The sequence below is a fragment of the Vigna umbellata genome, chromosome 8 (assembly GCF_029865625.1).
Source record: "Vigna umbellata cultivar VRB3 chromosome 8, Vumbellata_1.0, whole genome shotgun sequence".
Taxonomy (NCBI): Eukaryota; Viridiplantae; Streptophyta; class Magnoliopsida; order Fabales; family Fabaceae; genus Vigna; species Vigna umbellata.
In genome coordinates this window covers 38951996-39005843 of record NC_142172.1, presented here as the reverse complement: position 1 = coordinate 39005843, position 53848 = coordinate 38951996, and the positions used below count along the sequence as shown (strand labels likewise).

General features: G+C 30.7%; 4 protein-coding genes and 1 long non-coding RNA gene across 6 annotated transcripts; all 5 read right to left on the bottom strand.

Annotated features, from left to right (window-relative positions):
* Nucleotides 1–17268: 17268 nt before the first annotated feature.
* LOC124829590 (peptidyl-prolyl cis-trans isomerase CYP21-4) lies at nucleotides 17269–22125 on the bottom strand. Of its 2 annotated transcripts, none has more exons than XM_047303128.2 (8): nucleotides 21934–22125; nucleotides 21265–21421; nucleotides 20637–20676; nucleotides 20376–20426; nucleotides 19981–20066; nucleotides 18483–18614; nucleotides 18214–18364; nucleotides 17269–17738 (listed from the first exon to the last, which is right to left on the bottom strand). In XM_047303128.2, exons 2-8 carry the CDS (start codon nucleotides 21414–21416, stop codon nucleotides 17652–17654), a joined length of 699 nt encoding a protein of 232 aa, XP_047159084.1. In that variant the 5' UTR covers nucleotides 21417–21421; nucleotides 21934–22125; the 3' UTR covers nucleotides 17269–17651. The 2 variants fall into 2 exon arrangements, with proteins under 2 accessions (XP_047159084.1, XP_047159085.1); XM_047303129.2 differs by lacking the exon at nucleotides 21934–22125 and adding an exon at nucleotides 21712–21824.
* A 5974-nt stretch (nucleotides 22126–28099) lies between these two features.
* LOC124829601 (uncharacterized) lies at nucleotides 28100–30561 on the bottom strand. The gene is made up of 2 exons (XM_047303141.2): nucleotides 29532–30561; nucleotides 28100–28653 (listed from the first exon to the last, which is right to left on the bottom strand). The coding sequence occupies exons 1-2, from the start codon at nucleotides 30247–30249 to the stop codon at nucleotides 28334–28336; spliced, it is 1038 nt and encodes a 345-aa protein (XP_047159097.1). The 5' UTR covers nucleotides 30250–30561; the 3' UTR covers nucleotides 28100–28333.
* A 3796-nt stretch (nucleotides 30562–34357) lies between these two features.
* On the bottom strand, nucleotides 34358–35333 carry LOC124829592 (AWPM-19-like family protein). The gene is made up of 3 exons (XM_047303131.2): nucleotides 35154–35333; nucleotides 34863–35040; nucleotides 34358–34796 (listed from the first exon to the last, which is right to left on the bottom strand). The coding sequence occupies exons 1-3, from the start codon at nucleotides 35278–35280 to the stop codon at nucleotides 34559–34561; spliced, it is 543 nt and encodes a 180-aa protein (XP_047159087.1). The 5' UTR covers nucleotides 35281–35333; the 3' UTR covers nucleotides 34358–34558.
* Nucleotides 35334–41198: 5865 nt separating this feature from the next.
* Nucleotides 41199–42073, bottom strand: LOC124829593 (uncharacterized). The gene is made up of 2 exons (XR_007028092.2): nucleotides 41602–42073; nucleotides 41199–41417 (listed from the first exon to the last, which is right to left on the bottom strand). It is a non-coding gene; the product is annotated as an uncharacterized LOC124829593 (long non-coding RNA).
* Nucleotides 42074–42825: 752 nt separating this feature from the next.
* On the bottom strand, nucleotides 42826–47148 carry LOC124829591 (ABC transporter G family member 21-like). Its single transcript, XM_047303130.2, has 5 exons — nucleotides 46654–47148; nucleotides 45653–46460; nucleotides 44210–44380; nucleotides 43942–44120; nucleotides 42826–43843 (listed from the first exon to the last, which is right to left on the bottom strand). The coding sequence occupies exons 1-5, from the start codon at nucleotides 46885–46887 to the stop codon at nucleotides 43190–43192; spliced, it is 2046 nt and encodes a 681-aa protein (XP_047159086.1). The 5' UTR covers nucleotides 46888–47148; the 3' UTR covers nucleotides 42826–43189.
* Nucleotides 47149–53848: the final 6700 nt, after the last annotated feature.

Here is a 53848-nt window from a genome sequence, read left to right as displayed (position 1 = left end):
CCCATCAAGTACTGTTTCCAATGTATCCTCCTTGCCATCTGCTCCCGTATAACGAATTATACGATCATCGCACATACCCAAACAAAACAAACACAAACAAGTAGGGTAAGCTAACATGCAACCAATCATTTATGAAACATGCATGCAAACCTCATATAATAATTATGTCATACATACTCATACCATCATACAACAATCACATCATACATACTCATCCATTACTTTGATACACATGGTAAAATGACATCACAAGACGTGTTACTTTATAACCCGACTCGTCCGGACTAGAATGATTACCGAGCTATGGCGGGTCTTGCACTCGTGGTGGCTTTATGAAACTTGGCACTACCGCCTTATGAAACTTGGCACTACCGCCTTATGAAACTTGGCACTACCGCTTTGTGAAACTTGGCACTACCGCCTTATGGAACTTGGCACTACCGCCTTATGGAACTTGGCACTACCGCCTTATGGAACTTGGCACTACCGCCTTATGGAACTTGGGCACTACCGCCCGGCCACAGTCACGAGGTTAATCCGTTATCACTCACCTTGGATCATATGGAAGCACCCAAGACTAGGACCTCCTGCTACTCCTCACCACATGGTTCAATCCTCTCTACATGAGAAGAAAGACCATTGGAGTTTCAGGATGACCCCCAAAACTGAGCTACCATGCAATCATTCTATACACCCCCAAATCACCACCATGTATCCTCTCCTTGAGGATCATGGAATTACGTTCATGAATCATACTATTACCTTGAAACTTAACCCAAGACATGAATAACCATATACCATCATATTATCACAGTGAATCTAACATATCTCATACATTCACATACTTTCCACATAAATAACATCATTATAGTTCACAATCATGTTCAGATGCATAAATTCAAATGTAATAAAATCCAATCATTTCAGAAATTATACAAACTGAATATATTCCAACAAGATATATTACACAATAATTTAACAATACATAATCTGTTCAATAGGATTTAAGTTAAAAACTTGTCGAGTAGACTTCCAGGAAAGAGAGGTGCGTCACAATGGACAACTTAAGTACCAAGTCTTTCCTTAGCCAAAGTGTTCCTCAACTAGTTTTTAACAAATTTCTTATTTACAGATTCAAAATAACAGCATACAATATTTACACCGAATTTCAACATAGATAAACATACAGTAAGCATTAACAGTATTTACACAGAATTTCAAGATATGAATAGTAATAAAACAATACTAAATCATAATATAAAAGCATAGAAATACTAAATCATAATATAAAAACATAGAAAAGTTAGCTCCCCTACCTCTATTCCAGACTTCTCTTGCTCTGAATTTATTTCTCCGAAACCCTTCAGAACCTCTACTCAAAATTTCTCCCTAACTCTTTTTTTTTTCTATTTCTCAAGCTCTCACTTGATTTCTCTTCTCTTGGTGCAGAATAACCTTCCCTCCCATGGCTATTTATAGTAAAAAAAAATTTACTATTCATTAATATTTTAATATTATTTATTATTTTAATATTATTTAAAAATAATATTTCAATCATTTTCTCACCAAATCTGATCCTAATTTCTACCTACTACTTTCTTCCATGCTAAGGAATCCAAATGCTGAAAATTTATTTTTACTATTCACTTTTTACTATTTACTATTTACTTTTTACTATTTACTATTTACTTTTTTTTACTATTCAATTTAAAAAAATTTACTAAATAAGTTACCAAAAATTTGAACCTCTCCTTCTAAAATTACTAAAATTTTATATCCAAAATTTACATTTTTCTATCCATTAAAATTATTATTACTAATAACATACTAAAATTTACTACTATAAATATATATATATATATATATATATATATATATATATATATATATATATATATATATATATATATATATTTCATGGGTCTTACAAGATGACTTATAAATATAAGGTCAAGGTCAAAAGTCAGGTATGTTCGATAAACAATTCGCCAAACTACGTCTAATTTGAGCATCTGAGTGTCTTTTGCACGTAACTCCTCCAGTCAAGAATGCAATCGAACAGTGTCAAGAATGCAACCGAGCAGTGCAGGTGACTCAGACATCGGAAGACAAGAAGACTACGACAGAAAGGTAGTCTCTCTGCCCTACACATCCCCATACAAAAACACATTCCAATAATCTTGTTTCCCTCTCTTGAAGGACATCAACTGGGTCTGAGGAAAAATAGTGCAGGGAATAACTCTTTACCCATTTCCTTTTAAAGGGTTAGTTAGTACTTTAACGTTGATGATAAAAAATTTCATTGCTATTTTAATGACTTCATATTCCCCTGTTCCATTTGTTGAAGTAAAATTCACTTGGTGTGAGCGTCCTACGGGGAAAAAATGATTACCCATGGGCCATGGCGTCTTAAATAGTTGCCTACTACTTTAGTGTTTGACATTTTTAGTTTCATATAGCTTTTTCATTTCAATAATCATGGTGCAGAAACAAACTTTCTCATTGAAATTTCTATTGTTTTATCATCAATTTCTATATTCTAGTGTCACCATAAATCCCACACACATTAATTAAGAAGTTACACCAGAAACTTTAAATCGTTACCTACTAATTTCAATATTAGCATTTAACATTTCAATCGATCAAATATTCTATTAAAAAAATTATAAACACATTAATTTAGAATTTAACCAATGCAAAATACAAAACATAACCCTTTATAAAAAAAAGTTGATAAAGTTATTTTTTACCTGTTAAGTTTTGTGAATAAAATTAATTTTCGTATAATTTTTCTTTTGTTTAATCTTCAAGTTTATATTGGTTCTACTTTTATTTTAGTTGTTTTATGTTTGTTTAATTTTAAAATTTATTTTGAGTGTGTGAAATAAGTCCATAAAAAACAATTTTTGTGAAGATATACAAGATAAAACTCAAGGAATCATTATTGGATAAGAAAAAATGATTTGTAGGCAAATATCCAAATCATGGACACTAGAATTGCAGCCAACACTACAAACATAAAAAAAGGACTCACTTGTATGGTTATATTACAATGGACCACTCCCGAACAATCAAAAAAACACCATTGGATCTCACATTGAGTGATGGAAAGCTCTCCCTCTCCTTTTGGGGTTTCCTTCTTCATCCATGGTGGTTATTCCTCTTTTGGGGTTGAAGAGGAAGATGAGTTGTAGATTAGAGGTGAAAATGCGAATGAGAGACACAATTAAAACTTTAAGTAGCTGCTAGGTGTCTTGGAAAATGACCTTCATCTTTTTTATGGTTTTAATTTCTTCTTTATCTCTTTAATTTGAAGCTCTAGGTTCTCTACTATATATGGAGAGTTATTGACTAAATGTAAAACAATGAATTCTTATGTAAAACTGCATTGTTAATATATATATATATATATATATATATATATATATATATATTCTTTTATTTTCCAATTCAAATTACTATTTGATTTTTCATGCTTAATGCTTGATGTGAATTGTTTTCATGCTTGATTTGTGATTCTTGAGGTATTGGAAAATATATTTAGAATCTAAACTTGAAATTTAATGCTTAAAGAATGCTTGTATATGGGAATACAACTTGGTTCATTAGTATTCTTAGACTCTTGAACTTAGTGCATGATTTCACTTGTTGAGGATTCAAGGGATTGAAACTTGATGAGTAACCATAGGCTCAAATGCTCTAGAAATAGAATTTAAGTATATTGGTGCGTTGATTTTGACTTGAATATGAAATTTAGATATTTGTAAGGAAGTTGATGAAATCTAATATTGACAATTGCAAATAATCTATGTTAAATTTCTTGTTGCACACCAACTGTTTTGATAAAAATAGAAAAAGAGTTTGTATTGTGTTTTTGTGAAGTTTGTGGTCTAATTGAGTTATTGGATACACGAATTATGAAGTGTCGCACAAGTCTGTTCGAATATAATAACATTTATCACTTATTACATACAATCGATATACTTGTCGTGTAGTTGATTTTTCATTAACATTAAGTTACTCATCATTCTAATTGAAGAGATAGAAAAAACATGGTACAGAATCATAGTGCAAAAGAAGAAACATTATCGTTAACATTTGTTATGTGAACATTTTTTATCAAGTGATTTTTTTTCTCAACCCATGCAAGGTTAGATCAAATACTCTATATTGGATCAAATTGACCCATCTAATTCAAACGCCATAAAAAAAATTACAACAATTGAATGGTAAATTTACATCCAATACATAACAGTAATGAAGCAATGAATCAAAAAGTGATGCAAAGTAACCACCTTACCATTATACGAAGAACATAATGTTAATTTCTTCAAAAGAATTTATGACCAAAACTCTTTGAAATTGTTGGGATTTTAAAGAAAACCAGAAAATTTAATCCTAAAATTGGTTTAAATTAAAAGGCCTTGCTAAGTTAAACGTCATTGGACCTTGAGACAAAAGAAAATTGCATGCACCACCATCGCCCATCGGGATCCAATTAAAGTTAGATAGGTGAGGCGTGCGCGTGTGCTAGACATAAGTTAAACAATAAATATTAGTATCTTCATCCATCAAAATTTAATTTTTTGTTAACCTACCACCCCACATCCATGTAAGTACGTAAGAATAAGAGAACTATCGCAAACTGCTGCAACTTACAATTTTATTTCTCCTTAAAGAAAATAAATTAAAATGTCTTTCTTCTATGTGAGTTAAAAGACCATTGGCTAAAACAGAAAGTAACCTTTTAGTTCCTGCACTGGCCAAACCACTACAAACAGATGTTCCTGAGCCACATAATCCATTCACTTTACAACCAAATTAATTAACTAAGATCGAAAGTGAGCCATAATAACCAAATAATCCGTATAATTTAATAGTACTATCTTTAATTTGAAAGGTGTAAAGGATGGATAGGAGACCATATACACACAAAGTTGATAGGTTAGGTGGCTTTATTTTAACGTTCTGTCCTTTTGTTTCAATGAGAACTATTCCTAACCATGAAAGAGACACTTTAATTAATTGTTTAGTATCATGATTTTTTTTACGTGTGATTTAAGAAATTTAATTTGCTTGGGCCACCTGGACGAGAGCCACTAATTGCATGAATGGGACGAAAGGGTTTCACATAAATTACTCTATTGGAATGAAACTTAACATCGCATGTATATATGTACGTACATATATACATTGGATAATTCAGGTCTTAAAATACATCCATGCATTCAATTTCATTCAACATATATAGCTAAAAAAGTCATTTTAAAGATCGCAACTTTGAAAGCAATTAGGGAAAATGAAAATTAAAGACAACAAAAGTTTACTGTAAATTAAATTAATAATCTACGTAATCCACATGAAATTCCCTACTCTAATTAACCTAATTAATAGGGGAGGGTTAAGGCTAAAACCCTATCTAAGCCATGAAACGATTTTAAAAACCAAATTACCCTCATGTTTCCTTATAGAAAAAGACTTTAAAAAGGCCAATACTCATACCATTGTGGAGCATGACACAAAATCTTATGAGGGATGATACCTTAGACACGCATAAAACAAAAAATAATTACTTTACAATTTAAAATGTTTATATTTTAATTAATATTTTAACTTAAAATATTAATATATTATTATGTTATTGAAATAGATGTTAAGTGTTCGAATTTCTTTTAGTGAACGTTTTATATTTTTCCAAACCGTACCTAGTAATGAAAAAAAATATTTTGACAGTCTATTAGAAATATATTTACTTCATAATCTAATTTAATAATATAATAATGATAAAAAAAATAGTGAATGTGAATTTATGCAGCAATAGAAAAAAATAAATAAGATATAAATACTTTCGCATTCTCCAAAAGAAAAATACACTCTTTTTACGACTTAATTTAATATATAATATAATAATGTAGATTTTGAATTTGAAATTAAAAATAAAATACTATTATTTTAAATTGTGAAGTAGATGTTTAATATTTTATAAATACGAACATACCACCACTTGAAAAAAAAAGTGCACAATAATTTCTTAATAGAAACTTTTTCTTGAACTTCCATTATTACTGACACTTTAATAATAGAAATACATTATTCTTTCGTTATTCCTCCACCAACCCGCAAAACCCATTTTTTTTCCATGATATAGAATAACTACTAAATGGTAGGTTTTATCGAAGTCAACTTGAAACACAATAGCTCGTTTGCATTACGTTTTCTATTACAATCTTAATTGTCATGACTATCCCATCAAGAATGGTTGTTCTTATGAATGCAATCGATTTTCACAGATAATAACAGATAACTTTACATCTTACTAAATTGTCAATATCTTCAAAAACACACCTTATACATCAATAAAATAACTATATATTCCAACCTTTGACAAACCTTATTAATGTGGACTTTTTAAAAAAAAAAGTTAAAAGAATAAGTTTTTTATTGTCCTTAAAAACCTTTTTTTCTAAAGTATAAAAGGTTTCTTTGAAAAACAAATTCCATAAGCACTTTATATATAAATTATATAAATTAAAACATTTAATATAAATTAACTTTTAAACACACACTCACACTCTCATATGTATATTCCTGATAAAAAAATAAAAAAAAAAGTTTATTCATAAGAAACTCTAATTTATGGGAAAAATTAGTTTATTTTATTTTCTAAAAGTAGATATGACTTTTATTTTCAAAAGAAATTCATTTTGATCTCCGACTTTTTTCACAACTTCAAATTGTTTTTTTGTCTGCTTCTCTAAAACAATACTATATTGACTCTTGAGTGCTAGTGAGGGGGATTTGTAAATGATCCAATTATGTCTTTGTCCCATTCTCTAGTGTTATATGTTGACGCAAAAATGTTGTTTAATTCATCATTTTCAGAGGCTTTAAACTTGTTCTTGGTTCTATCAAAATTTTAGACGCAAAAATCCTTTTATAATCCAATTGATTCACCTCATCATTGCTTAATGATTTTTCTAACAAATCTCCAGGACATTTTTTTTTCATTCTTTCAATATCAGATCAATTTCTCTTTCAAAATGAACATCTTCCATTCTTCAATATGTACCACCTTCCATAATGCGAATACCCAAACACTTGAAAGCTTTTACTTTCTAAATTCATAGGTTGCTATTTGACATGTTTTGAAAAGTTAAAGTTCTTGAAATTACTATACGGGTTTGTATGTAAAGCAAGTGCAGCAGTGTTTGATCATTGATGAACACGGCACTACTCAAACTTTCCAAACATGCACCAAATCCTTTTACTATTTTAATGCTTGAGTAATTAAATACGTCTTCAAAACTTTCTTCATGCTAACTCGGCAACCTCTTTTACACTCAATTCTTTCGATGACAGTTATATATTTTAAATCATCGTTTTTAAAGTATTATAATCTAACCCGAAGAATATGTTAAGGTACGACGAACCGTGCATTATTTGCTCTGCATAATTTAGGTTTAAAACTCCGAAGAGGGTTAAGTTGAGAAAACGAAGAGATAATTACACGGTTGAATATGTTTTGGTTGATGGGTGTATCCAGTTGTAGTGAGCCAAGTGTTGAAATAGTTAATGATGTAAATGAATCTTAGGTAGCAGAGATTTGATAAAGAATGACCTTCCTATATAAAGAACAAATTAGGTGAAGATAAAGAAAACCCTTTGACATGAGTGGCTAAAACGAAATTAATTAGATAAGAGTGTCCAAGAAAAGGAGTAATAGTGTAACCCTTTGTCCTACCTTGACATGCTTTATACGTTATAATCTTCCTTTTAAGAAATGAATTATAATTTGAATTAGAAGAGCTTCGTCTTCTACTTTTGAATTAAAAAAAGATTTTGAATGGGACAAGGTTGGGAGTGGCAATTGCACGCGACCCTTGTAAGTAATTATAAAAAAATGTGAAAGACTTTTTTAAGATTGAAAAATCCAAGGAGAAAGAAATATAATTTGTGTAGTGGTGCTTGCTTGTCTACATTATATAATCACAAGTATAATAAAAGCTTGTTGACCTATTTTCTCTTTGTGGAGGAGTTATCTCGCAATGTTATAGGGCTTTTAGTTTGCTTTTTTTTTTTCTATTGTGATGTGTTTTCTACTTTCATGTGGGATTCCTCACACTTTTGTTCCAAGTCCAAATTCCACTAGGAGTTTGGTGTTGGTGGAGGGTGGCCTATAAAAAAACAATACTATTATTAATAATACTAAATCTTAGCAACTCCTATTTTAAAACAAATTCAAATCTCACTGACTGCCCCTTATGTACCCTAACGTTCCGATGTTGATGTTTTTCTCAAGAAAAAGCTTCGACCTATAATGCACATTTATTATTCATGAGAGAAGTTAAAGTTCTCAAACTTTTTTATGCTGAGTGGGTCATAAGGAAAACATGTATATACTTTTTTTTTTCTTGATTAACCTTTTATTTATGATGTGAGAAGTTGCATTTGAGCATTGGAAATGCATAATTCCTTCCCATAGTTTTAATTAATTATCTCTATATCAAGTGGTGATTGAATAGTTATTAATAAATTTAACTTTTATGTCTAAATGAATAAAAGTTACTTTTCATAAAGAAGTGAAATTTTAAAACTATTACTTCAAGTATTGTATTTTTTTTTTATGATTAAGATTCCGGTGGTCGGTCTTCGTGTATCATTATCAAAAGATTAGTATAATGTTAGTAGTTTACAAGACCTTACGTTAACCTAAATGATGATGTTTAAAGCATAATTTGATCATACTAAAAGTATATAATATTCAGCCTTAATTTTAGCATTGCTATTTTATTTTTGTAAGTTTTAGTCATGTATAGGTGTCTGACAAATTTACGCAGATCTTTGTCGCGATATACAATTTACGTGCGCAGTAAAAACCTATTCACTAATTTATCTTTTTGGCCAGTATGTATTAGTATAAACTTCAATAGAAATTGAAATTTAACATTAGACAGAAATTCTATATACAAAATAGAGTCAAAAAATAAAATTAAATATCTTTTTAGTCTTTTAATTTTTATATAAAATTATATTTCAATGGTATTCTAGATTTTAAATAATTTTAATATCAAACTGTAGTGATAATTGAATTTAGTCGTTATGACAGAAAGATTAGTAAAGATTTGTTAACGTAACAAACAACATTGTCACGTACGTTAGATACTTTGTTATCTGTACTTGTGTCATTGACATATGATAATGTCATTTGTGATATTAATAAAATCTTTAGTGTGATTTTGTTATAAAATTATATTATTTTATTAATAAAATTTGAAGATGAGAATGTTTTAAAGTTATGAAATAGGATAAAATCTAATTTTGTAAGAATTTAGAGATTAAAAACCTATTTAACATTTTAAAATTAAAAATATATATATTTCCTAATTGGTATTAGATGATTTTGATTTGATTGGTAAAAATATTCTACACATTATATATATTCTACGTATGAAATATAAAAGTATAAACTGTAAGAAGCTAATTATAAAATATAATGTTTTATACTAATATTATAACAATGAAATGTAGTAGAATCATTTAAATTATATAGTAAAATAAAAAGAAATAGAAAATAAGTCAGAAACAAACAAAATTACAAGAAAATAAAATAAAATTTTCAATAGTTACATTTTTATTTGTATTCTGTTTTTATAAACAATAAACTATTGGTTACAATTTTTTTCAATTGATATTTTTATATTTCATATGTAAAATATACATAATGTATATAATATTTTTGCTAGTAAAGTTGAATTTATCTAATATTAATGGATTAAAATATGATTTTAGTCTTGTAAATTTATTTATGTTCGAAAATTTGATCTTAAGCTTTAAAAATAAATAGATATAGTCATTTTAACCTAATTAACATATTATTTAATTTCATGGATTAAATTATGGTTTCACTCAAATTTAACTACCCATAAAAGATTAAGTGGAACCCTCACTATATAAATAATGCGCAATTTCAATTCACTAAAGTTGTCACTCATTCATTGGTTTAATTCATACACACCAATTTCACCTATAGGCCAATAAATTTATTTGAGAAGCATTAATGAATTAAAGGAATAATAAAAAAAAAAAAAAAAACTGTGGCATAACTAATACTTTCTTTCCTGCTCTGTTAAAGTTACCCTCAGATTCGTATAAAGTCACGCATGTACAATTTTGTGTATTGTGCACTGCCCTTGATATATTACACTTCTATCTAATTTTGCATACTATATATATTATACTCTCGTATTTTTTCATTATTATGTTTTGATTAAAAAATTTAAATTTAAAAGTTTCTTAAATCTGATCCCAAACAACAGACTTTTAAAACAAATGACAATAGCTCTGAACAGTAAAAAAAATGATAATAGAATAACTTAATTAGTAAAACGGTCACTTTTATTAATTAGTTTGAGTCTTTATATATTATCACGTAATTGCGTCATTATTTGTTTTTTTTTCTTGCAATTGAATTATTATTATTGTAAAAAAAATAAAATGTAGCTTTTATTAAATTGACAATAATACTGCCTTGAAATATTATGTTTTAAATATCAATGTTTTAAATATTGTTTGTCACTTGTTAAAATTTAGCTTCTCTTTTACTAGAAAAATATCAAGTATTAAAATTAAAGAGATTTCAAATTATTGAAACTTTTTTGTTAGCTCCCTCCACCTTTCCAAGTACTCTTACACTTTCACTATTTTCTTTTATTTCAAAAATACCTTACATTTTTCCATTATTTTCTTTTATTCCAAAAATACTCTATATCTCCCTCACTGTCTTATGGCAACTCCACAGAATCACACCTCAGAACCACACCTCTGATCTGCAAGGTGGAAAACACACTCAAGATTTGAGCTTTGGAGAAAGAGAAAAGGAAAACCCTCATGAGAGAGGCAATGTGAGGGAAGGTTATAAGCTTTAGGAAATGGTGGCTGCCATTTCGGAAGAACCATTGACCTCTTCTGAGAAAGACAACAATGACACCATACCCAAAAGACCAAAGGGTAGGCAAGTTTCTTCAAGGTACATGTCTCACTCTCCTTCACCTTCGCCTTCTTCAACCACAACCACAACAACAACTTCAACCTCAACATCAACGACAAGTTCTTCTTCTCGTCGATTCTCTTCCCCTCTTCTTTCTCATTCCACCAATCCCTCTACCCCTTTGGTACCAAAGTGTTCCTAATCGGTGGACCGTCACCACCTGCGCCTCTCAACACCGCTTCTTGAGGCGGCAAAGCTTCTGGTGACTTCCACTCGGAGCCTGTCGATTTCCTTTCAAGGAAAGGCCTTTTCGCTGCCCATTAGCAAGACCAAAGCCATTGTCACCGCGGAAGGCCGTGATGCTGAAGCGACAAAGGGCCACTCTAGTGAAGGGGGAGAATTCAAGGTTGGCGGATCAGCATCGGTGGCCGACGAGGACTAGGCAAGTGGATCATCTTTCCAAGAGTGTGGATATCAGTGATAAAAAGAAGGTTGTTGGGAATGGGTTTGGGAAAGTGGTGAGGGATTTGCAGAAGTCAATGGTGGTGGAAGGTGAAAAGAGAGTGGCTTCTTTTGATGGGTAGTGGGAAAGTGTATGATATTTTTGGAATAAAAGAAAATAGTGGAGAGGTACATGAGCTTAGGGTGGTGGAGGGAGCAACACCCTTCAAATTTTGATATAGGTCTTATCTAGATTTTACTACCTGGTACTTAAGGTCTATTTAACGATTTATGACTCAACTGAGTTAAAATTAAAAATAAAAACCACAACAAATAAAAAGTATAAATATAAAGATAAAAATTAATAATTAACCATGTGTTAGTTTCAGTATATTTACTAGTAATGTATATCGAAGAAAGAATAATGAAGTTGAGAGAAATGATGCAGAAAGATTATTTTTTACCAAATTGAGAAGATTTGAAGGTAAACACAACTCTTCAACAATGTAGTTATGATAACTTTTAGCAAGTATGCTAAATCGTTACAAGTAATACAGTGAATAAGTAAAGTATCGTTCTCTCAAGGGAATTTGAGTCACGTTATTATTTCAAGATTATTTATCAAAATCAATTATTGATAACAACATTTGATTTCAAGGTTGGAAAATAGCATGAAATTAACAATGTAAAAATTCAAGATTGTAAAATTGAAATAAAGATTACTGGAATTGGTCTTTGACTAACATTACAGTAACATCCTGAACAAAATACGTTCTCTATTCAAGCATTCACATAAGCGTATCTTTATTTAATTCCTTAAAACAAGTTCTAAAATTATCTATTAAATTATTAATTCTTTAATTAATTTAACAAACTTTGCATTAAGTTCAGATGTTGAGAATGACCAAAAGCACAGAAGTTATTCTTAGCGTAGTTACTTTTAGTTGTTTTTCTTACGTTTCTGTTCTAAAAATGCTTCCCAATACAAAATAACGTTTAAAGATAATTATACTTCCGTATAATTAGAAGTAAGTCAAGAAAAGCACAAGAACAGTCACATATATTGTACAAGAAAATTACATTAATGTATTGTCATACAACCAATTTCAATGAATAGAAAAACTAGTCTCTCATAGACATCTAGAACGTACTCTTTACAGCAATTCCTTGCAGAAAGCGAAGTCTTGATGTCTTGAAGTGTCTCCTGAGCATCTCCTGAAGTTGTCCAGTATTTTTCGTGCTCTGCTTATGTGTCAGAAGATGGTTTCTGTCTTTCTGTCATGTCTTTTTAAGCCACCTAACTTCATTAATTCGCTCAGTGCACATGTCGCTGTGCGAATTTTCTTAACTGCTGCACTTCAATTGATGTTATTCGCACAGCGCACAGGTACTGGTGCGCTATGCGAATGTCCTCCTTCTAACAGTGCAAATTTTGGCTTGCGCTTAGTGAGAATTGGCTGACAACAGTCCAAATAATACAACCTTTCTTGTACAATGTTTTACATAACATTTACTTCCTATTATAACTTTCACTGAGTAACAACCTGAATAATTACCAGATTGAGTTTATTTATAAGTGTAAAAACAATTTTTTTTTCACACTTATCATGTTACCAAAATGTTGTTGACATTTTTTTTTCTAATTTTGCAGTACATAATAATGATGATAATAAGAATAACAATTATAATTAATAGAATATATACTGGTTACATGCCTGAGGTACAAGTTGTATGTATAATTATATATAATTTAATTTTTTAAAAGAGGACAAAGAATTATTTTAAGTGAAAAAATTTAATAACCAAAATTTAGGACTTTGTTTCAAACCAAAAACACAGAAAGTAAAAATACTTATAATTCCTTCTCACTATATAATCCTTCTTTTCTCCTTCCTTTTAGATTTTTTTTATCCAATCCATTTATCTTTTGAAGAATTAAGACAGCAGAAACCATCTTTAGCTTTCCAATTTGCTTTTGTTAGTTTTGTCTAAGTAAAATCTGTTTACATAGAAGCCACCATGGTTTTCAATACATGCAGCAGATTTTGGGTTCGCATATAACTACGATTTTTTAATCGTAATTTAATCTTTATTAAAGTTTATTGTGTTTATAGGAAATTTAGGAAGCTTGATGATAGTATGAGAAAAATCCTCAACCACCTTTGGCATTTCAAAATTATGTTGATGAATTGGTAATATAGACTAAATTGGTTGTTGAGAGATGAAATATGGAATGAGATTATAGTTGTAGTGTTTTAATTAAATTATTGGATAAATTGTTTTATATATATATATATATATATATATATATATATATATATATAACTTTTTCCACAACGTTAGATTATAGTTCTAGGGTCAAAATTAAAGAAGTTTCAAAATATAAGATGATTTAAATTTTGATATATGTTTTACCCATGTTACCACGAGATTACTTAACGTGTATTTAACAGAAGGATCACGTTGAATTTCTTTCCAAAATTAAAAACTCAATTTAGTTAAAATAAAAAATAACCAAATAAAAAATATAAATATAAAACATAAAAATAATAATTAACCGTGTGTTATTTTCAAAATGTTTACTGGTCATGCATATGAAATGAAGAATAACCTAATTATTTATTTTAGGATATAAAATATGTATACATAGAAGTCACCATGATTTTTAGGATGTATGCAGATTTTGGGTTTGCATATGACTTTAAGTTCCATGAGGTGAATTCACATATAGCTGTGGTTTTTTAATTGTAATTTGATCATTATTAAGGTTCATTGTGTTTATAGGAAATTTAGAAGGTATGATGATACTATAAGAAAAATTCTCAATAGTCTTCGTCTTAAAGGAAACTATTCTTCATTCTATGTCATTGCTTGTAAAATTGAGTTTTGATTACATGATTTGATGTTATGGAATTTATATTTCATGTATTTGGGTTTGAGTTGATGCATGTGGAGTTTCAAATTTATGTTGGATGAATTGGTATTATAGGCTAAATTGGTTGCTGAGAGATGAAATATGGAATGAGATGATAATTGTAGTGTTTTATTTTAGTTAAGTTTGTCTTCTTTATAAATAACTATTTCCATAATTACTCAATTATGTTAGATTTTTTTTTTATATTTCATTCTGGATTTAATTATTTTTAACTTGAATTGAAATGGTGTGAAAGGGATGGTTTTATTTTTAATTTTTTTTTATTTCAAATAGTTTCTAAATGTATTGTGTGTTTACTTTTTATGTGATAGTATTTTTTTCATAATTTCACTGTAGGTGGTTTTTATTTGTTTGTATGTAATATTTTATTATAAATAATTATTTTAGTTTATAAAATTGTTTAAATTTTAGAACATGATTAAATTTAGAAAAATTGTTAAATTTAAGAAACTGTCACTTAAATGATAAAATTGGTAAACAGTTATTTATTGAAGAATAATCTTGAAAAAAAAAGTGTACATCAAAAGAATGAATGTGAAAAATATGTGCGTTCCCTTTTTTTTATAATAATAATAAATAATTTTTATAATTTCATTGTAGATTGTTTTATTTAATTTACAAGTAATATTTTATTATAAATAGTTATTTTAGTTAAAATTATTGTTTAAATTTTAAAAAATGATTAAATTTAGAAAATTTGTTAAATGTAAGAAACTGATAAAATTGATAGAGTTATTTATTAAAGGATAATCTTGAAAGAAAAATGTACATAAAAAAGGATGAATCGTCCTTATAAAATAATAGTAGTGAAAATATGTGATTTTTTTTATAAAATTAAAAATAAGTTTTATAATTTTATTGTAGATAGTTTTTTATTTGGGTTAAATATGTTTTTGGTCCCTTAACTTTCACCGAAAATTGGAATTAGTCCCTCTTCAAAACTTTGGACTAATTTAGTCCCCAAACTTTAAAAATGTGTGAATTTAGTACTTTTAACCAAATTTTGTTAACTTTCAAACGCATTTATCAGTGAACGTTGAAGCAAAAATGTGTCAAACAGTGTAAACAACTCAAATGCTATCATGAAACGCACTTGAAACATCAAATAAAGTTAACAAAATTTGGTTAAAAGGACTAAATTCACACATTTTTAGAGTTTGGGGACTAAATTAGTCCAAAGTTTTGAAGAGGGACTAATTCCAATTTTCGCTGAAAGTTAAGGGACCAAAAACATATTTAACCATTTTTATTTATTTTACAAGTAATACTTTATTATAAATATTTATTTTAGTTTAAAAAATATTTTAAATTTAAAAAAATGATTAAATTTAGAAAAAAAAATTTAAGGAACTGTCACTTAAATGATAAAATTCATAAACAATTGTGTATTAAAGGATAATCTTGAAAAAAAAGTACATCTAAATGAATGGTCCTTATATAATAATACTAATGAAAATATGTGTATTATTTTTTTATGATAATAAAAAATAATTTTTATAATTTCATTAATATAAGTAATTTTCATAATTTTATTAAAAATATTTTTATTTATTTTACATAGAATTTTATAATTAAAAAATAATTAAGTTTAAAAAAACTATAAAAAAACATTTAAATTAAAAAATACATTTAAAGAGTAAAATTAATAAAAATAATCATTTTAGTTTTAAAAAAACTTTTACTTAAATGTTAGTATTGAAAAGATGTGATCACTAAAAAATGGGAAATCGTCTTTATATATAAGTACATATAATAGTATATAATAATAATAAATAATAAATAATAAATAATAATAATAACCATGACAATAAAATAAAAATTATTTAAAAATAATATTAATAAAAACATAATATAAGATCTAAATAAAAAGAATATCGACAATAATAATTAATTAATAATAATAATTTTCTTATATTTTAATGTTTAATTAAATTATTTTCAACCAATTAAGTTTTATTTCAAAATTATTTACACTAATTAAATTTTTTCATTTAAAAACAAATCATTCATACTTTATTTAAAATTAAATTTAAATAAAGACGTCTTATTTTTAGTTAATTTTAAATTATAAGAATAAAATTATAATCTTATTTTTTTATTTATTAAAATATTTTTTTTATCTATTATATTTATCAAATCATTCACATTTTTTTTATAAATTTTATTTTAAATCTCTTCACTTTCATTTCTTTTATCTATTAAAACAAACAATACTTTAATTATCTCCTTATCTCTCAAATTTATTCGATTTTTTTTCTTAAATCAATCCCATCAAAGAGGCAAATATGTAAGAACAAAAACAGATGACGAATATGTAAGATGCAGCAAAAAGGAAATAACATTTAAAAACCTTATCAAAACGAATTCCAGATCAGGAGCTTAAGAATTACAAGAATTAAAACAAATGTTTGGAAATATATTACTTTTATTGTGATTAAAATCAATAAAATTAGGATTAAATGTATTTTAACTTTATATAAAAATTAAAATTAATTTCTCCTCAATATTTAGAAATATATAAATTTGGTTTTTCTTAACCAGATTGCATTAAATCTATTTAATTTATATCAAATAATATAAACAACTAAAATATTATTATGAAAAAACTACTATCATAAAATACTATTATGAAACTTATCTATAACATCATACAAACTTAATAAAATTTGATTAAAAATAATTAAATTCATACAATTCTAAATATAAAAATTAAATTGATCCAAAGTTTTGAAAAGAATTTTCACTTAGAGTTAAAAAACAAAAAAAAAATATTTAACATATAAATTGTAATTATCATGATTAAAATTCCAATTGGTACAATGGTATGAAGTTTATGGTTATGGATTCTATAACCAAATTGAAATGTAACTTAAAAAGTTGAGGAGTATTCTGACACACCACCAAATTGACCATCAATGAAAACATACAAGAAGACAGATCAAGTCAGGAAGTACATAGGGAAGTAATCTTCTGATCTCAATAAGGTTACAGGTGAAAAGTAATGCCAAATAAAAATGTGATGCTTTCACAAGCAAAATTCAAAACTCTGCCTACAAATCTAACCCACTCATTCTCCCAATTTAAAAAAAAAAATGACATGAGGCAAGACAAAGTAATTGCATAATCTGTGTTAACTAAAAATCCAATAAGAAAAACAACATGAAGGCTCAGACACTTGGTAGATGAACCAAGGCGAATTCCTCAAGGTTCATCCCTGTACAAAATATTTGACCAGTGTCCCAAAACAGGTAAAAAGTATCACAGCTCGTTATCTAGCAGAGAGAACCTTCAGACCTTCTGTTTAAGAGTAACATCAAGAATCCCAATTGATATTTTAGGTTTGTAATGTTCATCTGTATCCACTTCTTCAATTTCCTGCCACAGGATTAAGTTACATTCAATATCAAACTTATCATGAAACTCCTTGAATTTGCATCATTTCTCAGAAACAAGAAACATAAGTAACAGTTGATATTCAAACAGGTTGATGTACTGTCATTCCAAAAACAATAGAAAATCTCAGAATATTTAACTTCATTTATACAGTACTCAAGATTTGCATGGTATCTACCTCCTACAATCATCTTTTGTAAGTATAGCTTAGTTTTAAAATTAATTATAAAAATCCTGCAAGGCGATAAAAACAACAAAAAAATATCTGTTTTGAATGACACATTTATACTTCATTGATTGAAATTAATTTTAAAAGATAAGAATAAATGAGCAAAAAGCATTCTTGACTAATGGGAAAAGAAAAATGAAACGGAAAATTAAGCAACAAAAAGGAAAGTGAAATAGATCTCCACACACAATAATGCAGACATGACATGAATAAAGTAAATTCAGTCACCTGCACAACGTCCTCTCCCTTGATGACTTGCCCAAAAACAATAAGTTTCTCGTTTAAATCTGGTATAGGTGCAGTTGTAATGAAAAGATCAAATCCTTTGTGGTTGTGTTTTCCCTTGGAAGTCCCCAGCATGAATGCTTCATGTTTCATACTGGTTAATCAAAAACCCATTAATTAGAAAATTATGCAAATAAGTACTGGATAGTTACTGCAATTTTTTAAGAATTTATATCATAAACTAAAAAGTGCAACGAGATGAGTAAGAAAACCTAGAAATAGCATGTTGCTTTCCTCTCAAGTTCCAATCTTCAGTAGCTCCAGCTCCATGGTTATCCCCTGCCTGAATCACATAGTGCTTAATTACTAGGTGAAAAAGCATCCCCTTGAAGTGCCCTTTTTGACTGCAAAAAGTTGTAGCTTAGGTTGGATCCATAAGCAGGTAGACTCAAACAAATTTAATGTAGAAAACCACTAAAAATCATGACTAACATACTGCCAACATAAATTGATACCCACAAAAGTTAGACACATCAAACCACCCATAGAGTTGTATTGAACAGAAAGTTGTCAGTCATATCATGAAGTGCTGATCTTATATTGCATGGCATGACAGTATTGTCATATTGAGTTCTATATGGCTACAATAAAGTTGTAGAAAACAACCTAGTTTCACATCCGTCACACTAAATGGGTTAGAAAACCAATATAAGTAAGGTGACGACATTCAAATCAGCTACACTCAACTTAGATTCCACATCTGTCAGTCTTATCGCTTTGAAGACTCATATTCTGCAATAACTCTACCGACATGTACACTAGTAAGTGCAAATTTACAAAATGTTCTAGCAAGTTTTATAAGCATGCTAAACAGTTCCTGTTGTTGAAATGTGGGATTCTGGATAAAAGTGAGTAGTGATGTGAAATAATGCTATACAAGACTGAATATGTCGACTTATTTATACTAATAACCAATTGCAACTGTAGTCCCAATATTCTTCTTCTTTTTTTATTGATAATTGTTAGTTGTTAGTATTTTTGTTACTGGAAGAGTTGAACTCCCAACCTCTCCCACCCTTTCTTCCAAACCCTTCAAACCAATCTTATATCTTTCAAAGTTAGTGGAGTGAGTTGAAGCCACAACCTCTCTCATCCTCCCTTCCAACTTTACCACTAAGCGACCCTATAACTCCTGTAGTCCCAATGTTCCAACTCATATTGGATTATGCTCTACGTATATCCGGTTAGAATTGGTCATTTATTGATAAACAACTTATTTACAGATATAATAACGATGAAACAGAGCACAACAAAGACAAAAATTATCTATGATGTGAATATGAAAAAACTTGAATCTTAAGGATAATCTCATAATGCGTTGAGATTGAACATTATTAAAAAACCTAAATAATAAACTGGATCAAATAAGGACCACAATATATTTTAGCTAAAATCACCCACATACGCACTTGATCCAATCAAAATATATTACTGCACAGACATCTTACTTTATAGCAATTTATTCAACTTTATGTTTCTAAGGATTATAGACAAGTAAAAATTAGTTTAAACATACCTTGAAATACTATCATCAGTTCATTTCAACAAAGATAAACTTTTCCCACTTATATATCTATCCAATAGCATCAGTACCAACCCAATCACAAGTCCCAAAAAGATCGACAAACAAAAAAAGAGTTCACAAGAATCAAACCCTAAATTATCCAGCAGCCTCCAAATTATAATTTTGTAGGAAAACAAACTACTCACCATAAGTCAATGAATTCATCAACAACTTCAGGAGCAGTTTCCTTGTGCAGTTCTATTATTATAGAACCTTTAGAGGTATTTAAAACCTATAATAAGGACGAAAGATAAAAACAGCTTGTAAGACAAAATAATTTCATTAAAACATTCTAAACTTCATCAAAATTAGGGCCTATTTGGTTAAGAAAAGTTTATTTTCACAAATAATTAAAAAAAACCACTTTGCTTTTACTCTGTTTCCTATAAGAATCTTTGAACAGGGGGGACAGATAAAATACATGGAGATATTTTTATAAATTTCAAGAAATGGAAAAAGAAAATAATTTATCCAACCAAAGAAACCATTAACTACAAAAAATCCAAAATAAGGAATTACTAGCGGTCTGGAGCAAACTTACAGCATAGCCAGGCAGTTCAGATTTCTTGGAGTCCACAGAGTTATTGTCACCCTATCAAAAGTTTAGTTTGATTAAGAGGTGTGGTTGTATTGATAAATGAAAAAAACTATAGACCTAGCAGCATCCATATCTTGATGGACAAACATATACACAGACATAATTTGCACTCAGATAAAATGCTCCACATGGGCATCAGATAACAAGAAAAAAGAAAGAACTGAAAAAATATGAAAACACTTTATAAGGCATTTAAGGATGTACCTCGGAGATGGACATATGACTTTCTGATTGCAATCTTGACCTGAATGCATGTAAGAAATTAATTATTAGGTAAAAATGAAAGTTCATCTGAAGTTCCTAATGTTTATGAGAGAAATACATCCAGATAACCATCAACACTCAACAGTATTTATGTTATACTATAATAACCAGAAATCATATCACTAATGCTTGAACCATTTAAACTAGCCACCCTATAAGGAAAATCACTCTAAAATGTCCAGAGCAAAAATAGAGAAGCTTTTATTCATGTTCGACAAACAAACTTTCGTCCACCAGAGACAAAACATAAACTATTGACGTCAGAATGAACCTAAATGGTTCCATCACCATGAATGAGGGGAGAATTCGGTCAATAAAGCAGTTAAAACCTCCAGCCAGAACCTGCTATTCTATAAAATACCTCTATCTAGTAACAATGTCATCCAAAATATCATCGGTAGTATTCATGCTTAACAAGTCTGGATGAAACTAAAGCTCAAATTAGCCATGTATCATTTTTTAACAAATCTTTTGTTTGTTTTCCATCGAGTAGATAAAAATATATCGCCCATCATTTTTCAAACTAAGAATCTTCCTTCACAGCTAAAACAGAAAATCTTTCACTAACCTGTTGGACCAATGTCTGTAGGAAGCAAATAGGAAAAACCCAACCAAGGTCAGAATCAAAAGATAAAATAAAACAGTCGTAGCACTTATGCGAGAAGGGCCCTTCTTCCTTTTGCTTTGCTGTAGCAGAGCCTGAGGTTTAATCCTCGCCATTTAACCTAATATCCAGAATCAAGGGTATCATCAATTACCAGGTAATAAAACGAAATCAAAAGTTGCAAATTAAAAAATCCATTCAACCGGAAGAAAACTATCATGACTATGTTACCATCACAAAGAAACCACCTAATTCATTCAATAGCAGTAGCAACATCATCCAAATCTTGTAGTTAACTTGGAAACAAAAAACAAACAAAACCCCAAGGCATAAAGTTTGCAATTTTCCATATGTCTAAATCAAAGCAAGAATTTTTCATTCAAACACAATCAGCATCAATAGAAACCTCACAATCGAATACAAGGTTACAAGGTTAAGATCCAACAATCAGAAGACGGTTGCATCTGCTAAGATTTGGGCAAAGGTAAAAAACTTTATTAGAGAATTGGAAAAAGGAGAAAAATTAAGGAATACCCGATAATTATTAGAAGCCAAATACGGTTTAATTTTTAAAAGTTGGAATATTTTTGAAAGAAACAAAAAAGAAAAAAAAAAGGAGGTGAGAGGTAGAACCTGGGAACGTGTGTGCCCGAAGCAGAGGATCAGGCACCTGTGGATCGAAGATAAGTAAAGAACACGATGTTGGGTTGAGAAACAGAAAAGGAAGATGAACGTGTGCGTGGGCGTTTCTTCGATTCAAATTCAATGCTGATAGGCGAAAAATAGGTACAGGATTCCGACCGGAGTTTTCCAATGTTACCGAGGTCATTTATTGCGTAATTTTATCTATTAGTAAATTTCTTAATAATCATAACAATTAATTACTGTATATGATTAGGAAGAGTACAATTTTGACACTCAAAAGGACGAAATTTCTTAACCCTCTTTCGTAGGGATGAAATTGAAGGGAAGAGAAGATACAATATTCAATGTCATTCTTAATCTGAGAAAAATTAAGTGGAAACATTTTCAAAAATTGTCGAAATTAGTTATTATTTTTATCTGTTTTTATTACGTCCGGTAAGTTTTTTTTTTATATTTTAATCAAATATTTATAGCTTTTATTTTTTTTCCTAGACATTCTTTAAGAATATTAACAACATTTTATTTAATACTTTTCTCTTAATTTTTTAAAATCAGGCACAATATTAAACTTCTGTTCGGATTTGAATGTAAAAAGTGAAAAAAAAAATTATAGTGAAAAGCAAAGTTATCTTAATCAAAGAAATAAAAATAGAATGTTAAATAATAAAAAATTGTAAATAAATAAATTAATATAACATAATACAAAAATATTTGAGACACTGTTTGTGATGCCATCCGACTTTCTCATATTCATTCTCTACCATAGTGGATAAATACTAAGCAAGAGTAAATAAGATTTACTAAAATTTGTCACTTTAAACAAATAATATATGAAATATTGAATAATTTGTTGTTTAAATCTTGTTCATATAATTTGCTAATTTTAACTATTTTTCAACAACACAATTATTAATAAAAAATATATAATTAAGTGTTTTTAACATTTTAATCTTAACAAAACAGTTAAATTATTTATTTAATATAATATTGTATGTAATTTTAGATAAGATTGGGGTGACTTTTAACTTTAATTGTTTAGGAATAACAGTAATCATAATAGTATGAATGATATGTTGTAAGCAAGTATGTATTTGAAAAACAATGACATAATCCTCTAATATAATATAATATAATATAATACTTTTATACATATGCATTTAAAAATATTATTTTAAAAATCACTTATATCTTGTTGGTTCTATGTAGTATGACAAATATACAATTTTCGTTCTTAGAAAATAAAAGTTTTAAATCACACTCATTATTCTTTTTATCATTTATACTTGTTTGCTAGTCTTTCAATAATTTACATACCTACACTTATTGCATTTTTTAATTCTTACAAAAATAATCTTAAAAGATAAATAAAAACGGAAGGGTGATATAATAATTTTCAATCCACCTCGTCCAAAAAACTATAACAATTTAAATAAAAATTCAAAATGATTTCATATTTATAAAATATTAATTTAACTTATTTAAAAATGTAAATTAATCTAAAACATATACAAACAGAGCAACAAATCTGCACCTAAACGTGTTTTTGTCAATATTTTAAATAAAATACACATTTTACAAATTAAATTTAATCAAATTTATAAATTAAGTCATAATTTAGGTTTCGGTCATAATTTTATAAATTAAATGTAAACTTTATGCTAATTTCAATATTTGTTAGGCTGGGGAGATTTAAAGTATAGATACAAAAAAACATTTCACTTTTAAAAAAATAATAATAACATTCCACTTGAGTTATTTACAATACAACCCTTCATATCTTAAGACTGTCAAGTCTTCTAATAGAAGATATTGGTTATAGACTTATGATATTACTACTTGCATATGATAATTTAATCATAAATTATATATTAAAAAATGCGTAACTCAAATGGTTTTTTCTTGAGAAAAATATATAACTTAATTAATTAAAATTCTTATTTGACTCATTGCTAAACCTTCAACTATTTCGAATGTTTGCAGGACCACACACCAACCCTTGTCCTTATCTTTTGTAAGCACATCTATCTCACCAAGCTTAGATTCGAAGAAACTATAGTGTTAATGGCTTAAGTTTGAAGAAATAACAAAACCATACTTTCAACTATAATATCTATTACCTACTACTTTGTATTGAAAATTTACATTTTATTATATAACCTATGCTCTTGTATTATTTTAATGGCAGTTACATAACTTTCATTATGAACTATTTTTATTTATTTTTTTAACTATTAATTAAATCCCTTATATTTAAGATAAATGTCTTTTCTTTTTAAAATTTGAAAATTTTAAATATTTGTGTTAGTCTCTTAATCTAAAAATATATATTTTTTATCTCCAGAAATTAAATTTAAAAGTTTTTCTTTTCTAAACTTTGTTTTTGAAAATTTGGTGGGCAGAAAAAAGTTGATTTAGTCTTTTTTTTTTCAAATTATTGTTGCTAAGATGAGATTAATTTAGATTATACATATAACGTAAATATCATTTTATAAAGTTAAATTAAATTTTAAATTCATTTTTTAACCTAAAAATTTATTTTAACGATATTTGTTACTGAATCGTTAATTTTCTGAAGTTAAAATTAGATTTAAAGTTCAAAAATATAATTTTATCTTAATGAAAAACTTTAGTTTTAAAAAAGAGTTTTCAATTGATGAATAATTATAGACGTAATTAATTATCTATAGTCATTTTTCAATCAATAATTTCATAGAGTTGACTATTTGTAATTTTAAGGAAAATTTTTAATTAAAATAACGTTTAGATTTTAAAAGTAGTTAGACAAAATTTGTAAATATAATAACTTTAATTTGTTGTACTAGCATGAGTAAGTTAATTGTTGGCACCATTAGCTTTTTGCGAAGAAGAAGACTGCGATGAATCTGTATTTTTTAAGTAATAAAGACATCATGTGGAACAGAGCACCATTGTTGTTGTCACCAGCTCATGTTATGGTGTCATTGTGTTTGTTTCAACTGCATCATCAACATTTGTCACACTCACATTATATCAAACAATGCATCCACATTAATATGGGGCTGGATCTCACTTTGTTTTTCATCTTTCTCTGTTGTGCTTTGCCCTTCTATTTTTTATTTTTTTATTTCCATACTATTTTTCATTTTTCCATTGATGAAGCAACGAATTCAAGATTCTCAATAACACTGCCTTTAATTTAATACTAGACCTGAAAGCATACGTGTTTATTTATACGTTCTCCAATAATATTTTATTATTGAAATCGTAATATTACTAAACTATTTCTAACCTTGCATATTAAACAAAATTCTCATTACATGCAATTTAAAATTTGCATGCTCATTAAGAATTTCCTAGTCCAGATAGGTATGTGACCAAATTAAGCCCTTCGTCAATAATATTAGTGGGCCACTTCCCGACAAAGGCGTTTTCTTCCTGCAGGCCGTGATTATTAAATGCACCTCCATGCTGAAAGCAAGAAATTCTCTTGTTGAATTGATCTTGTTACTGTCACCTTTATAGACTTTGAGAGGAAGAAAAAGAAGAAAACAAAGAAAAAGAGAATAAAACAGTGAGTTTAGTTAGAAGTTTGTTCAGAAAACTCGTTTTACAAGATGTCATCAAACATTCTGGAAATCTTGTTTTGGAAAGTTTATTCTAAAAATCTAAAGATTTTTAAAATGTGTAATCTAAAACTCACGTTTATGAAAATTAAAACAATCATTTAAAAATTATGGAGATACAAGAAAAACCCTCTAAAAATTAACCATGTTTTTGTGAATTATATACAGTTCACGACATTTTCTTCCAGCACCATGAAAATTTCATCATGCACCAAAACATGTGAAGTGACCAAATCACCTTTTCAAATTTCGCGGTATATTTCGACACAAAATTTTCCCTTTGGGAAAGACCTTTCCAAAACGATTTCGCATCCATGAGTTTACACACAAATTGATCTAATCTAATTTATGTTTTAAATATACTATGATTTTAGATTCGATTAAGCTTTAATGGTGAATAGAATATTTTAGAAAAAAGAGAACAAGGTCTTAGGAAAAAAAATATATTAAACCTGACTACTTACTAAAACTGTAAAAATGTTCTTAAACCCTTATCTCATATCAGTCACTTCCCATTACAAATGAAAAACCATTGGTGTAGTGAGCTAAGGATTAAAAAGCATAGGGGTTGGTTGTGGTGCCATAAACATATTTTCTCTAAAACGAATACAAGTGGGAAAGATGAATGTTATGGTTCAAAGTAAAAGACACTTCTACACCATGAAAATAACATAAAAGAGCAAGATCTTTTAAGAAAAATAACATGAATTTTAGAAATAAGTGACTTAGCTTCAATAAAATAAGTTGTAGTACATAAATGACATGACATCAAGAATAATGAAGTTGTTGCATTTGATAAAACAAAGAGATGCACTTCTGACATTATGAAACCCAAATTGCAGAAGCACATTTCTTAGTTTGAAACAAAGATGTTGTACACAGATAGTAAAAAAAAACCTTTAGTTTAATGAAATTATTTGGCAACTAAGTGTGCCTTGTGTCTTTGAAAGCTTCCATCTATATTATATTTGAATTTAAACTCATTTGCAACCTATTGCTAGAAGGAATCCATGCATTTTGGCAAGAAGGGCATTGTATTCAAGTTGCATAGTGTAGAAATAAGGAGCATTGGCAATAACTTTATATTTTAATTTCAATTACCACCAAATAAAAAAAAATCAATATCACACAATAGTTAATAATGAAATTTTTTTATTTCATCCAAGTTTATGTTATTTTTCAGTCAAGATTAGTTAAAATTTGTTTAATTGATATTGGTGTGAATTATGTCAACAATATTTTTCGATTTTAAATAAGTTGACAACATTCAACTACAATTGAGTTGGAAAAAATACAAAAGATACATAAATTTTAAAGTATAAATTTTTTAAAATTCTTGTATTAATATGAAATTTAAAGTTTTTGTTTTTAATTGTAAACAAAATTCAATTAGTCTCAAAATTATAAAATTTAATGTTTGTCCAAAATAATATGTTTTATCATAAAACCTTTTATATTATCTATAAAAAGAAATCATCCTCGTGATATCTTCACTGATCCTAAACATAACAAAAATGAAAACAATTAAATAACCATATTTAATATTAAATTAAAAAAGAATTGGAAAAAATGGTAAAATGTAGAAAATTAGAGCCTTTAATAAAGGAAAAATTACAAGAAAAGAAATAGATGAGTGACCACTTTTCTTTATTTCTTCAAACCCAGGATAAATAAACAATAATTGCATGAATAGTAGTTTGTAAAATATTTTCATATTTTTCTGTTTAGATAGAGGATGGATGATTTTGATTCATTCCTGGAGTTATTTTCCTTTTGATGCTTAAAAGGCTGTAGCTCCCTGGCTATTAATATTTGGAAATATCCAGAATGTATGTATGTACATAAAGAAACCCTGTTAACAGTGAATCCAGTGATCCTCTTGAAACTTGCAAGGAAGGTGTGATTAGGAGATGTAGAAGAGATGGTAAAAATAAGATAATAGGTGTTTGTTATGTTGGTAAAAGAGGTTAAAAGGAGAGTGATACGAAGAAAAGCGTGGGTAGTCGTCGGTGATAAAGTAATAGGATTGGTGAGTTAAAGATGCTGGCTGGAAAGGCAGACTGTAGACTGTACTAGGCAGGAAGAGAGAGAGAGATGGGACGAAGAGGGGCATTTTGGGAAGTTGGGTTTATCATTGAGGAGAGTCTATCATGGTTTTGGCGTATATGAGAGGAGGAAGAGTGAGAGTGTGGAAGAGAAGTGTAGGGTACACAAGCCCAAGTGGTGGGGTTCCTGTCCTATGTGGTCAAAAGAAATTGACTCAGACCCTTTGACTGTCCCTAGTGAAGTAGTAGAATTCTATTGCATTCTCGGTATAATGGATTACCACTCTCTGCCATGCCATCTGCCACACTTGTCACCAACCCCTCTCTCCCTCTTACCTTCCATTCCCATTATGCCCATTTCACTCTTTTTTTTCTTTTCAACCACATACGGATTTCTATAACTAGACAAACAAACAAATCTCACACAATAATTAAATTCAATTCAATTAAATCAAATTATATACATAACCATATCAACTCTGTCCCAATGTTAGGGTCATTAAAGAATTGGAGCATCCTTCACATACAAGCTAGCTCACATACAACATGTGCAATCTAATTCATATCCAAATCTCCTCAAAACTATACCACAACAATTGAATTTTAAGAGAGAAAAGAATGGCCAATAAATATTATACCATTTTCAATAAATCACTCACTACTGCTAATAATAATAAACAACTAAGCATAGAAGCATATATATTTTTATATTTTTCATATTATAATTAATTAATTAATTAATTATCTTTGGCCGTTGCGTTCAGAATTAATGAGTGACTGAATAGCACCGGAAAGGTTGGTGACGGCTGCAACAAGGGTGGCGATGCCTTGCCGGTGAACTTCATTGCGAGCTTCCTCCATCTGAAGACGTCTTTGCTCTAGCTCTATCAGTTCACGGTGCCGCTTCTCCTTCTTTTCTTCACAACTCCTGAGAGCTCGTGCTAGCACGGACGCACTCCGCATTATGCTTGAACCAAGACTTTTAACTTTTCTACGTTTTGATTCCGACCCATCATCGGCGTCATCTTCACTGTGTTCCGTGCCTGATGATTCCGACCTCTCTACAATCAAACATGTTTCACAGCACAATCACAATATCCGTCACATCACTATCATTAAGGTTCATTAATTGTTAGAGCTATATATATGATGTGGTATTATTATATTTTATGGAAGGATGGATATATAATATCATGTGACAAAGACTAAGTCCCCAATTGAATGTGAAGGTATTTAATGAGTATTTAATTTGCATGAGTTGCGTTATGAGATGAGAGAATGCATTGGGTACTTGGAAAAGATTTATTTATTTGTTTAATTTAGAGTAAGATTTGAGATTTTGTTAATATTAAGGATTAAGGATTGTGTTAATGATTACACCCAGAGGGATTAAGCGAGTTAGAATCTATTTTCTTGGACAGCCCACAAAATCCATGACAATCATGAGGTGGTACCCTTCCACACACCGGTCTGCATGATTGTACTGTAGCGCCCTTTATTTTTCTCTCAGTGTTATTTTTAATTAATAGAAATGAAAAAAAAAAAAATAGAAGCCAGAACATTTTCCCCGAATTTTTTAATGGGGAGCAGAATCTTTGTGCAGTGGAGCAACGTGGTGTAAGATGCCACCAATAGCACCGCACTGCCACACCCTCCTCATGCGCCGTTGGATGAATTCAACAGCTTCATCCAACGGTCGTAAACCAAGTTGTATTTAAAATAGCATGGAGGTCATCGTACCATATGATAAAAAAAAGATGGAAAATGGGTCCCATTAAGTGTGGCAGGGTTTTCAGACCCTGCAAGTTTGACCGATAACCCACACACAACACAACATCCAAAAATTGTCAAAAAGAAAACTTAAAAAAAAAAAAGTGTAAGAGAGTGTGTGTGAGCTGTGTAGCACATTGCTAACGCTAATGCCAGTGTTAATGCATACCTGAAACCGCCGGAGGGGTTGAGCTAACCGGTGGTGGGGGAGGTGGTGGAAGAGGTGGAGGTGATGAGTCTGTAATTAATGCAAGCGGAGGCTGCGGTTGTGGTTGTGGTTGTCTTTGAGTTTGTGATTGTGGTTGTGTTTGTTTCCTTTGAAGGACTTCGGTGATGGCGTGGTAGATTTCGTAGACCATGTTGGAGGGGAGGTTTTGTTCCTTACGTTGTTGTTTGTTTAGAGTCCAATAAGAAGGGAAGTGTTTGATTTCGTGAGAGTGTTGATGCTGCTGTTGTTGTGATTTGGACTCGTAGTCGCGGACCTTTTTGTAATCGCGGAGGAGGTTGTCCCATTTGTCATTGCATTGGTTCTGGCTTCTCAAGCACCCATGGCTCCAGCAATAGTTTTCGACCCATTTCCAGCGTAGCTCACCGCTTGTTCTGGCGGAGGAGGAGGCGGTGGAGCTACATGCAGGCCTGGTGGGGTCGTGTGGGGTTTTGAGCCTACGTTCGTCGTCTAGCCTCTTGGCAGTTATGAGGATGAGAGTCTCTTGGATGGTCCAGTTGCCCTTGCGGTATTCTCGAGCGAGGGAGGAGGAGGAGGGTGGTGCAGCGGCAGCGGCGGCCTGGATGAGTGGGACGGGGTGGTGGTGGTGGTGGAGGGGTTGGCGGTGGGGGTCAGGCAAGAGTGGTGGATGTGGCAATGGGGTGGTGGAAGGGTCAGACATGGTTTTGATTTGGCATGAAATTGAAGTGGAGAGTGGTGGAGTGAAGAAGTGAAAAATGAATGAAGTTGAGAGTTTGTGGTGTACAATGTGTATGTTTTAATTTGATGGTTAGGGTGTTGTGTTTGATTTGAGAGTGAGATTTGTGTGTTGAGGATTGTGTGGAGAGCGGAGTAGGTGAATGATTTAGAGCATCGGTTATGGAATGCTGCCACGTGCGGAGTGGGGTGGAACGCAGTTTAGCTGCACGTGGCTAGACTGTGGAATTGGATGAGTACTCTTTTGTAAGGAGTAAAGTTCATCTCTTTCCATTCCCAGTCTTGAGTTCCTCAGCCACCAAATGGAAATCATCATGCTAAAACCATGTACCCACCCAAATTTACCTCCTTCTCCCATCTAATTAATACAACAATCAACTACCTTTATTAACAAAACAAATCATGCTTATCTAATTAAATGTTACGAAGAGTGTCTTTTTCTTATACTTATGTAATTAATTACACTATTTTAATCACCATATCCCTTCCTTTTATTGTTATTATTATATACCATATTTGGAGAACATGAGGAAAAAAACTACAATAATTAAGAAAGTTAGTAATCATATGTAAAAATTACGAATCTTTCAACTCGATACTAAAAATTAAACCAGTAAAAATAAAAATCAGATGGAAGTTAGTACGAAAACTGTGATACTAAATAAAAAAAATAAGTTCAAATTTATTTATATTTGAAAAAAAATATATATAATAGTTTGCTTTTACTTATATATATTTTTAAAATAAATTTCAGCTCATATTTAAAAGTAGAGAAAATAGTTTCTTTAATTATAAAATTGGCATGGTCTCGATTGAGAATTGAATAACCATCCATTCTTAATATTAAATACATTTTGTTATTTTAATCATAATAAAATTGGTAAAATATTGAAAAAAGTATAAATGGAAGAGACAATGCAATCTTCAAAATCCTCCTTTTCAAAGCTCGAGTATTTTCAAACGTTGGTGTTCTCTCTCCCATGGCTATCTAAGAAGGTATATATATATATATATAACATTTACAATTAACATGATTTGTAATAACAAATGGTGATGATAAACAATGACACATTGGACAACATACTCAAATATTTTGCTCAAATACAAATCTTCTTCTAGTGTCTGAGATGGTGGTAGGTCTTACACAATAGTATCCCAATAGTTATGAGATATAACTGTTGTCCCAACAATCTTTAGTAAATGACTATAATCCAAGTTCCCATTGATTTGGAAGCTTCAATGGTCACAAAAGCATCAAGCTTTTGCATTAGCTCCTTTGGCATGACATTTTGCCAACAAGATATACTATATTTGTTATCTCTATATATAATTGTGAGACACTCAAGGCCATTAGAACCATTTCCTATGAAGTTCCCAAAATTTCTTCTCATTGGGGGATGCGCAAGCTTGAATATTCATATTCAATGTTGTACAATCCCGTCCCACCTTACTAGCATGTACAATACAATCCACCATTGTACTAGGAATTCAATCACATACGCAACATTTAATCCATATATAAACTATTGCATTCTGTACAATATTTGTGCATTAATTCCTTCTTTCATGCAGCCATGTTTGCCTAACTTAAACGCTTTCTTGGTCTCTTCCCAAACTTAGTTTGTGGATCACAATGTATATGATGAGAGCACTTTGGATGATTCAAATCGAAAGTAACCTTTAGCCTTTGTTTGCATCTAGTTGTCCCTGTGTGAGGGAAGAAAATAGGGGATTTGTGTGACCCATTAATTAGATGAGATTATTTAAAAAGAAATGCCAAGAACCCATACGAAAACACTTTACTTTTAAGTTGTCTTTGTTTTAGTTACATGAGCTTGTATTTCCTTCTCTCGCTTACCACATTACTACTGCAACAACCCTTCTTATTCTTTCATACATTTGGTTCAATCGTGTGGCGGCTATAGTTTGAACCACAATTCATCCATCTTGACTCTTACTTTCGCTTTACGTGCCTTTGATGTTCCCAGGGCTTAGTTTTGACAAAGTTGTTGGACTTTCAACCTTCTCAGATGTCAATTTCCGCAAGTCAGCTTGAGATAAGTCTTCCGTCACATATTGGTTAATGTTTACATGAGTGAACGAGTTTGGTATCGTAATCGGACTCGGACCGATGAAACTAAAAAAACAGGTTTGAAAAAAAAGATTTTGAAGATGTCACAATAGTTTATTCTAAAAAACTATGAAAAATTATACAGAAAGATATAGTCTATGAAAATTTGATTCTAGGTTTTAGAATCAGTTATATGTCTAAAAGGTATCAACATTTTACCTTTCCAATGTAGTATCCTTAATTAAATACTTAAATTTCCAATGTAGTATCCTTAATTAAATACTTAAATACGTAAAAGTGATGTGATTTTAAAAATGTTTAATTATCTCTGAAAAATAACATTCTAAAGAAATAAAAGATATTTTTAGTTTTTTGACCTCAACAATGATTGATCTTGCTTATAGAGAAATCAAGATTACATAATTATTTGAAAAATTGTTTGAAAAATTTGTTTAGAAATCCTTATGATAATTTTTAGAGGTGTGAACCTGAGTAATAAGTACTCGTGACACATATAGTCACACTAATACTAATATCTTTAAAAACAAAAATCATCCAAAGTTTGAAATGACATTTAAATATATTTTAATTACAAAAATCATCCAAAATTTAAAATGACATTTAAATATTTTTTAATTATTTTAAATGAAAAAAAAAGAATATTAAGATGATTACACGAATACTCATAGTTCTTAAAAACACAATTTAAATATTTTTCAATTATTATTTAGAAAAAAAAATATTAAACACTAAAACATATTTGATTATTAGAAAAAGGTTAGAGAATATTAAGTAATAACGATCGCAAGTACTTATATTTTTTAAAAATGCTTGAAAACATTTTTTGATTTTATAATTTTTTATTTTTATTTTTTGTCTTTTTTATGTAATTTTTATTAAATGGCAATAATTGTTTAAAATAAAATAATTGTTCCAAAGTTGATCATCATCCTTCAAACCTTGTAGAAGTTTATCATTTAGAATTAGAATTTGATTCCGACATGGAAGAACCCACAAGGATGTAATGAGTGTATAACGTTACACTCATCATGTCTCATGCGGCAACAATTTCCATCTGCCACTTATGATGGCATGAACATAAAGCTAATGCAGGAAAGGAAGCATGACGTTGAATTGAGTATAGAACTAAGGAGTTACGCCAGTGTGATATAAAGATAGAGTGAAGAAAAAAAATAAGTATAGCGGTGAACAAAGAGCGACGAGAGACACTGTTTCCTCCAACGCAAAAAAAAAAATAAAGAAGGACTTTTCTGAATTTTAGAAAGATTTGAGTGTTTTGAGAAGATGTAAAACGTTTAGGTCGGACTAAATACAGTTTTTAAATTGTATGTCTATAAATATAATTGTCTAGAATGACGATATATATACTATTTTGGAGTGGTGATAGGTTGATACACAAGACGATCTAAAATAATAATATTTTAATTATATTTATTTTATTTTTTAATTGAAAATTTTAGTATATATTATTAAAAGAGTCAAAGTATTGTTTTTAGGACTGTCAAAGTATTAATTTCCATATTATTGTCCTGGTGTAGGACTTAACCACAATCATCAGGTGGCTTAAAATAAAAGCCTACTGCAAAGGAATGTCAAGATGGAAGTGAAGGTAATAACGTTATGGGAGAGCTGAGAATGATTCAGCAGAGCTGTTCATAAACAAACATATATACTATAATGGTTGAGTTCCATGCTGTTGAAATTGTAGAATATTCGTTATTGAGTTACAATAATGTAAGGTGAGGAAGTGACAATGTCGTCTCACACACATTCATAGTTTTGTTACTTCTTTAATTATATTTGTATGCACTTTAGTTTCTGGTTGTCTGATTTGTTTTAAGATATTTATTGATTGAAAGGATTTTGAATAAAAAGGTCATAATCATAATTATTTTCATAAAAATTTACTACGCAAGTATCTTTAATTTATATTATTCATATGATACTCTTATAAATGTTCAATTTTCACCAGGATTGCGAGAGTCATGAATTATTTCATAAAATTAGAAGCATTGATTGATATACAGAATGTGATGGTAGAAAGGGACTTTTGACATGAAAAAAAACAAAGGTAAAGGCGTTACTCTAGGCATGGAAAGAAAAAGAGAAAAAGAAAGAAAAGAAAAGAAAAGGCAGAAAGGTAGCATAGAAGATGATGATGATGGAAGAGGAGAAGTGGAGTTCAGACACGAGTTCCAGTAGCAGGAACAGGCGCAGGCTTGTGCATTGGATCTCCTGTAGTCGCTCCCATAGGATAGTCATTGTCACGGTAGCCGGGACCATATCTGCTGCTATATAGCCCTGCGTGTATAAGCAACACGTACAACAATTGTGTGAAAGTGAGTATGATTATGAAGGCCTCCACTATCTTCAACCTCCACCCTCTGTGCCCTCCTATGTTTATTTCCTTGCAAGCCAACCTGCAACATACTCAAATCATTTTCCTATCTAAATATTCAACTTAATTATACCCATGCTAGCTTTACCCGAATGCTAGAGCAGTCACACCCCAAGCAACCACCGATGCTGCTCCTGCAGATGCTAAACTGTCACTCCTCCATGTCCTCATGTGATTGGCACCCAGAAATTTTGACACTATGCCCAGAATCGCTGCCAGTATAGAGAAGGTTAAGAAAAACATGGTTGCACCGTTTCCTCCAAAACCTGAAAGCAGGGTCATTTGATTTAATGTTTTAGTCTCCATGGGGCGTACTTTTGTAACATCAATCAAGTGAATAATACAAAAAGAGGTGTAGAGATAGGAAGTGTGAGCTTACTAGGGTGGTAAGTTTGGCCATTGATGAACCTGTTCAGACACCAACTAGAAAAACCTAGAACTATGAAGTACATGATCAAGTTAAGAAACAGCAAAGGAGCTGCCACGTTCCTTCCCACTGTGGCCATTGCTGAGAGCAGCTACTGATTTTTTCACTCAAATTTCTTAGATAAAGTCGGGGAATTTGTTTGGATAATGGTAAGGTGCATTGTGAAGCCATATATATAGATAGAGACTCCAAACGTTTTTGAAGACACGTGTCAACCAGTAAAGTCTTGCATGTTTGGTTTTGGGTACAGGTGGCACAGGACCAGGACACTTGTCGTGTTTTCTTATTATCTGCTTCTCTCTGTTCGAATTGGAATCCAGAAGTTTGATAAATCGGTGCATTATCCAGAAAGAAACGTTTTGTTTTGTTTTTCATGTATGTAACCGAAACATTATTTTTTGTTGTTGGAAATCATATTTAAAATTATGCTTATTTTCCTTAAAAATGATACTTTTATTTTTTTATGCTTATTTTTCGTGTTTTCAAACATTTTACAAGTACAAAAAAATATTGTCGCCAGCATCTTTTTTCTGTTTTGAAACACACATGAAAGTCCGAAAACTGAAATATAAAATCGTATTTGAATTTCTTGCAAGATTTTGACCAAATAAAGAAACAAAAGAAGAGTTCTTGCGAGTATGTTGATGTATTATTCATTTATCAGAGTGGTTCAGTGCAGTGTGGATATCTATTGGTTGAACACCTGTGCAGATGTTCAGTCCAGAAAAAAACATCCTTATCCAATTGCGAAAATATAATATTATGAGAATCTGAAGTATTGTGTTTTGGAAGTCACCCACCGTTTTTCAAGGTTGAAAGCTTGATTTTTTATGTTTTACTTTTAAGGTTAAGTTACTTTATCTTTTCGGAAACTCTTGAGTCTGATAAAAGGATATATGGATTAAATATTACGAAATGGTGTTAGTAGTAGTTACGTCCTAACCGTTAAGATCTTTTAATTAATTAATAATTACTAAAACTGAATGAATTGTCACATAATCATCTAAAACTATATTTTTACTTTTTAATTATAATCATATACTAGAAGTACTCACACCTAGAAAAAACTAATGATTGTTAAAATTAAATTCTAACTATCACTTTGGATAAAATTATTTTAGTGGAAAGTCATAAAATTCCTAAAAAACTTTATATCATATTTTAGTTGTTTCGATTGGATTTTAATTGTTTGGTTTATTAAGTAAAATCACAAAAATGTGTAGATTTTTTTTTCTTTATTGTCCACTTTATCTTGTTAACCTTTTCGGTGAAAGAAATTAATTTAAATAAAACTTAAATCTAATTAAAAGTTAATACAATTAAAATTCACATTATTATATGTATTGAGAATTAATACTATCCAAATAATTATTAATGTAATTAAAATGTACATATTTTCAATTAAAATAAAACCTATGTAAAATACTTGTAACTTACAAACTTTTATTCTCTTCACCAACTTATATTGGGCGCAACGTGTCTCTTCATCCAAATTCAATTAAAATGTAAAATTAGAAAATTCAGAATTGGTATTAATTCACTTAATTTGGATCTATTTTTCTCTTTACAAAATTCAAAGAAAATTTATAATTCGTATTAGGATTTTACCATTTCTGATTTTATAACTCTTAAAATATAATTTTGAATTTAAATACCTTACTAATTATAATTTTATAATTATTATTGCATATGTCATTGAAAATTAAAAATTGAAAATTTTAACGATAGTTTGAATCTTATTATTATTATTATTATTATTATTATTATTATTATTATTATTATTATTATTATTATTATTATTAGGTTTAACTCCATAATTATTATTTTTTTCTGATGACTTTTCTTAAATGAGATTTATTTTTTTATTTTGTCTCAATTAAATCTTTATTTTTGAAAAATTAAAATAATTAGGTTTTTGTAGTTAGTTTGATACCAAAATTGTTAAAGAGGATGTAATGTGTCAATACGTGGTTCTTTTGAGTTTTTAAAAATCTTTTAAATATTTTTATTTTTATTTTTTTTAAATTGTCATTGCACATTGTGTCACATGTCAATAATAATGTGATGTGACACTGTATCATTGTATTAGTGTCAATTTGGTTTCTATATTTTTATTTTATCTCAATTTAGTCTTTTTCTTAAATTAAAAAATTTATACCTCTCAAAATTCAAATAAAATTTAATTTTTATATAAATATTATACAAATATTTATTAAATGTTTTTAATAAGATTAAGTTTATTTATATTTATATTTAGTTAATTATTACATGTGAATTATATTTTTTAAATATATTTATAAGAGTTAAAAAAAAAGTGAACAAATTAATGACATGAAATTTATTTTTTTTAAATAAAAAGCTGGAAAAAATTTCGTTAAAATCCGAATTAACGTGGAGATCTTAGGAAGAAGAAATTACGGTTTCACAAAAAATTTCTTCACCAAACTGTTTTTATTTAACTCTTATAATATATTTAAAGAGTATAAGTAATATTTATATAATTAAATAAATATAAATATAAATAAATTTAGTCTCGTTAAAAATATTTAATAAATGTATTTGTAAATATGTATATATAAATTAATTTTTGTTTAAATTTTGAGAAGAACAAAATTGTTTAATTTTTAAAAAATATTAAAACTAAATTAAGAGAAAATAAAATTACAAGGACTAAATTAAAATTAATGTAATAACAAGTGACTTGACAACACTGTGAATGTCATGTCAGACTATCATTGTTACATGATACAATATTAATTTGATACGTATTAAATTTTTTAACTAAAAAGTAAAAATAAAAATAGAAAAATATAATAAATGTTTAAAAAATTCACGAAGTAACATGTGTTATTACATAATTAAGGATAATGAACTAATTGTTCCAATTTTTATAATAAAATTTTAATTAAGACAAAATAAAAAGACCTATTATTTGAGAAAAATTATGAAAATAGAAACTAACTGCATTTCTCAAATAAATTTTCTTAAATAGATTTTCAGAATATACTTTCGAGAATGTATATAATACTTTTTGAAATAAATTTTTTTGGAGTACCGGTACATGAAATGAAATGAGTTCTGGAAAGAGTTTTTCAAAACATAGTTTTCGAGAAAACCTTTTCAAAAAAGATTTGTTTTAGCATTTTTTTTTCTTCTTCTCAGTAGCGGTCCGGTGACACTGACGGTGGTAATGGAAGTGGGGTGTTATGCAATGGGGAAGGGTATTTAAGTATTTTTGTTATTTTAATTGGCTTCAGGAAGTAATTGATGAGGTACAACAAGCAATCGCTCTCATCGAAAAGTCAATTTTAACGTTTGGTTTGATTGGGCCTAAGCCTTATGTTGATTTTTCCATCCCCGTCTGGAGGGGCAGTTTCTTCCCAGACCTCTGTAAATTTCTTCATGCACCTATCTATAATATTTTCATTTTCTTTATTTTTAAATTACACCATTCAAAAATTAAAATCTATTTTGAAATTGTAAAATTAATTTTTTTATAAATAAATAATTTTTAAATTATAGAATAAGTATTTTTGTAAAAGAAAATTAGTTCCGAAATTGCATAATCCTCAGAAAGTTAAAAAACAACTTTCAGGTACAATTCAGAAAGGCTAAAATAGGAAATTTGTTTATATAGAGTTTAGGAAGAAGTTTATGGAGGTGCATGAAGAAATGACCATCTAGGAGGTTTTTCCATTTGCAAGTGTAAACTACTAATGAGAGTACCATGAGAAGGAAGTGGTAGAAGTCAATTATTTGATAAAAAGAAACTTCATATCTGTATAGTATAAAATATTAACCGAGTGGTTACAAACAACCAACCGGATATTCAGGTAATCTGTTTATATCTTATTCTGTTTATATTTTATTGGGCTTATATCAGCTCAGGATCCATGAGATAAATTATAAATACAAAGCCAGGGCCAAAAGCCAGGTACGTTCCACTTACTCTACATGACTCTCAAATAGTCAATAGTGATAACCATTCACTAAATATTCAACCAAGAGCCGAGGCTCTTCAAATCACACGCCTAACTTGGGCGTCGGAGTACCTTTTGCAGGTACATCCCCCTCGTCAAGAAGGAGACCGATCGGTTTGCGCCAACACCGATCGGCCAACAGGAGGAGTTTGGAAGCGAGCGAGCGGCCTAGACGCGTCAGCAGGTTAGTCTCTCGGTCCCTAAAAGTATCTACCGAAACAATATCTTTTAGTCATAGGTATGGACTAAGACTAATATTGATTAATTATTGATGTTGAAAGTGAAAACAAAAATCTTTATTACAGTTTTTGCACAATTTCTATTGGTATACGATATGGGTTCATGTGATGAAAGATCTTTGTAGTGAAATTTAATTGATACTTGGATGAATGAAAGGGTTTTCTCGAGGATGAACAACCTTACTACGCATGAAGGAAAAGTATGTTTAAAAGACCAAGTTCAAAAGCAAAACTTTAATCTACTTTGTATCCAAATCAAAACTCTTTTTTTAGTATATGGAATGAAATGGATATATTCTAATATCATTAAATTGCATAAATGAATGAGTCGCTTTAGTGTAATTTGTAATTATTTCTGTTTATTTATCTCCACAATAATTAAAAACACAATATATATATATATATATATATATATATATATATATATATATATATATATTAATTAATTAGTTTAATACATGAATTAAACTAAAACAACTCTTTATCATATTGATCTATACTAAAGATGACAAATGTTTTCTGTTAAATTTATAATGAGAATGGATGTTTGTAGTTATTTGCCAGTTAATGAAATGAGTATTAAATATCATCATAACAAACACAGAATATAAGTTATTTATTATTACTAAAATTTATCTGAATACTGTTAAAAAAAATTAAGTAATCAGAATAAAGTTATTAATGAAAAAATTAAATATTAAAGAATTATTCAAAATTAAATTTTATATATTTATATTTTTTATTTAGATATATGAAATTATTTAAAAAAAATTTAATATTCTGCAATGCTAGTTGTTTAAATTTTTATTTTTAAAAAATAATATTATTTGAAACAATAAAAAAATTTCTACTTAAATTTTTATTAATATTTTTTTAATGCTTCAAAAAAGATTTATTAAAAAAATACTAATAAATTATTGTGATTTAACCAGAACAAATTATTGAGATGCATTTCTTTGCTAGTTGTTCACCTCCAAATTAAAAGACGAACTGGTTACAAAATGTTTAAATTCTACGGATTAGTTGAGGCAAAATTGGAGGTGTTTTTATCCGTAAAACGGATAAAAGAAATTAAGGATTAATTGAAACGAAATAAAAATTTAAGATATTCATTTATAGAAATAAAGTTTAAAAATTAATTAGAACGAAACTAAAATTTAATGTGTTTGTTCCTAATGTTCAAGAGAATTTTTTTTTAATTACGCGATCAATTTCATTACTTTAATTTCATCTTGAAAACGCATTACAGATATACACAAAGGAAACATGACCGGATCTTTTTTCTCGCATTAGTTTCTATGCACGGTTTAAGTTTTTTTTTTTCACAATAATATATTAACACATTTTTTTATAATATTTTAGGAACGTTTTAATATAAAACACGTGTTATTTTTTTATAAATTTTAGAACATGTCAACATAACAATAAATAAATAATAAATCAATAAAAAGATGACACATGTATTATATTAAAATGTTGTCTAAAAAACTGTGTCAATTTTTTTTTTCTTTTTGGACCGGTTGCGAGTCTTATTTTTTTTTTCACGCTAGTCTTTGTAGGAAACAACTGATTTTTATTTTCGTTTATTTCAACAACTTAATAGTTTTTGTAAACCTTTTTTGCTACAAAATAGTATTTGTAATTTAAACCTTATTAAAAAAACGGAGTCTAAAAGAAAAAAAATACGACGTATGACAGGTATTTTTTTTCTAGTAATGATTGCGAGAAAAAAGATAGTATAAAAATTAAACAGAATTTGTGCTTGATGAGCGTGATCATACAATATAAGGATATCTTTTATTTATCAGGCCAAGGCAGGTTGCAACATGACAGGAAAATAACATAAGCAAGTAATACAGAGTCTATAAACAGTAGCACTGCTTAAAACCATATGTTTGAAAAGCACCACATAACAGTAACCTTATCAACTCTTCCCATAATTCCAAATCATTCTTTTTACTCATCCATACATCTTCAGCTTATTTATTGCTGCTTCCCTGAAAAAGCATGAAAAAGACTATTCGATCAGTTCCATAGAGAAGTCAATTAAGGAAGATCATTCATGCATGCATGCATGCTTTCATTGTTGTAGGCTATGGTGTGAACTCATCACTTTCCAACCTGAGATACATGATTACATGAAATGAACTTGAAAAGAATTTGTATGGCATGTATAAATACCTTCTTCCTAGTCTGGGTTGAAGTTTTCTTTGGAGCTGGTTTGGAGGCTGGGGCTTTGGGATTGCCTGAACTAGGTTTTGCAGAAGTCTCTTTCTTCACCTGCCCTGCAGATTGAGGAGATTTCTCAACAGGTTTCTCAGCTTTGAGTGATGCCATTTTACACTATTCTTCTAAGCAAACACTTCTCCTAGCCTCAGGTTTCAACACTGCACCATACATCAATTTATAGCAGAGTTTAAGCATAATACGCCAATTACACCAAATTGTCAGAAACCATATATCTCGAGGGAATGGAATAAACTCAACTATGAGCTAATGGAGGGATAATGCTGCAGCATCTTATGCTTTATCTTAGTTAGGCAGCAGATATTATTGGATTCATATTCTACAATTTGGTTACACATGCTGAGGCCTGCATGATTCATATGCTGTTTTATCAGAAGCCTTCTAGAAGACTGGTATTTCTTCGTTTGATAACAGCTATATAAATACCTTTTCAATTTATAGGATATAGATAATTGGTTCTTATCCTTATATGTTAAAAGCAATGAAAAAAATATTCGTGCCTGACATAAGAATTAACAAGAGATAAATATTGTTTGTGCCTTTCTTTTTCTGTTAATGAATGGATTGATTTGATATAAAATAAGTTATGATCCGTGAGAATTCTTATATTGTCTCTGCTTCCATTTTAAAGTTTTTTGTACAAATTCATCTCAACTAGTTTTAAGTTGAAATCTTGTGATCAAAGGAAGCCAAAATTGGATGTTTAACTTGTCCAGGATAATAAATAAAAGGCTTTATCTGTGCATTCATTCTTTTTTATATACAGATTAAACTCTATATGTTGAAGGGTTCCTTGATTTAGACAACATTACATATTTATTTAAAAGAAACATTGCAAAAATAAATTCTTTCATGAAAATATTGTGTTTAAGAACAATGAACCCTAAAGCAGTTCATTAAACTAAGCCATTAACTCTCTTTTTTATCATCAACTGGAGTTTTTACAGTACCAAATCTTGAAATATTATTATCTATATACAAAAGTAATTTCCCAGCGTTTAGTTCAACGTGCATTACAAATTTGTTTCATCAAAACCAGTCCCACTGAATCGTGATAAGTACACGATAAATATGGTTTTGCAACTTCACCTCAAAATGGCAATCATTGAATGAATCCATGCAAGTGAAAAGAAGTAAAGTAAGAAATTGCATAAAGAATGAACAATAAAGTGCTGGTCGGATAGATAAACAAGGCCAAGTACATACTGCTTAATAATACGTTACAAGTTGCGATAACAACAGTGTCAACGAAGATCCAAAATGACCTTTTTGATGCCAGAAATAAACCATTGCCCTTGATAACTAATACACTAGATGGAGTATACTGGTACAGCTGCCTGTTCTCCATAAAAAAAATTGGAATATATATTCAACAAATTTTGGTCGCTTCATTTATGTTAATCAACAGGGCTTAAGATATTCATCTTACAACTTGAATCGAATCACCACACTGACTGAGGTGGTGATTCGAACAACCAAACTTGAAATAAGTAACATGGTCTCTAATCTGTTAAGTTTTTAGTCAGTGAGGCTGCCCCATCCTCAAGGCTAGATATGCTGCAATTCTGTATCCAATTAACATTACAGTCAATGCGGCCACTTCACCCCACATGTTATCACCAAGCTCCAGACACTTTATTGCAGGGAAATCTCTCACTCTACAATGTAACCCTGGTCCACACTCATATACTTCATTTATTGGATACTGAACTGCTACCAGAAGCTTATAGCAGTAGTGACTGAAAGAAATGTACTTCAACCAAGCTATAAAAGCAGGCATTTGCTGAATATAGTAACCACCAGCCAAGAGAAACACCAGCATGGTCACTGAAGCGAGAGTTGTCGCCTGCTTCACATCCATGAGGATGGCACCAAGTGCTAGGCCTATGCCTTGAGACACTAGCACGTTAAAAAGCATGATCAAGAGGGTTAACACAAATGTGAGCAACGAAGGCTTGAGACCACCCATCCAATAGGAAATAGTTACAAATATGGTAGGAAGCACTAGCTCCATTGGCAAGTCCCCCACCATCCTGGCAACGTAGTACGAGGAGAGTTGGTACATCCCTGAAGATCTTTCCTTTATTAGCATTGGCCTCTCCAGAGGAAATGCAAAGATGGCATTGAAGAGAGGGAAGAATCCCCAGAAGATGGAGAAGAAGAAAAGGAGTCCCACCTGTTACAAGGGTTATATTGTCATCAGTACTACTAAATAATGTTATCACTTTCTAGTGAGTTTTTAATAACTGACGCAAGAATGTAGTTCCTAAATACCTGATCTTGTACATGTGCAGCATCAGAATGCCACCACAGAAGTCCTGAGAGAATGGATACAGACAGGACTTGGAAAATCCTTAAACCAGAAAAAGATTCGTGCCTCCTCTCTTGTAAACCTCTCTTAAGAAGCACCCTGAATTGCTCCCACCAGCTGCTAGTCCATTGGTTATCAGAGCCTACCGGGCATAAGCAATGATCATTTAGCCATGGTGCTATGTATAACTAACTCTTGTCAACATTAAGAGAGCAAGAAAATTTCACTTACGTCTAGGTGTTCCTGATGTAAAAGCCAGAGGGTCTCTGCTATTTTGTTGAATGTCTTCCTTAAGAGCAGGGTATAAGTTCTTCTTAAAGGATGAAATTAGGTACTGTTTGACTGAAGCTTGATCCTCATGGTGGTCTATCTGATCATCATGTTTGACATCAGCAACTATGCCTGCCAAACCACAGAATCCAAAGTATTAGAGCTCGTCACCATGCCTTTCAACAAATTCAATTCCAATCCAACAGACGTGTTTACTTATGTGACCAAATATTACAAGACATCCAACGACTACCATCAACCATGCGTGAAGATGCTTTCATCATCACTGTTTCCGTGCTTCGGATATCTTGTGCAATTCTAGTGAATTCAGTTTAATGTCTCATCTTATTTTAGAATTAAAGTAGAATGGCTACATGATCAACAATACTGGCTTAAGAGTGTTAGGTTGTTGATTAAATTGATGCCTAAAATTGCGCTGCCAGAAACATCTTTTTCCTTGAAGAAAAAGTACCACAGCAGCAAGGATGAGGGTAAAAGTAACGACTTTATATTGAAAGAAGAAAAAGAATAACGAGCACTTATGAAAGAAGAAAAAAAGAAATTTTCACAAGCATTCATAGAAATATATTTGCAAAAAGATTTGAAGGTAAATGAAAGACAATAAACACAAATCAGCTCTAATTAAATCCAGACCGCGCCTATATCTTTCACAAAAAGTTTATCAGACCACCCTATATAAGAATCGGACCATTCCAAACACCTTTAAGATTTTTTAGATAACTATTGTCTGGTTAATAAAATAAAAAAGATTACATAAAGTTTGTTCAGTACCGATGTATGCCAACACAAAAGGGGATGAATAACTTTCTCTAGTATAGTAAAGTCTTATCAATTTACTGCTTCTAATGAGCCATTGTTACCAGGTGTCGCCGCCTTGACAATGGTTCATGAGTTCAGAGATAAAATCCCCAAGCTTTATTCACCTCCATTATTTAAAATCTGAAAAGGAACCCTCACCTACCCAGTTTATGACAAGTGTAAAATCTCAAGAGTCAATATTGTTTCCTGAAGTTGACATCCACAAACTCCCAAAATTTCCTTTCGCATCACAGAAATAAAAAAACATCAACGTTTCAGTTTTCAAAGTCATAAAGATATGTTCAGTGCCCCATTGACAGACTTTCGAAACAAATTCCCCTCACCATACCACATATTAAAAAATTTGTGGCCACCATTAATGTCACCACACACTTCTCACTATACTTTATATTAAATCTAATCTAATCAATCATCATGTTTAGTTTAACCTAACTCTCTGGACAGTAAAAATTTAAACATGTATATCATCATATATTTTATAATCATGTTTAATCATGACTATTTTTTTACTAAAAAAAATAAATATTATGAATCCTTAATTTGGTGGTACTACTTAGTACTTACCATTGGCAAGGTCAAGGAGGAAATCAGCCGGGTTCATGAAATTGAAAGCCGGGACATACCCAATGGATCCGAGATAGTCCATGACCCGATCCGCACGCCCGCTGTAAATAGGGTACCCGTCAGACAAGACCACCACCTTATCGAACATCCTATACAACCGGCTGGAAGGCTGGTGGATAGTGGTGACTACGGTCCGACCCGCCCGGGCGAGCCCGCGGAGCACGGACACAATAAGTTGGGCCGTTGTGGAGTCCAAACCCGAAGTTGGCTCATCGACGAACAACAAACTCGGGTTGACCAACATCTCCTGCCCAATACTGACCCGTTTCCGTTCCCCACCCGAAATGCCCCGGAACAGAGCCATGCATCCTCCTACAGGGCTATTACGGCATCGTGTGAGGCCAAGCTCCACGATCACCATCTCTGCGTGCTCCTTCTTCTCTTCTCTGCTCAAACTCTTGGGTAGCCTCAACAGAGCTGCGTAAGTGAGAGTCTCCAACACTGTGAGGTGAGGGTAGAGCACGTCGTCTTGGGGAACGAACCCAACCTTGCGTTTCACGAAGGAGCTGTCGCTGTGTCCGTTGTACGTTATCGTGCCGGACACTTTTCCCGCAAGCCTCCCCGCCAGGGCGGTTAAGAGGGTCGTCTTGCCGCTCCCCGAGGGACCCAGCATTGCCGTTAACTCGCCGGGATTCGCTACTCCGGTCACGCCGCTCAGCACCTTTCTTCTTAGCTTGGACTCATTACGTAAAACGCAACCCTTCTTCTTCTGGCTCTCGTAGGTTATAGTGTATGACACGTCTTCGAACTACACCGCACAAGATAGACCAATTTACAGTGATTAGAGAAATATTTTTGTTACAACTATCTCTTATTTCATGCTTCATATGCAAAATGTCTTTTTTTGATCAAGATTAAGCTTATCTATGATAAAAACAAATGTAACAAATACACACACATGTATATTATATCATGAGAAGAGAGAGAAGATCGATAAGTACTTTGAGGGTAATGGGGCGCAAGGATTGGTGAAGAACGGATAATCTTGGTGGTGGTGGTGGAGTTGGCTGAGTCTGATGGTGCGAGGGAATGCCATTATCATCCAATTCCAAACTTGGTTTGATTTTGTTAGTAGCAGAACCTTCTGGTTCATGATGGACCGAGCTGGTCTCTGGTCGGGTTGATATGGGTGGAATGTTTGCTGAAATAGAGGTTTCTTGCTCAGGGGGCATCATCTCAGAAGTAAGTGATCCACTCAGAAATGAAAGAAGTGATGAGAAAAAAGAGATGCTAAGATGGTAGCACTATAAAAGTAAATTAACTGAGATTGAAGTGTGTATGAATTAGAGGGAAGGAAGACTAGAAAGGAGAAAGAAGAGCTTGGTAGAGTCACATGAGAGAACAGGTGTATGTATAAAGTGGGGAAGCTAGGCACGAGAAGCACACAAGGATGTGATTGAACGATAACACAATATATAGTCTTAGGAAGAGAGACCACCATCTGCGGCTACTGTTTCGGTGTTGCTGTCACTACTGTTGTTTGCTGTTCAATAATGTTTTTGTTTTGTAATTGTTGGCTATACTCAAATATAAGATAATTAATAATAAGAATAATAATACTAAAAAGGAATGGTTTTTGGTAATCTGCTAATTTTCCTTTTGGGTTTTACCTTTACAACGGGAAATGTATTGTAGATGAATGGATGGATATCGCGGCATTGCATTCAACCCGGCCACGTGTGTGGAGGGCATTTATTTGATTCCTTATCTTTTCTGTGAAAAAAGTAATGCAGATTTTTAAAGTTTCTGGGAAAAGGTTTGTAATAATACTAATAATCAAAACGGCTTCGGGGCCCAATATCTGAATTCATAATATCCACTTGTCCTCAAAGTAATGCCTTTTCTGCAGCTTCCACTCCATTATTTACATTTTTTACCATGGTCATTAAGAGAATCAGTAACATTTTTAAAATTTATTCTATATATAAGTTCTAGATAAAATATATATATATATATATATAAATCATCAATCAAGCATGTTTGCTAGATCTTGGGGACTTCTGTTTCTGTTTTTGTTTTTGTTTTATTCTTATATGCAGTTTGGAGTTTATACATCTATCAGAAAGAAAACGAAAAATGTAACGGACTTAGCTGTGATATGAATGTTGAACTACCTTAATAGATGTGAAGTGACGACCTTTGTCATTGTGTAATCAAAGTCAGTGAGCATGTACTTTATTTTGGATAGAGCTACCCGAAAATATCTGAATAATAAAGTAAAAAGTGAAAACCTTTTTTTACATACACGCAATTGCCCGAGAATAAAGCTGGCGAACTAAAATTACATATGATACATCAATTATCCGTATATAATTGTGAAGTAAACTTCGGATAAACAAAACAAGTAATCTATATTTCATGAAATCTTCTAAAATGAGAAAAACGTCTTGTAAGTATAAGAAGTGCATAATATGGTACTAAATACGTAAGTAATTTCTTAAAAAGATAAGATAATTATGAATTTTAGCAGAAGTCATTATAACTTATTCAAAATAAGTTCAATCTTGGTTCTTTTGTTTACCTTTCCAGCTAAACATTAACAGATTTATCTTGAAAAAATCTTATCTCTTCTACTTTGAGCGCTCTACTTTTCTTTTTCCTTTTGACCCGTAAACAACATGCATGGTAGCAGCACATAAAATATCTTGAATTATATGTACTGGTCTTGGGAAAAAATGAAGAATGCAATGCATTGTCCCAGACTCTTGTTTTACTGTGGAAGACATGGGGTAGGACACCAAACAAACCTGTACTGAAAGCACATGAAAATTCTTTTTATATATGTAGGTAGGATAACCACCGAAAAAACACTTGTTTGCCTTAGACTGTCTTTATAGGGTATCTGTTTTCCGAGGGTGTGTTTGAAAAAAAAGAAAGTATAAGAAAAAAGCATGGTTCCCCCAAAGACTTTCTAGGTGTCAAGTACCGATTCATCAATAGAAGTAGTGGCGGAGATTAGTGTCGTCTTTCCCATAAAAGGCATGGGTTACGGTATGGAGTCATTATCAACGAAAGGGAGCTTCTTTTAAACCTTTTACTTTCATTTAACCGGTTGGGGTGGGTCAGTTTTTTTTTCTTCTTTTTTGTTACTTAGAAGAAAAACCTTAAGGATATCTCAGAATATTTTTATTCAACTGGTATGTAGTTTAGAACTCTAATATATATCAGAAGTTAGAAAAGTTCAAGTCAAATATAATATTGCCACCAGCTTAAGAGGAAAAACAAAACTGTCAAGTTATTCTACAAATATGAGATTAATTAGGGTTAGGGCATGAAATTGTTGTTAAATTGAGGGTGTGGAAAGGTAGGAAGGAGGAATCATATATTCAAAAACACAGGAAGATATTCCCACTATTGGCTATATATTTCGACCTCACAGTTGGTGGCTGATCAGAGGAAGCTAGCTTAAGAAGATTTGAAATGAGGTATAATATTCTACAACTCTTTCGACCAAATATTCAGATTATATCTTGACGTTACGTGTCCAAGTTCTGGTGTTGTAAAGGATTAAAACCCTGCCTTCAACTAAGAGACAAACACAGAAGACAATCTTAAATAAACATTTAACGAATGCATGTTTTTCCTAATTCAAAATTTTAGATGTCATAATGCAGTTATTTTTCCTTGAAGGATTACATTAATACAAACTAATATATATTAAAAAATTAAAGGGAGTTATGAGGGTCATTTATAAGGACTTTAGTTAAATAAGGGTATTTTTTCTTAAATTTAATTACCGTATACCCCTCTTAGTTAGACCAATGAGTAAACGTAAGTCTTAAAATATTATATTTATAGATTTCCAATTTAATATCAATGCAAAAAGAAAAAACTATAAATGGTTTATGGATGATAAAATTAATTTTGGAAAAATATTATTCTCGTTGATGTATTTATTAAAAATCTCATATAAGATAGAGATAGAGACCGACAATTTATAGTAGTCACTAGTACAATGAACAAAAATAGCATCGGTTGGTTTCATTTATACGCACCGGTTTTCTAACCGGTGCATACAGAGGCGAGTTAAAAAGGATGCGTTTTAATGCCTCGGTTCTGAACCGGGTCAAAAAAGAATCAATTTTGACATCGGTTATCTTTTGAACCGAGTTAGTAACATAAAAAATTCAATAAAAAAAAAATTCAGAAAACTGCCAACAATCCATTTGGGTCTTTTCCTCAATCCATTAACATAGCAGCCATGTCTCAACCTATAATTCGAACTCAAACTCAAACTCATGCTTTCAGTTATAATTCCAAAACACAAACCAATTCAGAAATTCAGAATAAGATCAGAGTCCAAAACACAAACCAAATCCAAAATTCAGATACATCACAAAACATAAACCAACTCCAAAATTCAGAAATATTCAGAATAAGATCAGAGTCCAAAACACAAACCAAATCCAAAATTCAGATACATCACAGTGCAGATAAAATCAAAAATCATAGTGAATAAATTGTTCATACTCTTCAAATCACTCACTGCAGAAACTCATTTACATCTTCAACTCTGTGTTAGAAAGAATCCCCTACTCTTCAAACAAGCAACTTTAATCCTCTGCAGAAACTCATTTTCATAGATTGAGCCATACCCGCCAACCCACCAGGCGGTGTGACATTGTTTCCCGTTGCCCTCACCTCCGCCGCGTGAATCGCGGAAGCGTCACTCTGATCCACCGCTTTGTGGCACCAGGCGGTCCACGAACAACACTAGATCTGAGATCGCGTCCGCTGGTGAAGTGAGATTGCGTCCGGTTGGGTGGCGATTGGTGGTGGGGTTGGGGTTGCGGGGTGGCAGGTGTGACGGGTTGGGGTTGCAGGGTGGGAGGCGTGACGGGTTGGGGTTGCGGGGTGGGAGGCAGCCATGGCTTTCGGAGGTGTTGAAGGAGATGTGGCGACGGCGGAGCAACGGAGTGGTGGCGACGGAGAGGCGAAGCGGCGTAGTGGTGGCAAAGCAACAGAGAGAAGAAGAAGAGGAACTGTGAGAAGGAGATTTGAGCGAGAGAGAAGAAGAGGAAGAGTGAGAAGGGTACCGTGAAAGGAGATCTGAGAGGCGGAGCGGCGGAGCGGCAAAGTGGTGAGGGTGAAGGAGATCGTGAGCGAGAGAGAAGAGGAAGACTGAAGCAGATCTGAGCGTGAGTGTGAGCGAGAGAGAGAAGAAGAGGGAGAGTGAGCGTGAGCGAGAGAGAAGAGGAAGAGTGAGGGTGATATGCAGTACTATACTGCCTCGGTTAATATTCACGTGAGGTAAAAGAGGTATACTGACTCGGTTTTAACGTACCCGGTGCCTAAAATTTCGAAAAATAATTAAAATTTAAAAATATATACGAGTTATATGCCTCGGTTGGCGCATAACAGATGTTAAAAAACTTTTTGACTTCGGTTCTACTGACACCCGAGGCATATAAGTTGTCTACAATTACAAAAATGCCACCGTGCTTTTATACGCTTCGGTTTCAGTAGAACCGAGGCATATAAAGCGCGTTAAAAAGCTTCTTTTTTACTAGTGAGTATAAATATCGCCTAATTTTTTTTTTATCAGTCTATATATATATATAGGTTTAGTACTACCGGTTTTAATAGAAATTACTTTGTAAATAACATATCCATTCAAAACAATCTATATTTTCATTATACTAACTAATTTTATAATGTTGAATTGTGCTTAAAATATATTTTTAAAAATGGTACGAGAGTCATATTAGAATCTATCTTTAACAAAATTAGGAAAGTACGTTCTCGATATTTTTGTTCATCTTTTGCTCTATTATTATTATTTTTGTGTGTGTGTGTGTGTACGGTTGAAAATATGGAGTATGCATATACCAACGATATTTTATATATATATATGTATATATATATATATATATATATATATATATATATATATATATATATATATATATATATATATATATATATATATATAGGGAGAGAGAAATAAGGCTTTTAATTCTTACCCATTATTTTCACGTTAGTAACAAACTAAAATGACCCATTTGTTTCATCCTAAATTAGAAAGAGACCAAAATCCTAAAAATAATAGAAAGAATATTATGAGCAGAGAATGAAGAATGAACTTGATTTATTTTCTGTTATATGGTTGTGTGGTTAAATTTTATGATTTCATTAGGATACGATGATATTTTGTGTCTCCTACCTATATAGAAACACAATAATATTACATTGGAAAGGATTAAGTCAAACGTATAGAAAGTATCAAATCCCTTAATTTAATTTTTGAATTGTTAAATAAAATTGAAACGTACGTATATCCATTGTGGCTTTTATTTCTTTTATTGTAGGGCACACATTGTTGTGTTATTCCTTTTTATAATAATTAAGCACAAGTGGGTATGTGCCAAGTGTTCGAGCATTGATCTAGTGTCGGACGCTTTCAGCAATTTCCAACATGAAAAAGAATAAAATGACTCACTTTATCTTCAAATTCGAACCTTGGTTGACAATTTGACACCGTTTTCTTTTAAATTAAATTTTCCATCCTCTTTCTCTCATGCATCTAATTATTTTTCTCTTAATTATGAAAATAACAAAAACTATTCCGTTTTAGACTTTGTTCACTTGAATGGATTTGGGGGAGAGTGATTGAGGGAATTTGAGAGGATTTGAAGATAAATTTTTTTGTTGATTATTTGAGTGGATTTGAAGGTAAATAAGAGTCGATTTGGAAGTAAAATTTATGAGAATTAGTATAGGATTTGATTGATGTGACAGATTAAAAAAATTTACTTTCAAATTCACTCTCACTTACCTCCAAATCTACTCAAATAATCAACAAAAAAAATTTACCTTCAAATCCTCTCAAATCTCCTTAATCAGTCTCTCGCAAATTCATTCAAGTGAACAAAGCCTTAAAGTCATCCCACGCCACAACTCATCATGTTTGACACTTCAGAGTTTTTACTATATATATCTCATATATTCACAATCTACACCTCACAAATATATTTTATAAAAAATATAACTATAGAACTCTATTCAATGTCAAAATCTTAGAGATGTTTTAGTTTAGGCAGTTATACAAGTTTTCTACGTGTTATTATGGGCCTAAATCCGGCCGAACAAGTATGATGGTCTACTAGCTTGAAAGGTCCGAGCGGTAGACTTGAAGAAAAGAGCTTTTTCGCCGCTTGGTTCCGACAACAGGTGAGTAGAGTTAAAGTGCAATTAATATTACAACGGCTAATGATGAGTGATTAATGTTTACATTAATGATCATTAAGAGGTAAATTAATTAGTCAGATTCTTATAAATTCTTTAAAGAGAGGTTTAATTTTGAACTAAACTCATTTTTGACTCATTCTTGAATTACTTAAGACCTTCAGGAAAAAATTCTGACTTGACTTGAGCATCAGAGTATCTTTTGCAGGTCACTCCAACCAATCAGTTACCAAAACAAGGAGTGGAACTAACGTTCGACGAAGTCAAGAGCAGCACACAGGCGGTATTCTTGTCCCAATTCAGCATAAACACTACGTATAATCTCCTTTTTAAAAAAAAAATTACAATATCTTCACTCTTAAAAAAACTTATTTGTAATTTTATGAGTTTTTTTTATCAATAAATATTAATTATTAATTTTGTTAATGAATAAAAGTCGAACTTACAATTTTTCTCACCCTTCAAATTAGTTTTACATTTCCCAAGAGTTAAAGTTACACTCTCTCGTCTTCTTTTTCATCTTTTACTCTTAAATCAATCTTATAGTTCTCCTTTTATGAATTCTTTACAAACATTTTTGGGGTGCTTGAAGAAGGATGGTTAGTATAAATGTTTACTTCAATTAATTCAAATTTTTGTTATAAACCGCATGATATCCAATTTGAAAATGAATTGCACCAATCCAATACGTAAAGAAGTCTGTGAACTTATCCGCATCCATATGTTATCGTAAACCTTTATCTTTCATTTACAACATGAACATCGTATCCACTTTCAACTGCAATTTGCGAGTAAGAATTTCTTATGTTTTCACTTAGCTTATAAAGAACACAGTGTTGATAAAGTTACTGAATGTTTTGAAGAAAAAAAGGGACCGAAAACTTAAATAAATAAGTAAAAAATCAACTACGCAAATATTTACTACCATATATGTACGTGCCCAAAGGATCT

Excerpts from the sequence above, each read along its gene's own strand:
- LOC124829590 (XM_047303128.2), bottom strand. The coding sequence starts at position 21,416 with ATGGCGAGGATTAAACCTCAGGCTCTGCTACAGCAAAGCAAAAGGAAG. Across the intron at positions 20,677-21,264 it reads TACAGACATTGGTCCAACAG|GTCAAGATTGCAATCAGAAA; the intron begins GTTAGTGAAAGA and ends ACATGCATTCAG. Across the intron at positions 20,067-20,375 it reads CTGAACTGCCTGGCTATGCT|GTTTTAAATACCTCTAAAGG; the intron begins GTAAGTTTGCTC and ends TCCTTATTATAG.
- LOC124829592 (XM_047303131.2), bottom strand. The coding sequence starts at position 35,280 with ATGGCCACAGTGGGAAGGAACGTGGCAGCTCCTTTGCTGTTTCTTAAC. Across the intron at positions 35,041-35,153 it reads TGGCCAAACTTACCACCCTA|GTTTTGGAGGAAACGGTGCA; the intron begins GTAAGCTCACAC and ends CCCTGCTTTCAG. Across the intron at positions 34,797-34,862 it reads GTGACTGCTCTAGCATTCGG|GTTGGCTTGCAAGGAAATAA; the intron begins GTAAAGCTAGCA and ends AGTATGTTGCAG.
- LOC124829591 (XM_047303130.2), bottom strand. The coding sequence starts at position 46,887 with ATGATGCCCCCTGAGCAAGAAACCTCTATTTCAGCAAACATTCCACCC. Across the intron at positions 46,461-46,653 it reads TGCGCCCCATTACCCTCAAA|TTCGAAGACGTGTCATACAC; the intron begins GTACTTATCGAT and ends TGTGCGGTGTAG. Across the intron at positions 44,381-45,652 it reads CCTCCTTGACCTTGCCAATG|GCATAGTTGCTGATGTCAAA; the intron begins GTAAGTACTAAG and ends GTGGTTTGGCAG.
- LOC124829601 (XM_047303141.2), bottom strand. The coding sequence starts at position 30,249 with ATGTCTGACCCTTCCACCACCCCATTGCCACATCCACCACTCTTGCCT. Across the intron at positions 28,654-29,531 it reads AACCCCTCCGGCGGTTTCAG|AGAGGTCGGAATCATCAGGC; the intron begins GTATGCATTAAC and ends GTTTGATTGTAG.